At 41.5% G+C, this 72,089-nt stretch overlaps 1 protein-coding gene across 3 annotated transcripts; it reads right to left on the bottom strand.

The window, feature by feature from the left end:
• Nucleotides 1–3,666: 3,666 nt before the first annotated feature.
• On the bottom strand, nt 3,667–29,512 carry SP1 (Sp1 transcription factor). Of its 3 annotated transcripts, none has more exons than XM_060762847.2 (6): nt 29,338–29,512; nt 24,472–24,560; nt 22,459–23,851; nt 11,616–11,784; nt 8,248–8,465; nt 3,667–5,712 (listed from the first exon to the last, which is right to left on the bottom strand). In XM_060762847.2, the coding sequence occupies exons 1-6, from the start codon at nt 29,342–29,344 to the stop codon at nt 5,393–5,395; spliced, it is 2,196 nt and encodes a 731-aa protein (XP_060618830.2). In that variant the 5' UTR covers nt 29,345–29,512; the 3' UTR covers nt 3,667–5,392. The 3 variants fall into 3 exon arrangements, with proteins under 3 accessions (XP_060618830.2, XP_060618831.2, XP_060618832.2); XM_060762848.2 differs by having other exon boundaries at nt 8,248–8,447; nt 29,338–29,511; XM_060762849.2 differs by lacking the exon at nt 29,338–29,512 and adding an exon at nt 28,998–29,102.
• Nucleotides 29,513–72,089: the final 42,577 nt, after the last annotated feature.

The following is a 72,089-nucleotide window of genomic DNA, read 5'->3' on the forward strand; positions in this document are numbered from 1 at the left end:
TTCTGGCCTGCGATCACTGGCTGGAGCAACAATTACAAGCCAAACAATACTGCGCTTTAAGAAACATGAGGATTCAACAAGAGAAACTTTCTGGAGAAGTAATATGCAACACAAATACTCTTGTGCCCTCTAGTGGGTTTGGGATATTTTTCTTACTCTTTCAGTTCCCTGCCCACCGTATATGCTTATTTTAGGTTGAGGAGATGTCTTTCTTTAAAAACTGAAAGCCAATTAAAACCTGACTTCTAGTCTAGATCCTTATTTGTTTTAGAAAATACATTCCTTAGTCTTAAAACAGCCCTGAGGGAGACGTGTGTTCCTGCACTCTAGAGGCTACATTGGTGCTTTTTGTTTAAAAATAAACCCATTTCAAAGATGTCTCTCAAAATGGCCTTGAGGGACACATGCAGCTCTGGGACAAAATTGTATCCACCCCAGCATTAACCCGCTTCCTACTGCATGCCTCACAGTGTCTGAATGAAAAGTCCACACACTGCTTTTTTGTTAAAAAAAAAGAAATAATGTACAGATTTAAAGAATAACAAGTGTACTTAGCCGTAGAAAATATGCATGGGAAACATAAACAAAACGGGATGAGTGATTAGCATAGATCTGATAAGTTTCACACTGTTGCTTATCATGTGATAGGTAGCTTAATCTTACTTTATTCCCTCCACCAATACAAAAATATTTGTGCTCAGTCATCTCAATATCAACACTGCTACCTTTTCTTTGGCGGAATCCTGATATGCATAACTGTAAATGAAGATGTAATGCTCAAAATAAATGCAGCAACTTGTGCTTTTGAAATCCACATTTTTGGATCAGCTAATTAAGCACAAAGCTTTACTGTGCAGAAAGTCTTGCCTCTGAAGGAATCTTGGTTCAAACTATCACTTCCTTGGCTAAACCATTCCTTGGTATGTTTGGTACCAACAGAACTTTTATTGAGAAAAGTGTTTGTAGGCCTCTTTAATCAATTGCTATATGATGAGTTAACAAAAAATAAGTCTTATTGATTCAGTGGTCTACTGTAGTTAGGAGTGGACTAGACAACAGTAGAATTTGTATCACATTTTCTCAGATCTGATCCAGCAAAAACACCAAGAAATTTTCAAGGAACAATTTCCACTTTTCCCACAACAATGTGGCAGAACAATTGAACAAACCTTGCCATTACAAATATCAACAATCTTTCTATTAATGAAAGTCATTAAAACGTGTATAAAGCAATACTCGCATTTAGTTTTGTTTGAAAGCGGGGTCAGGTTTTACAGGCACAGTTCCCAATCTTTTAAAATTCACTGGATATTTATTGCTAAATTTCACAGGATATGTCACGCTCATTACATTATTTTGATACCAGTTCATTTCTAATTCAGGAATTTGTTGAATATGTGGAAAGGAACGTGTTGCTCTGAGATGGGCAACTGTAACTTTCTAGATGTGGATGAGCAGCCAATGGTGAGGAATAATGGAAGACATAGTACAGTAAGATCTGAAAGGCTAGGCATGTTCCTTTACTCTGATCTAATCAGAATTTTTCACCAGTAACAGGACAAACTAGAGGACATTAGGATACAAATGCCTCCTTTTTTATGTTGGTATCAAGCCTTCAATTTATAATAAGAGCCCTAAAACTTCACAAGCACACTGGCACATTACTTTTCTTGGTTATTTCCCCACCCAAAACCTGCATGGCAAAACAATATGATCAAACCAAGAGCATGCTGAACAGCAGAGGGGAGGGGCGCTAAGTTTCACTCCATCTTCATATTCCTTTTGAAGCAATTGAGCAGAGCTCATCTTCACACTTTTGTCTCAATGAAATCAAAACCAAACAAACCAGGCCATTCACTCCCACTGCAGAACTCACCACACCTCAAATCGTATCACACTTTGCTTTTTTTTTATATGACATTTCATTTCATGGAAGATTTTTCTTTGGAAGACAGGAAGAAGTAGAGCACCAGTTTTCTATCACAAACACTGATTGACCCATTTCAGTAAATACGGCAGACCAAATTTCCTTACATCTGAAAAGATTATGAAAATTCTGCACAATGCAAGCCACCAGGAGCCAACTACCAAAAGTGAATGCTAACATTTAATTCTAGTGAAATTCTGAGGAAATGTAGTGGCAGAGCTTATTTCCTCCTATCTGCTGAAAAACTTGTTCTGCTTCTGCCTTTGAAATCACCACAATTGGTATCAAAGCCCAATGACAGAGACGTTTCCATGAAGGAGGAGGACGGTCCTGTGAAAGACACCAGAAGTAAGAAGAGATGCTGGAAAAGGAGAGCTGTGAGGGGCAGCATGGGAGGAGAGCTATTAGGCAACTAGTTTTTTTCATTTCTGGTTCAAGAAATGTATAGTAGTTCCTTCAAATCTAAACTTTCTTCTACATAAAAATGCATATTTTTCATGTAAGAAGACTTTTAAATTTCTTGAGGTGGACAGTCAGGACACAGTTCTGCTAGAATCCAGGAATAATACATTCCAAAATATTAAACTGCATTGTCTTTTGTGTGCATATTAATTTTGCCAATCTTGAGTCAAACGTACTCAAGGAATCTGGTCCATCGCCAAAGGAACTGTCCTTCCAGAGCAATGTCTCAATGCATTTAGAAGTAGTCAGGAAAGGATGTTGCAATTCCTTTTTTATATATTCTGAGTGAATGGTAGAAGGAATGTGATATATAGCCACATGGCAGATGAAGAAAAAGGTCTTCATCATGGCAGATGAAGAAAAGGGAGAGAACCAGCAACTAACTACGGTATCTATTGGCCAGATGGAATGGCTCTGTGGAAGGCAAGATTGGATACCCTGCAGTAGAATTTGAATCTAAGTCTGTGTCGAGAGGTAGTAATAGCAGAATTTAAGGACAAGGCAGTGATAGTGAGAAAACCAGGCTACCCAACCAAGCCATACACTATTCATCCTTAAGACGGGTGTCCTCCAATGGAGGCAAATATCTGCTTTGTTTTTTAAATGCACAATGAATACTGTGAGGTCAGTGCTACCAAACAGTTTTTGCTGTTTTCTTTCAATATTTAAGGGAAGGCATTTTGCTTCATCTGGGTTAGCTGTCTTGCTTTAACTAACAATTCAACAAGAGGTGGCAGAAAACAAAAATAATACAGTACCACCAGTACTGATCCACACACAGCAGATACTGTGCTTTGAGGGAGACTGTCAAGAGATCTGTTTAAGAAGATCATACTCCTTTTTATACCACTATGCTAGCATTTGAGCATTTTGATTCTGATGCAAGGTAATATTCCACAGATTGCATTGTGCAAACAGCTGTGCAAAGTGATTGAACAACCAGACAAGCAACCACACTGGACAACTGGTTGGGCAAAAGCAGTGGTACAAGCACCAACTTTCATTTCAGTAGGGTTACACTGAATTTAGACAAGCCAACAAACCCTGTTCTTCAAAGACAGGGGGGTCAAACTTGTGGCCCTCCAGATGTTTAGGCCCCCAACTCCCAGAATGCCTAGCCAGCTTGTCCTATGGCCAAGAATTATGGGAGCTGAAGTTCAAAGCACCTGGAGGGCCATATGTTTGACACCACTGTTCTAAGACAAGCATGAGCAATTCCCAGCAGTCTGGGAGTTCCACCTCCATGCATGCTTTCCTGAATTCCTTTTTTTAAAAAAAAAAAAATTGAAGGCCCCTCATGCCATTTAAAATATGCCAGGGACAATTTAGCCACATGTTTCCCTTCCTCTTGGAGGCGGCAGTGGGGTGTGTGCATGTAAGGGATTAAATCAGAAGTAAAAGGAAATAATTTCTAGTTTTGCAAAAAGGCTCTGCAAGCCTGTCTATGTTCTCTGTAGCTAGCATGAGGAGCTTTTGAAAGTAAACCAAAAGTGGAAGCGCCAAACCAAGGCCTTGTTCAAGTCACTCCAAGCAGCACTCTTACTCTCCATCCCTTCCTTTCCCATTATTATGGCCTTCACACATTTGTCTGCTGTCTGCGAGGACCACCAGCATCTCTCACTTACTTCATCCATTTCTTTATGCAAGTGTGACCACATGGCTACACTATCATGAAGGAAATGTGATAGCTGGGAAGGATGACGGTGCTGAAAATTAATTGCAATCTAAGAGCACCTTAGTAATTCATCTACAAGGGAAAGGAGGCCTGCTAAGCCCAAGTCAGGGTTATTTGGCTCAGCAATTTAACTGAATACTGAGCAAAACCAAGTTGAATATAACTGGAGAAGTGGTAGAGTGTTTTAATGCAAGGCATCAGCAGAAGCTAACCCCACCCCAGGTCTTATACAGCCACAGTATTTTCCTATCACACACACAATAGGAGCCAAGGCTCTAGATCCCATTTTCCCCAAAGTAGAAGCTTCCATAGTTGGACTTCCAAGACATATTCTAAAGTCCATGCCTTAATCCTCACATATACAACATATCAGGTTACTTAGTTTTCTGTCCCACTGCAGGTTATATCATACTTTATATTAGAACCTGGAAAAGGGAACATTCTTTCTTTCTGGTGACAAACTCATAGCACCTGAAGACCTAGAAATTTCTGTCAAAAACTAACAATGTCAAATTACTCACTTCCCTTGCTGTCCCTTCCCTCCTATAAAATTAGAAAATGCTATGTATCATGGACACTTATTATTCTGGCAAAAATGGCTAATGGGAAACAAATGTATGTCCCAAACTAGGAAAAAGCAGCAATTAATGGAGAAAATAATGAAGAGAAGCCTTTTCGAGATGGAAATGGGATTTCTCTGAAATCACCGAGGATAGAGGGTGGAGACAGATAAACCTAAAAGCCAAGCATACAAAAAGCCAAATTTATGTTTTTATAGTTACAGTGTAAAATGCAATATAGCATCTGAACATAAGCCCAAGCATAGCCTAACAGCTCAAGAAATTCTAAGTTAAGGCATCAAAACGACGACCAAAACTTTGGTCACAGCAATTTTAACCTCTTTCATCAAAATGAACATATTTTATACTTTATATAATATAATTACAATAATAATAATAATATAGATTTTTTTTCTCCTAAAAAGTATTTCACTGATCATATACATTTAGAAACAAGGCATGATGGCATCTGGAATACCAAACAAGAGGGTGGAAAGACTGTTATACGGGTGAAGGAACAAAAGAAAAAAAAGGAACCAAGCAAATCTGGCTGTCCCCATTTCCCCAGGACATTTGCATTAGGGCTGACCTGAAACACAAACAGGCCTAATTCTGTATTCCTGGGAGTCAGAAATGGGTTTTCAAAGGCTGGGTACTGCAGCTGAGTACCCATCTTTCACCACTTTTGTAATGAGAGACCTCACCTCTTGGACCCATGGCTACCCCAACAATCCCAAATTTGCACAATGCTGCACAGTCTACAGTGCCTCAGTATCCATTGCCACTGATGTTGATTGACTGGAGATCTGCTACTTGCATGACACTGATACCACCACTGGCGAGGCGGGCAATCCCTTCAGGGCAGATAGACTCCATGGCTACCATGTTGGTCGCAATGAGGGCTGACTGCGTTGCTGCTCCATTGCCTTCTCCTGACGCCCCTGTGTCCATGGAGACAGTGGAGACATCTACAGTCACACTGTTGGGTGCAGCTCCCTTCTTGTTTTGGTGAGTCTTGATATGCTTGGAAAGGTGATCACTCCTCATAAAGCGCTTGGGACACTCTGGGCAGGCAAATTTCTTCTCCCCTGAAGGAAAGAAGTGCATGTTACAGGAGAATTCAAATCAAAAGCTTCAGGCAATCTGGAATACCAGAGAATGATACAATCAAGTCTTTAAGGACACACCCTTTCCAGCTCAAAATGCAGTAGCCACCTATGAGTTTCTGTTATGACATATGGTGAGTTCTTAACTTACGACCCATGAACAAGCCTAGGCGCTTCAAAGTAATGAGGAAATAGTCAAAGGAAAAAAATCCTTTGACTTCTTACCAGTTACTTTAAATGCAGTCTATGGCTTTTATCAAATTCTAAAGAGTCCACTGAGCCATATTTGTTGTGTTCCTTCTTTTTCCAGGGGTATTCAACTTACACATGTTTTATTCAGGGGTACTTTATTTAGATTTCAATTGTTCTTCAAGTTTATTCTTTACAGAAATTTATTTTTTTGTTCTGAGAACTGAGTTATTATTCTTTGTAAATCTGAACAAATCTTGGAAAAGGAATGGAATTTGTTTCTACAAGTGATAGGCAAACTAATTTCTCAAAAAGAGACTTCTGATTAAAAGCACCATGTCTGTGCATCCAGGAACCCTGGTTCAATTAGCTCTTACACTGCTATTTCCCTCTCTAACTGAACACATTTCTGAATTCCTGCTTTTGTGAAAGTCTGACATGAAAAGGGCCTCTCAGTTCCACCACTGGGTGCCTCTGTCCACTGCCTGAACTCTGCAAAGGGATCTACAGGAGTCGCTTCCATTGTAAGGCTTGAAACCAGTAACCTATATCCTAATAAGCCTCTCTTTCTTCTCCTCTCAGTTTTCTGGTAAGGATTAGTCTTTTAGGCAAAGAGCAGTGTAACAGAGTCTTATATAGACGGTTAAAGGCTATGTGACCTTGGATGACCTGTTTCTACCTTTCCATGGGCAATTGTAACAAAGGTAGAGCTTTTAGTACAGAACTATGTTTTGCAAAGTTGACATTGAATAGTATTGATTCTTCAGGATGCTGTTATACAGTCACACGGGTTATCTGAGTCTTTCACACATATGGAGAAAGGGTCTCTTTTCATTTAAAGCTATGACTTCCAGGCAGACTTAGTTACAAAAAGGATATGACTCAGATCTCCTTCCCAGTATCATGGGATCTTTACAGCTCTTCAGTCTACAATTCAATCAAGCATGCTTCATATCATCATACAAACAAGTCTGACATCTGTGTTTTTTTTTTGTCACAATCACATCTGCGATCACATATATAATGTCTTAATATTTATTTTTATCCTGGCTTGATTAGTATCAAAAGTGTTACCTTGTTGTGAATTGTTTTTAAATGTCTGAAGGAAATTAATTAAGTGTATAAATTAATGTACTTCCAAAGCATTTTTGCCTTTTAATCTCATTTCACTTTTCACCATTATATTTCAAATTCTACGAGGTCCAGGAAGCATTCCAGTACAATCTCTGTCTCTACAAGATATGGCCCTGATAATAGCAAACCCTACTGAAATGAAGGTATTCTACCAGAAGTTACCATAAAGCCACCTGGAAAACCTAGAAGATTTCTGCAGAAGGCATAATTTACTAATGTAGTTATGCAAAACTGGAGGTATTGGTCATTTAAGTACAGATGTTGTACTGACATTTTTGCCTCCTTAAAATAACACCAACAACTCTCTGTGACCAACATTTTAAATTTATATTCTTCACCCTATCACCGTGTTAGCACATTTTATATTTCTATTACATTTCACATAACTCTCCCCATATTTGTGCATAAATATTTGTCTAACTGGCTTCCCATGCACCTGAAGAAGTATGCCATAGTGCACAAATGCTTATGCCAAAACTAACTGCTTAGTCTTAAAAGTGCCACAAGACTTCTTCCTCCCTTATTTATATATGTACTTTCTCAACAGCTGTACTGTTGTTTGTCTTGTGCATACATGATTAGAAAAGGGTTGCCAAAATTTTGGTGCCTAGGGAAGGCTATTAAATGTATAACATAGGTGGCAATAGGGTCAAAGGATTGTGTAGATCAGTGGTTCACAGCCTGTGGGACCTCAGTTGTTTTGTCCTACAACTCCCAGAAATCCCAGGCAATTTATCAGCTGTTAGGATTTCTGGGAGTTGAAGGCCAAAACATCTGGGGACGCACAGGTTGAGAATCAATAGTGTAGATCATTAAAAGTGCACAAAAAGTAGAAGGGGTAGGGGAAGTTTCAACTATTTGACACAGTCATGTAAGTCATGAAGAGACAACGGGCAGGAATTAACAGGTATTACTTGAAGAATCAGTTACCAGTAGGCAACCCATTCTTCTTCTTTGTGGTCTCTGTCACACACAAATGAGAGACTAGCACACTATTAACTATAGGAGGGGGGAGCATGATGCCGCTCAAGAAAATATCACAGTCCTCTCCCAAATGCAGTTTTGCCTGAGACCTTGCATCCAGTGTAAAATGAAAGCCAAAGGCTAAAATAAACTCTAGGCCTTCATACAAACTGTAGGTCAATCCAAGCTATTGTTATTGCTTTCTGGTCTGTATGAAATACTTGTACATACCTGTATGTGTCCTTTTGTGTCGCTGCAATTCATCGCTGCGTGTGAAACGCTTGCCACAATACATCCAAGAACACACAAATGGCCGTTCCCCAGTATGCCACCGAAGATGGGCTCTCAAGTGAGATGTTTTTCCATACACTTTCCCGCAGCCTGGGATGTGGCAGATATGCTGCTTCTTTTTGCCTGGATCTCCGGAGTTCCTACAAATAGCAAAGGAACTGAAATCAGAGCCGAAAAGATTAACAGGTTTGTTAAATGTCTGCCTCGCCCTGTGGTGAGAAAGTGGAAGTAGTAGGTTTATTTTTTTTAATGTAAAGACTACTTGTGATATGACAAAATGAGTTTTCTTTAGAGGCAAAAGATCTCCACGTGTTTTTGACCAGACAGAACAACCCAATTAAGAACATATTTTATATATTTAATTTAAGGACAACTATGTTCTTCAATGAAGTGGTTGATCTAAGACAGCGAGTTGGAAGACTTCAGGTTAACCAGATATATATTGTTAATAAACCATTAAGATGTACCAAATATATAGGAAATCCCCAAGTTATGAACAAGATAGGTAAGTCGGAACAGGTACATTTTTAAGTGTAACTCCAGCTCTCTCTCTCTCTGTCTCTCTATAAGCTTTGGGTAGCACAGGGAAGGTGTAACATTCCGTGGTGTTTGCTTTGCTGTCTGTACCCCTTTTCAGAAGCCTTCACTTCACTTTCTTTCCCTATGATAACTGGATTTTGAAAAATATGGATAGTTGTGAAAGTTTCAGTTGAAACTTTTCCCCATGATAACTCTTTCAAGAGTGAATTTCCCTTTTGCAGGGTAGATTTCTCCCAGTTCTTGCTGTTTCACCCCTATTTGTAATTGCAATTCATTTGTAAATCCGGTGTTTGTAACTCGGGGACTGCTTCTATTTCTAATTAAAGAATTCTGAATCTTTATCTGTTTTAATTACTAAACTATGGAAAATACAGTCCTTTTATATAAAAATGTATTCTTAGTAACATACACTTCAGCTTTCTTTGCCCAGAGATATAATTTAGGACTGGGGGAGCAATTTGGTATTTTTCAATGTTAAAACAACTTGCAGATATCCTTACTGAAATCTTCATGCCACTGATAGGCCTATCAGTATATTACAGTTACCAACACCAGACCCCTGAAGATGCTTTGTTCTAAGGATGTCCAGTTCTAAAACACTGGAAAAACAATAAATTCAAATTAGCAAGCAGCAACTTGAGGCAAACATTGTCCTTTTGGAGGGGCATCCCTATTTCTGTCCAATTTTAAGAGCCATTTTTAGTCATTCTTAGAAAGCATGGTTCCAATAGAGAAGACACTTTATAATAAAAATGATAAATCTTTATATCCCTCTTTTCTCCCTCATGGGACACAAAGCAGCTTACAACATATTAATGTCATACAAACAATCCAAATACATAAATCCAAACCAGTAAGACAATAAATAATTACCAAAAAACAAAATCTTAAAATGAGCAATTTAAAAACAAAAATATACATTCACATGGCATCGTCAGGTTATATTTTTAAAAACCACGGAAGAGCTGCTTTCAAGTGACAGCCTGAAAAATAATGTGTAGTCACACAACACCCTCACAGAATCTACCTAGTAGTAAGTAAAGTGAGGAACCAGTCAGGCAATGCTCCCAGGCTCTGGAACTTTCTCCATAGAGAGATCAATATAGCTCCATTCCAGCTTGTCTTTTGTTGGCAGGTGAAAAGGTACCTCTACCATCAGGCATTTAGGGAATGGTGAGAGGCAGACTGCTGAGGATAGTTTATGAGTGCAATTTTGGAAGGCTGTGTAATTTTAAAAATGTAGTTTTAATGTATTTTAATATTTTGTGCTCCGTGACACAAAATATTTAATTTTTTTATTTTTATATTCATATTTTGATGCATTTGCTCTGTTTTTAATTATACTGTGCATGTTTGTTGTTAGCTGCCCTGAGTTTCTATATTGAGAGAAAGGAGGGATAAAAACAAAGTAAATAAATAAACAGCCCTTCCCAGGTATCCTCATCCATACAAACTGTAATAATTGCTGATGGGAGAGAGTTTGTTTCCATCCACAAGATAACAAAATAAGTGAACAAGGACTCTCATATTTGTCCATTCAAAGCATGACTTGTGGAGTGAATTAAACTTTAGATGAAATTTTCCAGAGATCCCCCAAATGTGCCTGAAAGGTGGGAGGTTCCATCTCCAAAATTCATCATTACAAGAAGCCCAATTTGTTGAATTTTAGCCCACAGAAATGAGACAGTCTGACATATTAGCATTAGATCCCAATTTAAGTCGTGCTTTGAAGGCAACATGAAATTAATGAAGCCAACATTAGTCATGATTAATTTGGATCCCTTTAACTTTGGTAGGTGAGCATAAAGGATGACTAAAGGAGCTATAATAAGACCTAGCAGGTTGTTTATTGGAATGACTATGGATTATTAATCCAACAACAGAACATGGTTGGAAGAATATATATTTATGGCGGTGGCAAACACCAGACTTGGAGAGTCACAGAACACTTTGGATGCATCTACAGTGCATGCAAATTAGCAAATGTCAGCAAACCTTTCTCCTAAGGGTTTTTTTTTTTTTTTTTGGTTGAAAGAATGCATGGTAGAGACATCAGGTCTCCTGTGTCCAGAGAGTAAAAACAAAATTGAAAAGCTGAGTTTATCATGCAGGACAGTGATGTGCCGTGTAGAACTAATTGATGAGGACATAGCTAACCTTTTTTTTTTTTTAAGGAGAGTCGTTCATTCGCTAGCACTGGATGAACGTATTGACTGAAAAGACACTGCTCAGCTCTTAATATTCACAAGAGGAATTAATGACAATTTTGAGATAAGAAGCAAGTTTTGATCATGGAAACTCCAAAGGGGAAAACACAAGGACAGGACTTGTATGACAGCCAGGCCTGTCCGTCAAATTTTAAAATGCAATGCGGCCCATGTCAAAAAGTTTGCTCATGCCTGCCATAAAGGTCCCATAAAGGTATCATATCCCATATGATCCTGGAAGATCAGCAAAGTCAGCCTTGATAGATGCATGGATGGGACAATGCCAATGTGTATCATGTCCTGCAAGCTATTATTTCAGATGAAAGAACTGGCAAATTCCACTATAAGTCTTCCTTGACTAAGAAAACAGTATGAAATGTATGGGGTTGCCAGAAATTACATTTGTTGTACAGGGAACATCTACTTTAAATATCTAGATCTCATTTAGAATTTCACATTTCTAAATTAGAGGCTCCTCAGGATAACTTGTTTTTGTTATGAACTTGAATTCAAAACATGTGGGTGACAAATTCTGAAAGTCGCTGTTGTACACAATCTTACCTTCCTTCGCTGTCTTTGCAGTAAGGACAAGTGCATGCTTCTCTGCGTGTTCTTCGGCCTTGCTGCGGCTGGGCATCTGGACTGGTGTCGCCTTCTTCCAGGGTTGTTGTATCTTCTCCCAGACCATCACCACCAGTACCATGAAGACTGAGTTGGGTGTTATGATCACCTAGGAGTGAAAAAAAATACCACTATGAAAATGGCTACACAAATCAAACCAGAGTAAAAAAAAAAAAAAAAAGGTAAAACCTGAAAAATGACCAATACATTTTTTTTGCTTTTGCAATAGCGCTTTACACTGTAAAATTGCACAGAAGAAAAGTAGTAATCATATCATATTCTGGAGTACAATTAAAAAAGGAATCACATCCTTCACACTACAACTAAAGCACAGATTACTCAAGGTGGCCAAGGTGAGGAGGGGATGGAGAACTCAAAATCTTAAGATTTTGAAATCAGAATTATTTTATCTTATGTGCTTCCTGGAAACATGAAACATCTCACTTGAATGCAAATATTTCCTCTACAACACACAAACAAACACACAAAACAAATTAAGAATAAGAATCAGGAAGACAGAGCAAATGTACAATGGATGACTAATTTGATTAATGCTATTTAGATGAGTAGTAATCATGTCCTTGCTCAAAGGCCTCTACAATTTCTTGAAATTTGTTATTTCAGAACTTGCATTCAGCACATTTGAAAAGAAATTAATAATTTACTTATTCTCAAATTTTATCTTTTTAAGACGAAGAAGTTGTTCTTTAGATCTTTGTCATACCAGGTGCACTGTGGGACATGGTAATGCATTAACCGTTTATTGTAACAGCAATATACTGGGACTAGCCTCAGGTGTTTATCTCTTGGCATAGCTATAGAGTGCCGCAGCTTTCACTTCCAGTTTTGATTAACCAGTTTGGAGCATATCTGAATCTTATGCTCTGGTTTAACATTACCTATAATCTGGGGAAGCAACCATAACAGAGGAAGAGGGTTTCAGAAGGTACACAGTCCTTTTACACAAATTCATTTGGACATCATAGTAAACCTTGCTTGATTAATTATCCCAAGCCAACACAATAAACTGCAGTTTATAATTTTAACAGAACCATGTTCTGTCCTTACAAATAATCTACACTATATTTTGAGCTCTACACAATCTGTTCAACAAGACTGAATTTCAAAGTCTTCTCCATGTATACTGCTCATTATCATTTTTTTTGTTAAAAGTTTTTTGGGAACTTGCAAAATGCTGGGATTAGCAAAAAGAGTATTGTCAGACTTGAAGTATCTCTTAGTTTGAAATGATTGTAGAAGCACCCAGGGAGGTACAGAACAGATGTGAACCAACCTAGCAATAAAGTGAGGAAAAGCAATAAATACAACAGGGTGGGAGAGACAGTAGTTTAAGGAATGCTTCTCTCTTAACAAAGATATCAGATTTTGAGGGGTTTTGGGAGCCTGCTAGCTGGGTAATTACCGTGATCACAGAAAGGATATATAAACTTGAAAAATTGTCTGTTTACAGGCTGTGCACCACATTGTATTTTACTTTTTTACAAAAGCCAATATCCAATTACAAAAACCATAGGAATTATAGCACAGCACTGATGAGTTTCAAGTGCAGGCAAGGATATAAAACATTTCATAAAGGGAAGGGAATACTCCTGGAATGTGAAGCTTTCAAGTCTATCAATTTTTGTTTCCTTTTTATTGGGCTGTGCTGATGCTGTCATCTAATTGCTTCTTCCATAACTTCCAGCTACACTTCCCAAATAGTTTATTTCCCCACAAGCTTCGCTATTTGATTATATTCATGGATTGAGGGAAGCCCACAGAAATCGCAACAGATGTGAAACACAGCAGGCTGAGCAATCTGTTTGCAGAGGCAATTAGCATATGCCAGTAGGAAGGTCCAGTGCATGTCTTTGCGTCTGACTGAGGCATACGTAAAGCCTTTGGGAGTCTCACAATCATTATTACATGGTTAAATGTTGCTCCATGGTTTCCATTTAAAAGAAGATACATAATCATTCTTTAAAGTCAAGATAGGTCATTCTTGCAGCGCAAATGTTCAAAATATGGAACAGGTCAGACCCTGTTTGTATGGGATGGTACAACACTGGAGCAATGCACTAAGGCAATAGAAGGCAACCTGGTACAGCCACCCCCAGTGTTCAAGACTACAGTTCTAACAAACTCAAGTGACCCAGGAACTTTGGAATGAGACATAATGTTGTCTCATCATGCACCTTGATCCCAGATCAGAACAAAACTAAGCAAACCCCATCTCTAAAGACATCTGCATTGATTCTGTTGACACTTTGTTGATGACTAATTACTAATTCATCACTAATTTTCACTAATCAGACAAAGAAGATACTGTGAAGTGCAAAATTTGGTGGAACCCTTGAAATGGCTGATCTTTGGTCCTTATATTTTTTTTTGGGTTTATTCCTCCTGCCAGCTTCATGATTGAAGGTAAGAATGTTTGCATGTATGTGCATGTGTGCATGCACACATACATATATGATGGGGCCCTCAGATTCATGTGTTTCAGATCCACAATTTCCACTGGCTGCAGACTGTCACATCTTATACATAAAATGGTGGCCACGTGAATGCTGAAATGTCTGTGTGAACTTTGCCACCATTTAATAGTATAGGATGTTTTGGTTTTTTTGCATTTGTTTTTGCTATGTTATGTTTTTTGCATTTGGCGGGGCGGGGGGGGGGGCGGGGGGCAGAATCCGTGCAGATCTGGAGGGACCAATATATATCACCCAATCTTGATTTGTGAAGAACGGTCAAGATTAGGTCTGTAGGAGCATTTTTAAATACCTGGGAAAGCCTACATGATTTTCAGAGTACTCAGATTAAAAGTTCGCACAACTACAAGACCAATAATGGATGATGTTGACACTCTCCAAAAGAATTAGAACAACCGCTGGCTTGAAGAGAACAGTTGAAAACAACCGTAAGGATATGTAACTGAAGACTGATATCATGTCTATCTCTCCCAGTTTTTAAGTATTTGAGAAAAATGCACATCAACACACAAAGCTATTTGTGTGTGCATGAATGTGTACACACACATATACACAAAAATATAGACTATTAGTTACTATGGGTAAACAAAATCCCAGTTGCCTTTAAAGTGCAAATGAATCACATACCATGAAAGACACAACATTCAACAGCTGAAACCTATTTCATTTAGCAATATAATGCTGGATTCATCATTCAAACAAGGATGAAGATAAGTTCTGCTATAGCAGGGCTGGGCAAGTTGCATGTAGTGCCCAGGTTAATCTCTTTTAATGGTGTGTTCCAGAATGTCCTAAGCTGCACTCCAGGGGAATCTTTGGGTCTTGAAAAGTTCAGAAGCAATTTTTGCAAAACCGAAGGGTTTGACATTTCAAGGTTTCTAAGGAGGCAATGTTATTCCATAACCTTGCACAATTGCCCACCCTTATGCTATATTATCAGCCTTTTTTTAAATGACCTATCTTTGTTCTATCCAAGCAGCACAATAAAATGGGAATGAAGTGGTAAAATAAGCTATATACTATGAATCAGCATGGATTGGGGCGAGGTAGAAGTTGTATATCAAGAAATGAAACACTGTACTTTGCTATAGCTGCAGCTGGTGCTAGTTAAATAAAATGGATGGGAAATTCTCAATCAGAGAACAGCCTAGTGTTTTATTCTAGAAATGTCAATTTGGGGGGGGGGGGGGGGATGGACAAAGGAACATTAAAAACTATGCATGATGCAATTAAAACCATAAGAGCACCATGGCAAACTCCAACGGAAGAAATCCAGCCAGGAACATCCTGTGATAGGGTCACCAGAAGTCAGAAACAACTGGAAGGCACAGGGCAACTTAATCCTAGTAAAAAAACATATGTGTTGTTCGCCTTTCATAAAAAACAACACCGCAACTAAAAGAAATTATGGAAAGGATATTTAAAACATACCAATCATGCTTTACACAAAGCAATCCAAGTGCATGTACATTTGTAGCTGGGCACCACAGGCATAAACACTACTGCAGCAAATGAAGAGTAACTAGAGAGCTGGCCGTAACATACAGCAATTACAAAGCAATTATTAGCTACAGTTTGAAAGACGACAACTCAGTATGGAGTAAGTTAACACAAGATGGCACCAGCGTGGCAAGAGGCGTTTAACTAAGCTCCAATATTTTTATTTTCTTTCTTGCATTATTCCACTCTAATACCGCCTCATTTTCAAATACAAAGTAAGGACTGACTTATAATATCTAATATGACTGTCCAAAGATACATATTATATGCCTGCTACTGCCCATCTCTAGGTATGGGATACTCCTTATATACAAATTTAAAGTAATATATTTTGACACGAACAGTTTTTTTCAATCAGTTCAATGGTTAATTTAACCACACGTTTACATGGGGAAGGGGAAGCACTGAAACAGTTTCTAACAAATTAAATGCAGTTAGCTTTGGGCAGAGAATACAATGCTTCCATTTAGTTAGGCTAGGATCAGATCTCAGTACCACTGACGCCAATGAGACTGAGATGTTGATCCTTAAGATATGTTAGTAGCCTGGGCTCTTTTATATCTAATTTTATACAGTTTATTACTTACAAAAATCTATTCACATTCAAGTGATCTGGCGCAAATTGCCTTTGGATAGGGTTGGGAATTTATTCAAGATTCTGCATTACATTTCTAACACCAGACTAAGACGACCAAAAAAATCTATGGTATCTAGACTACTCAAAACTTGATACCAGCCTCTAGGCATACATACAGACAACAAGGCAGATTTATTAGGATCATACAAACTATTTGCATTTTATATCATCATTTGCCCCACTTTATGTTCCTGCATTAGATCCTCAGTTCTCTTTAGTAATTTACTTTTGAACTGCTGTAAATTTCTTATAATAATGGCTGGCAGCAATCAGTTATGCATGAAATGTAGTATCTTTACAAGCCCAAGCATGCTGTATCCTGATGTCCAAGCTTCAGCATTTGCTCTGCAAGCAGGGTGACAGGAATTTTGCATCGCTGTTATCTAACTCTTAGCACTAAAGTAGGACAACTAGCAATCTCTTACACACAACTTTATCCTAATGCCTGTAAATCTAGGCAACCACTAATGTCACTTTCACAAGATTCTTATTAACCTAGTCTAACAATATAAGCCTAATGAAGGATCACATTATTCCTAATTGTAGAACTAAAAGGACCTCAAGCAGAAGCACTGTACTCCTTGCACGGACTTCAACCTAAATCAGTCCCAGCTGGGCAAATAGTAAGGCCTATAGTGTTCATGAGAGCAACAGCTGTCAAATCCTGTCCATGAACACAATCCATGTCCCTAGCAGATGGTAGCTGATGACAAAATACTTAAAGATTTAACTGCAACACTAAATAAATATTTTGCCTTTATTAGGCAAGTACCATATTAAATTAATGCATATACCTTTTTAAAAAACAATTTACCCTATAATTTCAAAATAAACAATAAGCCTTTGCTAGATTTTCTTCATTTGTCAACCTTAATTAGCCATACAATAAGGCCCTCCTTGAAACCCATGCCCACAGTACTAACCCATACCCAACAAAAATGAAATTTCCTGACAATATCAAGGATTCCCAGAGGTTAGCAGAAAGTTGAGTTGGAGGATATAGCAAATGCCTAGTGATTATACCTCTAAAAATAGGATGCATCCCACATTTTGTCCATATGTTTAAAGGAAATAAATATCAATACTATCAACCTTTCAAAAGTGTTGCCTTTATAAAATTATTAAAGAGAACTACTTAAAGGTCTTGAAAGATTTCCACATTCTTAGTCCAGCAGTATCCATGTGCTTTAGATATTTTACTTGAGAAAAATATAATTACTGTATTTATACTATTAGACCTGTGGCACAAATCACCCCCTCTTCAAAAAGATATTTGCTATGTATCAAGTGACACGTGCTATCCATTCTGAACAGATTTACATTTCTAACACACAAGATCTGTTGATAGCATCTTTCAAGAGGGTATAATGGAAATATGACGACAAATAAAAGTCAGAGAGAATAGCTGAAAGCTCTAAGGCTGCTTCAGTCTCTATAGCAAAAGGGCAATAAAATAAAGTGTGAAAAAAACAGGATCACTCATCACTTCCCCCTTATCAAGACTGGAAGTCTATAGTTGTTTCCATAGACAGAAAATTTAGACTTCATTATTTTGGCACTACTAGGCATTTAACTGCATAGAAGCTGCACAAACTAATGGTATTATCACTTTTAGAAACCCAAACCTGTCTTAAATGAACCAAGGATTAAAATATTTTAAAAGGGTGAGACATAGCTTTGATTTGTATCTTTTCAACATGCCTTACAATGCCAGATGTGTGTGACACTTAATGCCTGTGCAGAGTTAATGAAAGAACACAGTTGCCTCATAATCCAGCTCCACACAAAAGCATTTTCCCTATGTAAAAGTGTTTATTTATTCAAAGTCCAATACACTAGTGAAGCAGGAACACTGCATCTCATGAGAGATAAATCTTTTTTGAAAAGCAACTTGAAAGCAGTATTTTTAATCCTTAAACAAACACTTGATTTTACAAATCCAACAGTCTTACCAACATAATATATACCACTGAAGTCTGAATTAATAGCAAGTGATTAGGATTATGGCCACTATGTCACATCTCACATTCAAGATATTTTCTTATAATTTTCCTTTTCATTTCAAAAGTAACATTATAGAACAAAGAGTCCCCTGGCACCTTTAAGATTAACAGATTGAATATATCTTGACTTTTTGTGGATTAGAAACCAATCTCCAAAAACAAAGAAAATAATATACAGAGAGGCAGCTACATTCTGATTGTGAAAGCTAAGCAAGGTCAGCTCTGGCTAGTACTGGAGACCACAAAAGAATACCAGATACTGTAGGCTCTACATTAAAGGAAGGAACTAGCAAAATCAACTCTTGCCTAAGAAAACCCATGAAAATAATGACATCACCATAAACTGGCAGAAAATTTGAAGGTATATATTAACACATATCAATTGAGTTGTGATGTTGATAGTATTTTCAACAAATTTAGATGTAAGTATTGACACTGATTATCTTTGATGAGGAAACAGCAGATCAGTTAGTAGGTAATGGTCTTATTAAGACCTCTAATTTCAGTTCTGCTCGATGTAAAATTGCCCTATTGCATATTTTATACATATGCTGCATATTACTGGATATACAATAGTTGTGCTGGTTCTTCAACACCAAAGTGTCCCACTTTTCTTTTTCTGAAATTTTCCCCCGAAGTTTTCTTTCAATGCCAACAATATCCATGACTTATACTGCAAGTGCATTAGCTTACATTCATCACTTGATACCACTTTTAGGTTGCAAGTTCCCTTCTGGTTTTGCTATAAAGCACCGTATGTATCAGTGGTGACTGCAAATGTAAAAATAATAATGCAATTAAGAACTGCTCGCCTCACTGAGCAGAAGGCTCTTTTACTACCATACAATAATTAAGATCTATGATGTACACAGATGTAAGCTAGTGACTGAAGCAGCCGAGATGAGGAATTAAATAGCTCTGATTCCATAACTACTCAGATTTAGCAGTATCTTTTCTGCTAAACCGTAAATTATACTTTTTGATGACAAATGCTTAAAGTTTTTCAGAGTCGGTGCTCATTTCTCAGTAAACACGTTTGTGTACTGGAAGTCTGAACATAAAATGCTTCTTTCTTTCCTAGATATTCACAAAGGACCGCAGTTTAAATTACTAAAGTTGTAGCAAAAAAAAAAAACCCTCAATTTCAAAGGGAAAATCTTAATTCACACGGCAATACTGGCCTACAAAGTGAAGTACAAGTTTGGTCAATAACTGAAGTACACTATTTGAGGGGGTGGGTGGATTCCATGTCTCTTTCTCACATACACCCCTGCATACCAAAATCCATGGATGTGCAAGCTCCATCATATATAATGGCATAGTAAAATGGCATCTCATCTATAAAATGGTGAGCAACTTAAAATGAGCACCAGAGAGAGCCTGAAGATCTGTCAAAAAGCTAAAGCAGGGTAATTATTGTTACGGTTATTATTGTTTACTTTATTTATACCCCTCCTTTCTTCTCGTGGGGACTCAAAGTGGCTAAAAATCCCACTTTGGTCATAGTTCAAAATTCACAGTACAAAAATGAAAAAAAGTGTGGGTTAAGGTAAAAAACAAAATATAACACACTTAAACTAGCCTTTAAAACTCAAATCCCCCCCCCCCCCCACACACTTTCCCTTATTCTGCTCCAAATGTCTGCTGATGTCTTATTCTTCTCCAAATGTGTTGGCCTGCTTGCAGTAAGCACACCACAAAATCAACATCTGCTTTTTGGATTTTTTTCTGAATATTTTAAAGCTGTGATTGGATCCAGTATTCACATAGTATGAGGCATGTGTGAAATACAGGATACACTCAACTGCAGTAAATATTTCCCAAAGAATTTACAGATAAGATCTTTGCGCTACTTCCTCCTTCTCACACCTTTAAGAACATAGTTTAGTTTTGAAAACAAAACCATAATGTCCATGTCATAAGGGTTTTAACTTGTACATAATTTATTCTTTAGTCCACAGATAACATTGAGCAGACAATTTGGTAAACTAATATATTTCTACCATACCCCAACTCAGACTAAACACTTTATATAAACTTTCCCTATAAATCTTAATTAGAAAACTGTACCTATGTGGGTCTTTGTGTTCATAGGAGGACTAAAACTGGAGATACACTTTTAAGCTGTATCCACAAAAATCATAATGTATCTGGAAGAACTCTAGACCATGTGCCAAATCCAAGGTCTGCAGGCTGAATCAGGCCCACCATGTCAGTTTATGTGGCCCTCTAGATGCAGAACTGCAATTCCTGTATTTCTCATCATTAGATATCATGAGTAGATCTGTTGGGAGTTGTGAAACAGTACCATCTGGAAGGCTGCAGTTTTTTCTGTCTAGTTAGGATAGTTGGATTTGAATTTAGATACAAATCTTGCAGGTATGTCTGACTTCAAAATGTCCTTTAATCTTTCCCCAACCTCAGAGTCACAAGTGCTATTGGGTTGCAATTCCCATCAACCCCAGTCCAAACTGGGGGGGGGGGGGGGACCAAGGAGTACCAACAATTATGTAAAACAATTCTAGTTGGCCCTCTGTGTCCAAATTCTCCATCCATTAATTCAACAGCCCTTTGAAGGCAACCATAAGGCTGATGTGGCCCTTGATGAAAATGAGTTTTGACACCTCTACTCTAGACCATCATGTCTTCAGCCTGACAGAAATACCCATATAGGCTTTCATTGTCAATGCAAAGGTCAAAAATGCACAGGAAAAAGCAAAGGATGGTTTTGTACACCAGCATCTACAAGCAGTCAAGCAACTGTATATGACTCACATGTAAACTACTTTGCTAAAATTATATTCCACAAAGCTATTGTGTGTAGACAAATGGTGCAACTTTTTCCCTTTCCTGTTCAATCACTACAATAGAAAAGATAAAATGATTGATAGACAAGATCTAAGTGTCCAATTCTACCTAAATGGATATGGTATTAAGGCACCAGATATCACCTGATCTTGGAAACTAAGCCGTCAGTTCTGGTTAGTACTTGTATGGGATACCATTAATAAATACCAAATGTTCTAGGTTACATTTTCAGAGGAAGGGACAGGCAAAATTACCTCTGAGTAGTCCTTAAGAAAATATTATGAAATGTATATGGTCGCCATGAGTTAGCAAATAATTCGAAAGTACATTCACACAAATTTAGAAATGTACAGCAACTGTATGAGACAGCACTTAAAGAAGTGTCTCCCAAGAGTGGGTAAGTGTGAGTGACTGAAGGACACTCCTGACCCATCCAAAAAGGTCACATTTCAAAACCATGTGGGGAAGAGAGAATAATCTTTGTTGGCATACCTTATATATGCATGTCTACAAATCTGAGTGAAATCAACCTAAAAAAACTGACTCAACTTATCCACAGGTCAATGTGAGTACCACACCTTAATGCTTATTTTTAAAAGAACTGCCCTCTTCTCTGAGTGGTGAAAGGCAAGAGGTTATCATTAGCATATCCCAGGAGAAGAAGCAATAACACCACCCACCCTACCCTACTGTGGCACCATTACTGGTCTTTTTCAATGCTTGCTTGGGGAAATTAACAGTGGACACCTGGTTGCCTCTGAAGTGACCTTGATACATTTCCCTCTCTGCAGGATGACTCTCAACTTATCTATTGATATCAAAAGCCATAATTTTGATCCTAAAACCTGCCCTCGACATGAGGACTTATAGCCACTTCAAATGACCAACTCTTGTTTCAACAACTATAAAGCATATTAATCTACTAGGGGAGTAAACATTATAAATTCATTAGGACGTTATTCCTTAGTAAAGGAATACAGCAGCAGTAAAAAATGCTTCTGCATGAAAAATTGTGCTAAATTGTTAAATCTAAAGAGCCACATTATATTTAGTCTAATTTTAAAATGTGATAACGGTTGCTCATAAATTTAACATGGTTTTCAGTTTTACAAGCTTTGAGAATATACTGAAGCCTCCAAAACTTGTATATGCCAACTTCAGTATGATATGAATTGGGGACAAAACACATTCAGCTTTTTGTAGCTTTGGTTTTTCATTACCATTCTCTACCATGTTGTTCTTTGAACTTTCATATGTACTGCCTCAATAATGAGGGAGAGAAAACTAGCCTTTAAAAAGTAATCTCAAACCAATGGTATGTATTAGTAGATATGCCTACTTACCTGTAGCATTTGCTATAGCAAGTGGGAGCCCTTGAAACTGATGAACTTGGATTCCGGATCCCAGGGCCCCAAGATTAATGGTCTGAAGGCCTGGTACAGAGGACAGCTGAGCGGCATTTACAGTAACAGTGCCACTGGGAAGAGATGCAGAAGCTATTGGTGTGAGGGTTGTGTTGGTGGTCCCAGTCTGCCCCAGGGACTGTACTGGTGCCAAGGCGATTGTCTGAGCTTGTGGATTCTGAACCTGAAGATTTTGCAGCTGAATAGTCTGCCAGCTCACTTGCCCATTTGGCCCCACAGTGGGTGTTCGAATAAAAATCGGACCAGTATTGGGGAGAGCCTGGATCTGAAGGTTCTGCAAAGCATCCTGAGTAGTAAATGTCTGACCAGCTTGGCCTGCTTGAACAAGCTGAGGCTGCAGTAGGATCTGCTGTTGCTGCTGGCTTTGATCACCTTCCTTCTGTTGGCTTTGCTGGACTGCAGCTCCAGGCACCTGCAGAGCATCAGTATTTTGAGCACTGCCTGTCCTCTGCACAGTGCCACTTGTAGAAAAATTCATGATGCCCAAATTACTCGATGTGGTAGTGGCATTGTAGTTGTTGGCATTGGTAAAAAAACCAACAGAGTTGGCTTGGGATACAGTCACACCCGAGGAACTGACTGAAGCACAAGATGCTGCTGGTTGAGTACTGCTCTCTTGAGAACCAGAGCTGCTTAAAGTCACCGACTGGGAAGTGGGTGCCAAACTGGCTGCAATGCTGTTAACGGGCAACAATGTGATGTTGCCATTCAAAGCCAGTGGGACATTAGTGACGTACTGAGTCTGTCCTGAGAGGGTATTTACTCCCTGAATAGGAACAGCCTGCTGCAAAAGATTCGGCATAGCTGCCAAGATATTGCCTGCCCCAGACCTGTTTGTAATGAGCTGCTGGTTTGTTCCAGGGATGATTTGCAGCTGGCCAGAGGCATCTTGCTGGACACTGACCTGGGTGGGAGTGGTGGCAAACTGCAACTGTTGTCCATCTACAGTTTGAAACTGAGGGATCACCTGATACTGAATGTTGGGTATCATTCCTGACAAGCCTGCCAGGACTTGCTGGTTCTGCATATTGGAGGTGGTGGTAACCACATACTGCCCAGAGGAAGCAGCTTGGTTTTTGGATGATGAATCATTCTCCTCATTGCTGTTGCCCCCCTGGTCCTTGGGGGAGTTGGAAGCCCCAGAGGGAGTGGAAATTATTTGCCAGTCATTTCCATTTTGAGACATTTGACTGGTAAGGTCCAGTTCACTTGAGCTTCCCTGTTGTCCCTGTGAACCATCAGTGTTCTCACTGGGAGATTCAATCCTGCTGCATGTGGCTGCCAGCAGCGCCAGGGGGGAATGTTGGGACTCCTGTTAAAAGACAAAGATGGAGAGAGTAGGAGTCAGGCATCCCCTTTATGTAGAGAACTGTACAAAACTAGGGTGTAAAACTGAATGGAGAACATAGAAACAAAAACCTATTAGGAACAGGTGCCCTTCCCACTACCAGAAGCTGTGTGCACTGGACTCAAGAGTCCAATCAACAGAGAAAAGCCGCAGCTAAGAGCTTTCACAACAGAGTGACTTTCAAAACTGCCTTGACAAGTTGTCTGCATTTATGAACCCACAAACAAAAACATCTTTTAACCCAATCATTCTTTAATGAGGAAGTTCATATTCTAATGCTCAGAATTAACATTTACAGAAACAAAATGTAACTACCCTATTTTGAGACTATATTGTTTTAAACACAAGAGCTACAAATACTATCGTTACACGTGGAGTATGGACTCCACGCAAAAATGCTGGAATTTCAGAACATGTTGATAAGCAATATGAAGGCACTAGATGGTCACCCAAACACACAGAAAGAAGCAGAAAAAGATATTGAGCTACCAGACCTATCCTCAAGACCCAAATACAATTTTCCACTGATTCAAAATGTCTGTGCAGAGAGATAACATCATTATTTTAGAAACACCACCACTTACCTGGCCCTCACAATTTCCTCCATCATTACTGCTGCCTTCCTCTAGCTTCTCATTCTTGATAATAACCATTTCTTCTGAAATATCATGGTCTGCATAGAGGGATAGGATGTTGCAAAGGCAAATAGTAAAAAGCAAGTGATCAGACAAGTTGTACAGAATAAGCAATTTGTCCAATGAAAGGACACAGATATTTCAAAAATACAAGTCTTTAAAAATGTGTGCCTCCTTCATTTTACACTTTAAAATATCTTACTTTTCTGCAAACAATACGAAATACCCAGTTTTGAATCTAACACTGAAACCTGGACATTGTCAAGTAACTACCTCAACTGGGAATTTAAGCTCAAAACCATCTTCAGTAGGTTCTTGCTATCCAGGTTCCTCTGCTAATACCAAATCTGTGAATGATCAAATTTCATTAGATACAACAATGTAGTAAAAATGGTGGCCCTTACATAAAATGACAAAATTAAGGTAGTATGGACTTTTCCTCTCTGCAACTTTCAAAATGTGTGAAATTATTATACACTATTGTCAACAACCAAGAGGACAGGTAATGTGGGGAACTAGCATGTCTAAATGTATTGAAAGGATGATCTTTAATCCCAAATATTTATTCAAATAGCATCCTTATGGCGGAAAAAGGGAGTATGAGAAATGGGTTATGTTGAAACCAGGCTATCATTCAAATCCTTTTCAGCCACAATGCTGAATGACCCCACAGGATAAGAAATAATAATCACATACCCCTTTTAAGTTCCCTGAAGGGAGGGTGGGGCACAAGTGCAATAAATGTAAGTCCCATCAAGTCATCAGCTAGCATGCCAAATGAAGGTGTTATGTGTCATGTAATCTCAATGGAAGTTCGGGATGGAGGAAGTGGCAGTACTTGGCAGGATGTGTTTCTGTAGTTTAAGGAATATCTGAAAACAAAATGATCTCTTCCCAATGAATCATGTTGTTATTACAGAGTCACAACAATTATATGAACTGAGCTCTGCTGGGAGAGAGTGATCAAAACATGACAATATGCTAGGAAAAATGTGGAACCTTATTAAGGTTCCCTCCACGACAGTGGTCTTCAACCTGGGGTCCCCAGATGTTTTTGGCCTTCAACTCCCAGAAATCCTAGCAGCTGGTAAACTGGCTGGGATTTCTGGGAGTTGTCGGCCAAAAACATCCAGGGACCCCAGGTTGAGAACCACTGCTCTACGACTTTTGCTTTCCAATCTGACAAGGACTTGCTTCATTTTGGGGCTACATGCAACTTGCCACAGCTTTAACTTCTTTTCTTAATTTTTTTTCAGTGGAGTGGCAGCTAATAGTTCTTGGAACAGCACCAGTTTCCAGCCTATACATTTTATGTATTTTACTTATTTATTAATATTAATAGGTAATATGTTCATATTCAAAGATAAAGTAGCAGTACTCTACAGCTCCAACTGATCATTTCCCCCCAGTAGCAGACAAGATTTGTTTAAGTTTCAGAGGAAAATACAGAGTTGGAAGTTGTAGAGAGAAGAGAGCAGACTACTCAGCCCAAATTCATGAGAAAAAAAATCTCCTACCAATCTTGCCCATTTATTGCCGTTTAAAATGTTTTGTTATGGGCTGGTTTTTTTTGCTCTCTAATCTGGATCTAGTCAAAGTTAGGCTTTCTGAGTACCCTTGTGCCTTTTCACAAATGGAAATGAACAAGGGAGATATTATTGCCCATTTTTAACCTTTCTCCCAGAATCATGTTTTTCACTGTTGTTTCAATAAAACCTCAGGGTGTTGTTTTTTCCTCTTAAAGGACAGTGGAACACCACATAAATACCCAGAAAGCCCCACACAACGTGCACTCAGAATAACACAATTGCAAAAATTGTAATAATTGTACAGTGGCATAGGGGCATGTAGGCTTTTGACTTTCAGCTGGCCTCAAAGAGAGCAGAAACACCAGCAAAGGCTTAACAAAGCTTGGTGAACACTATGATTGTTAAGATCTTCTCAACAGACTGTCCAAAGTAAGGGCCCTTCCAGAGAGGCCCTAGATCCCAGGATCTGATCCCAGGTATTCTGTTTACTCCAGATTATCTGGCACTGCAGACTGATAGGTCCCTTCCACACAGGACTATATCCCAGAATATCAAGGCAGAAAATATCGCAATATCTGCTTTAAACTGAGTTATCTGAGTCCATGCTCAGATAATGTGGGATTTTCTGCCTTGATATTCTGGGATATAGGGCTGTGTGGAAGGGACCATATAATCCAGTTTAAAGCAGAAACCTGAGATCAGATCCTCGGATATAGGGTCTGTCTGGAAGGGCCCTAAGTTAGGCTGCACTAGAAAAATAATGCAGTTTGACACCATTTTAAGTGACAGAGAACAATGCTATTGAATCATGGGATTTGTAGTTTGGTGAGGCATAGAAGGTAATCTGGGCAAAGAAGGTTCAAGGTCTTGTTCAAATAACCCCTAGACATTGAGCCATGGCAGTTAAAGTGGCATCAAACTGCATTAATTCTACAGCATAAATGCACCCCAGGAGAAAGGATAGCTCTGTTTTATGCGTGTGAGGAAACACACAGATAAGGCCAAAGGGCGGAAGCGAGGCCTGGGAAAACCCCCAAGTGCATGTCACATTTCGTTTCCAAGGGCCCTTCCACATAGTCATATGACCCAGAATATCAAGGCAGAAAATCCCACAATATCTGTTTTGAACAGGGTTATATGGGTCCACACAATACTGCAGTTCAAATCACATAATGCTGGATTTTATTCACCTGTGTGGAAGGAGCCTCAGGGCCCTTCCACACAGCCATATAACCCAGAATATCAAGGCAGAAAACCCCACAATATCTGCTGTGAACTGGGTTATCTGAGCTCACACTGCCATATATCTCAGTTAAAAGCAGAAAATGTGGGATTTTATTCAGATGTGGAAGAGGCCTCAGACTGTCTGGCAACATATATCTGATTCCTACAGACAGAAGAAGCCTAAGGGCCCTTCCAGACAGGCCCTATATAGCAGGATCTGACCCCAGGTTTTCTGTTTATCCCAGATTATCTGGTCGTGGGGACTCATATAATCCAGTTTAAACCAGAAAACCTGGGATCAGATACTGGGATATGGGGCCTGCCTGGAAGGTCCCTAAAAAGGACACAGTGGACGGTTGGTGGGCTCTTGCATTTTAGGATCTGAGTTTCCTTCCAGTCCCTAGTTGTCCTCAGCGAGGCATTGGGAAGAAGCCCACTCCCCTCCCACAAGGCCTGGACTTTGAGCCCAGCCCCTCATTCCAGTTGAGGCCCTTCCACACAGCCCTTTATCCTGTAATATCAAAGCATAAAATCCAACAATATCTGCTTTGAACTGGGTTACCTGAACCCACACTGCCATATATTCCAATTCAAAGCAGATAATGGGGGATTTTCTGCCTTGATATTCTGGGATATAGGGCTGTGTGGAAGGGCCCTGAGCCGAAACTGTGGAACTGTAAAGCAGTGGCACAATGGGTTAAACCAGGGGTCCTCAAACTAAGACCCGAGGGCCAGATACGGCCTTCCAAGGTCAATTACCTGGCCCTCGCTCAGGGTCAACCTGAAACCTTGAAAGCACACAACAACAATCCTATCTCATCAGCCAAATGCAGGTCCACATTTCCTATTGAAATACTAATAAATTTATATTTGTTAAAACTGTTCTTCATTTAATTATTGTATTGTTTTTAAGCATTGTTGCACTACAAATAAGATATGTATAATGTGCATAGGAATTCATATTTTTTCAAATTATAATCTGGCCCTCCAACAGTTTGAGGGATTGTGACCTGGCCCTCTGTTTACATAGTTTGAAGACCCCTGGGTTAAACTAGCACTCTGTTTAAAAACTTTGCGGACCCCTGGGTCAAACCCTTGTGCCGCCAGGACTGAAGACCTACAGGTCGGAGGTTCGAATCCGGGGTGAGCGCGGATGAGCTCCCTCTGTCAGCTCCAGCGCCCCATGCGGGGACATGAGAGAAGCCTCCCACAAGGATGGTAAAACATCCAAACATCCAGGCGTCCCTTGGGCAACATCCTCGCAGACGGCCAATTCTCTCACACCAGAAGCAACTTGCAGTTTCTCAAGTCGCTCCTAACACGAAGAAAAACCCACTTTAAGCCGCCCGTTTCGCAGTTTGGTGAGGCGCCAACCAACAGCCAAGGCAAGGCTTTTGAGGCCTTGTCAAAGGGACACCTCGGAGGAATCCGCAGCACGGAGACGAAACGGCGGTTTAAAATGGCGCCAGGACGGTTTTAAACTCAGATAGAGGCCTACTCTGTAGTGTTTTTTAACCCCCCCCCCCGAAGGCCTTGCCTCTGAGGCTGAGAGAGTGTGACTTCTTCCCAAGCGGGGATCCGAGTCCTGGCGCCCACAAAAAAGGCGCACTCTGCACGTGCTCAGGGGCACTCTGGTGAAAGGCGGCAGCGGGGGGGGGGGGGTTCCATTTAACCCCTGGGTGGGTGGGTGGGTAGTTAAGCCAGCAACACGGAAATACTAACCTCTAACGAAGGTTAACTACACAGAAGTAGTAGGAGAAGGTAGGGACGGCCTTCCTTTTCCTGAGAGACATTCCCACCCGGAACCCTCTCTTCCGGCCTCCTCCTCGTCCTCCTCCCCTCCCAAGAAGCCCCTTCTCCTCCTCCTCTTCCTCCTCCTCCTGGGGCCCCTCCCCGCCACAGGTTGGCCCTGCCAATGCCGTCCCCTCCCCTCGCTTCGCTTCCCCTCCCCTCCCCTCCCCTCCCCTCCCTGGGGGGCTGGGCCAGAGCGCGAGGGAAGGCCGGCGGGAAGCACGCAGGCGGCGCCCCCCTCTCGGCCCGGCCCAAATAGTCCCGTCCTTACCGCTCATGTTGGCCGAGGCGAAGAAGTAGGCGAGCCCAAGCGGCGCCGGAGGGGTGTCCTGGGCGGGGGCAGCGGAGTTTGTGGGACGCGGCTAAGCCTAACCCCCACCGGTGACCGCCAAAGGCCTGCTGAGGGGAGGGAGCTGTGCCCACACAGCCCCCAAGGCCAAGCGCCACGCCTCCCGCCTCTCTCCTCCAATCACAGGCCTCTCTGGGCGTGGCTAGGGATGACTGGCGCCTCGCACAGCCAGTCGCGGAATTACAAAAAAAAAAGAAGGCGTGTGGAAAATGCGGGGAGGGGGGGTGGAAGGGGGAGCAGTTTACCAAAAGCTCTCCTTTCGGGAAACGCCTTTCGAAAGAAGCCCCACCCAAGTGTGGGAGGCGGGGCTTGGAGAGTGTTTGGGAACTGGGAAGTGATGTCGCAACCGACCAATCGGCGACCGCGTCGGGTAGCCCTGTCACGAACTCGTCCGACTCAACTGCCTGGCGTCCAATCAAGAGACGAGGCCTTTCCGTCATGGAGAGGAAGGCGGGGACTGACAGGACGATTAGCCAATCGGCATCACGAGCGTTTCAGAGCGAAGGATTGAGCAGCCAGAGAGCAGCAAGGAGAGAGGAGGCGGAAACAGTGCCTGCTCCAATGAGGATCGAGGATGGCCTTGAATTATCCAATGGGAATGGCTGCTCATTTGGGCCATTGGAACAGGGTGACGGGCGTTGGCGCCATTTTAGCTCGGGCCTACTCCACCCCCCTTCCTCCATTTGACGAAGGGATTATGCAACCAGAACTGACGTCGGTCGTTTTTCCTCCCTTGAGGCTCGTTGGAGAAATGCTCACTTCCGGTCATAATGTAAGAGGCGCCGCTGAGGTGGCTTCCTTCGTGTGCCACGACGCCCCCCCCCCTCCACACCATAATCAGTGGGTGCTCAAGACCTTCTATATGTGTGTGAATATATACACAGTGGTGCAACTGTTTGGTCTGCCCCTGACACGATAAATAAATAGTGTAGTGAAATTGACTCCCATGTATAGAAGGGCCAAATCAGCTTTTGCTTTTGAGAGTGACATCCTGGATTATTTGTAAGCAGTGGATGGTGGAGTCTGTGGATACGGAGACCTGTCTATACCTTGTCGAATTAGTGCAGTTTGACATCACGTAATAATGGCTACGTCTCGATCCTATGAAATCATGGGAATTGTAATTTGAGGCCTACTCAGCCCTCTTTGGCACAGAAGGCGAAAGACCTTGTAAAACTATAACTCCTATGGTTTCATAGCATTGAGCTGTGGAAGTGGATCAAACTACATTATTTCTAGAGTTAACGCCGGCAAATGGAGGGAGGTAGATATAATTAGCTTGTTTATAAAGCTATTGTCCTCCCAACCCTGCTATACGCCTGTGAAACGTGGACAGTCTACAGACGTCACATGCAACTCCTGGAATTATTCCATCAGCACGGCCTCCAAAAAATCCTGCAAATCTCTTAGGAAGACAAGCGGACAGCGTGCTGGAAGAAGCAAAGACCACCAGCACTGAAGCGATGGTCCTCTGCCATCAACTCAGCTGGACCGGCCACGTTGTCCGGATGCCCGACCACCGTCTCCCAAAGCCGTTGTTCTACTCCGAACTCAAGAACGGAAAACAGAATGTTGGAGGATAGGAAAAGAGATTTAAAGACGGGCTCAAATCCAACTTTAAAAACTCTGGCATAGACACTGAGAACTGGGAAGCCCTGGCTCTTGAGTGCTCCAGTTGGAGGTCAGCTGTGACCAGCAGTGCTGTAGAATTTGAAGAGGCACGAATGGAGGGGGAAAGAAAGAAACGTGCCAAGAGGAAGGCACGTCAAGCCAACCCCAACGGGGGCCACCTCCCACCTGGAAACCAATGCCCTCACTGTGGGAGAAGATGCAGATCAAGAATAGGGCTCCACAGTCACCTACAGACCCAGAACACCGAGCTTGGAAGACCATCATCCTCGGACTACGAGGGATCGGCTGAGTAAGTAAGATATAATTAGGCTTTCCTTCGTTTGTTTTCAGAGCATTCCATGGGATTTTAAAGACAAATACAAGATGAGAACATCGCTTTGACTAGGAGCAAAGAGATCCTAGTCAAATCTCTTTGACTAGGAGATTGCATGTGATCAAAGATCCCACTCAAGGTCACACTGAAGTCCAGAATGCCTTGAATTGGTCCACTCAGGCGTATTACAGTGAAGGGCCCAAAGACATTGACACCAAAATACAACATCGTCTTAGCTCTGCAAGTGCAGCACTTTCTCAAATGAAGCAGAGAGTGTTCGAGGACCAGGACATCCGTAGGCAGACCAAGGTGTTTGTTTATAAACCTATTGTCCTCCCAACCCTGTTATATGCCTGCAAAATGAGACGTCTACCAATATTATACTCGACTCCTGGAATGATTCCATCAGTGTTGCCTCCAAAAAAAATCCTGCAAATCTCTTCAGAAGACACGTGGACAAATGTCAGCATGCTGGAAGAAGCAAAGACCACCAGCATTGAAGCAATAATCTGCTGCCATCAACTCCACTGGACTGGCCATGTTGTCTGAACACACGATCACCATCTCCCAAAGTTACTATACTCCCAACTGAAGAACAGAAAATGGAAGGTTCGTGGACAGGAAAAGAGATTTAAAGATGGGCTTAAAGCAAACCTTAAAAACTGTGGCATAGACACTGAGAACTGGGAAGCCCTGGCCCTTCTCTAACTGGAGGTCAGCTGTGAGTAACAGTGCTATGAAATTCAAAGAGGCACGAATGGAGGGCAAAAGGGAGAAATGTGTCAAAAGGAAGGCATGTCAAAAGGAAGGCATGGGTCGTCTCTCTGGGATGGGCCTTGGGGGCACGGTTCTGTCGTGGCTCCAGTCCTTCCTGGAGGGACGAACTCAGATGGTGAAGCTGGGTGACGCCTGCTCGGACCCCTGGCCTTTGACCTGTGGGGTCCCGCAAGGCTCTATTCTGTCTCCCATGCTCTTCAACATCTACATGAAACCGCTGGGAGAGGTCATCCGGGGTTTTGGAGTTGGGTGCCATCTCTACGCAGATGACACACAACTCTACTACTCCTTTCCACCTAACTCCAAGGAGGCTTCCCAGGTGCTAGACAAGTGCCTGGCCGCTGTGTCGATCTGGATGAGGAAGAACAAGCTGAAGATCAATCCCGATAAGACAGAGGTCCTCTTGGTCGATCGTAAGCCGGATCGGGGTATAGGGTGGTTACCTGTGTTGGACGGGGTTACACTCCCCCTGAAACCTCAGGTCCGCAGTTTGGGTGTCCTCCTGGATTCTTCGCTTACACTTGAGGCTCAGGTGTCGGCGGTATCCGGGAGGGCTTTTGCGCAACTGAGACTCGTGCGCCAACTGCGACCATACCTCGTGAAGGCTGATCTGGCCGGGGTGGTCCATGCCTTGGTCACCTCTAGAATGGACTACTGCAATGCGCTCTACGTGGGGCTACCCTTGAAGACGGCTCGGAAACTGCAGCTGGTCCAACGTGCAGCAGCCAGAATGCTAACTGGAGCTCATTATCAAGAGAGGTCTACCCCTCTGTTCAAGGAGCTCCACTGGCTGCCTTTCATCTTCCGAGCCCAATTCAAGGTGCAGGTGCTCACCTATAAAGCCCTAAACGGTTTGGGACCACCCTACCTGCGTGACCGTATCTCCATCTACGAACCTACACGCTCGCTTCGATCATCTGGGGAGGCCCTGCTCGTGATCCCGCCTACGTCGCAAGCGCGTTTGGTGGGGACGCGGGACAGGGCCTTCTCCGTAGCGGCCCCCCGACTCTGGAACGCCCTCCCAAAAGATCTCCGACAGGCCCCTACACTAGCAGTTTTCAGAAGGAACCTGAAAACTTGGCTGTTCCGTTGTGCCTTCCCGGATTAGGAACCCCCATCCCAAGTCCTAATAGCACTTTAGCACAGTTAATATTGCTGCACACCGTACTTTAATCCCGACGCCCCTCCTACCATTTCAGCACTTTTAACCTTGTACCTCTCACCGGCCGAACCAGTTTTTAATATGTCCTGATGTATAGTTACTGTTGTATTGCTAATTTTGATTTGATTTGTTTTTGCTTTTTAATTTGCTTTGTTTATTGTTTGTTATGTTTTCTATTGTATTGTGTTTGTGGCTTCGGCCTGTGTAAGCCGCATCGAGTCCTTCGGGAGATGCTCGCGGGGTACAAATAAAGTTAATAATAATAATAATAATAATAATAATAATAACAACCCTAGTCAGAACCATATTCCACCTGGAAAATGATGTTCTCACTGTGGAAGAACATGCAGGTCAAGAATAAGCCTCTACAATGAGCTGTGGATCCACCTCCAAAACCCTACACTTGGAAGGCAATCATACTCGGACATGAGGGATCACCGATGAATGCAGGCATCCTCAACCTGTGGCCCTCCAATTCCCAGAATTCCTGACCATTGAACAAGCTGACTAAGGCTTCTGGAAAGTGGAGGCTGAAGCAGCTGGAGGGCCACATTTTGAGAATGCCTGCCGTAATGGAAACACTCAGTGACCAGATTTCATTTACATTATGGCCAACATCACACTCTAAACTTGTTTCTCCATTCCTTTTAAATGCATTGGCCTCCTGTAGCCATGGATTTTGTACCCACAGCTTCAACCATCCATGGCTTGAATGTAATCCAAAAGGTAAATCTTCATTTTGTAATTTTATATACAGGATACCATTTTACTACAGCATTGTACAGGGTGTTCATCAGTTCTTACCATTTACATTTTTATTACAAAGGTAATTGATGAAATATCTTAATCAGATTCTATTTACTCAGTGGTTAGCAACGCTTTTAGTCATATTGCATTTTTTTTCAGCAAGATGGTGCACCACCATATTGGGGACCGCATTTTTGTGGGTTCCTAAATTAAACATTTCCAGAGCAGTGGATTGAAAGGGATGACACAATTCCAGGGATAGTTTACCAGACATCACTCCCCTGGACTTCTTTCTATGGGGTTATGTTAAAGATATCGTATATTGAACAGAGATACTGGACATCATTGACCTAAAGCAAAAGATCGCTGAGAACATTGCCACCATTGGTTAGGCCAGGCAGAGACAAACTCCCCCCCCCCCCCCCGCGGATGTTTTGGATTTCAACACCCACAATTCCTAACAGCCTAGGAATTGTGGGAGTTGAATTGCGGGCATTGAAGACCAAAACACCTGGAGGACTGAAGTTTGCCCATGGCTGGATTAGGCTATGCTACTTTGAATGTGGCAAGAAATCAATATCCTTCATATGGAGACGTATGAAATGAGACTATTTTCCACGTATTTGTCTTTGCATTTCTTTTTGTAATAATTTTCAAATAGTAAAGAGACTTTATTATTTCTTTGATTTTTTTTTTAACCAGTTGCTTGAGAGTTCTGTTTTTTTTAAGTACTGCTTAACTGAGAGTCTACTGTACTAGGAAAAGTATCCATTCAGTACTTTCACCATTGGTCTAATTTATTTTTGAAATACTCTATTTTTGGAATGTCTGCCTAAGGATGAGCCATTAATTTGGGGAGAAGGTCAAATGTTATTTTCTTCCCTGAGAAAATGACTGGTGAATATGATGGATTGAAAAAAACCATACAAGGTTAAATTTGGTATCTTTTTGTGGTTGGCGTAAGTATACAAATGCCATGTGAGTAAAAGGCTTGCTTAAGAAAAGAGAGGATTCTATTATTGGCTGTAGTGTAAAATATAGGACAGTTATCTAACCACTATATACAATTCTGTTAATAACAGGATGAGATAGAAAGTTTTTCCTTCTGTTGTTGATTTTGTAGACTTCCTAAAGAATACAGGGCAAAGGACAAACTTCTGCTCTTGGTAGAAATCCTACTGGAGAAAGTCTTAATGATAGCATGTTAGCAGCTGTCATCCATGTAAAATCAGCAGCTGGAGGATTCAGCGTTTACCAAGCATGACCTCACACTCCCATTCCTGTTAGAGGGAATTGTTTTCGTATAACTCTTGAAGATCAGAGGGCAGCCTAAATGACAGAGTTTCTTTAGATTTTGTTTTTTAAAAAGTCAGCAAATAAAATTCAGTGGACGTGGGATTAGTGTGTATGTCGACAGACTTGACTGAAAGTTAGGCAATATAACTGGCGACGCAGCTGTTTTTCTTATCTTGTTTCTATCAGTCCAGTGGACACTAACAAATAAACCAGAGTTTTGGAAGAGCCTTGTGAATCAAAGATACTGCAGGAGGACTGACGTATTATTAAAAGAAGAAGAAAAGTTCAGAAGTTCCAATAGGATATTATTGTACTCAAAACCCTAGTACATTTCTTTGCTTGGTAGGGACAACATGGGAATTGTGAGTGTTGAAAGTACTAACTCTTGGCTATCAGACTTGTTTTCCAGCAGTGTTCAGAGAAGACTGAAGTCTCCTTCAGGAAGGAACATTTCAGGGGAACGGTTTCTTTATCAAACTGCTTCAGGCTGCCAGCTACTGGTAGAAGGATTGCCACTCCTCCCCTTTAAATTGGAAGAGCTGTGGTAACAGTTTTGCTACAGGCCAAAATACAGTGAAGATTTGTCCTGACAGTTCATCTGTATGTCAGGAAAAAAGCCTGTTAAACTGCTTCATGTCAATCTCAACCATATTTTTAAAGGTGGACGGTACTTGTCTGTGATTAATCTGTGCCCTCCAGCTGTTGCTGTTTGGCCCATTTTGTGGCAAAATGTTTAGAACCGAAGTACTTGGGAAGAAGTAACTACTGCACTAACTTTTAGGACCAGTATAATCCAGGCGGAGGCCTATTTAAGGACTGTCACACTGTCCTGTTGTTTTGTAGCAATCACGTTTGAGGAAGTGAAAACTTACCAGAATGGAAGCAGTATGAGACTTCTGTACAATTGTACTGCTTTGACAATGCACAATGCCACTATCAGGCCCCTTCTACACAGCCATGTAATCTAGTTCAAAGCAGATAATCTGGATCTTATATGACAATGTAGAAAGGGCCTAATCTTCTGCACCACTTTGCTGACTCCCACTTTTCTAGTCACTGAGGCATATCTCCAATTCCTGCTTCACTTTTCTCCCCTATATGTTTTTATGCAATAGAGTTTATTTTTTGACTGTGTGAAAAGCTATAGTGTAGGTGTGTGTGTTTTAAACACATTAACAGCGCATGGGAGAGGACCTGGCTATAGAAATAGTTGGTACTGTCAGGAAAATAGAGTGCATCATAGCCAGTGTAACCGTATGAATGTATGATAGGAAACAGGAGAGAAGATGCTCTAGTACAATTAAAAAAGGTAAACAGGAGGTGTAGAGGTTGGGGGGGGGGGGGCAAGGTGGGAATTAGGCTTAAATAATAATGCAGAAGTCAACCATCAAACATTGCCAGCCAGAACTTGGGACAGGAAGGGAGGAGGGGCTCTTCTGGGGGAAGAGCCCCTACTTTATTGAAGTAGTGATGGGGAAGGGGAGATACGGGAAAGAGATTTATTTATTTATTTATTTATTTATTTATTTATTTGGGGTTCTTCTACCCCGCCCTTCTCACCCCGAAGGGGACTCAGGGCGGCTTACAGAAACAAGGCACAATTTGATGCCTGTATCATAAACAATCATACACAAAATTACAACAATTCACTGTTGACATGCATGCATTATAACCATAAAATCAATAAAATCAATAAAAACCAAATACAAACCCAATTTCTCCTCTTACATGGTCAGCGTTCGTTAACACCTAGATCTAGTTTTACGTTCCATTCATCCATCCTGCTGGTCTTACTCGCCTGATTGTCTGATTTAATTGCCAGAGTGCCCAAAGGCCTGGTCCCATAACCAAGTCTTCACCCTCCTCCTGAAGGCGAGGAGGGATGATGATGCCCTGATTTCCCCCAGGAGTGAGTTCCACAGGTGGGGGGCTACCACTGAGAAAGCCCTGCTCCTCGTCCCCACCAGCCTCACTTGTGATACTTGTGATACGGGAAATAGAGTTTGAAACAAACAATTCGGCCCAAAATTCACAATAGAACATTGGCTTTTCCAAAATGATCTCCTGACATGGTAAATCTGAGTACCCAGGTTGGCGCATCCTCCAGCTTAAGGGTGGTACTGTTAAATGCCAGGTCTGTAAATGGGAGAACCATCACCATTCAAGACTTAATTCTTGATGAGCAAGCGGACCTGGTGTATAACTGAGACCTGGCTGGATGAGGTTGGGTGGGTTAATCTCTCCCAGCTTTGTCCACTAGGATACTCAGTGCAGCACCAGCTGAGAACTGGGGGGGGGGGGGGGTTGCAGTAATCTATAAGGATTCTATCTCCTTGATCAGGGGTTCCATCCTGCAGTTTACCATGTTTGAGTGTGTCCACCTGAGGATTGGTGGCCAGGATAGAATAGTGTACCGACCGCCCTGCTGCACTTCAGTCTCCCTACCTGAGCTAGCTGGGGTGGTCTCAAGCCTGCCGTTGGAGTCTCATCGGCTTATAGTGCTGGGGGACTTCAACATTCATGCAGAGGCCACCCTATCAGGAGCGGCTCAGGACTTCATGTCTTTCATGGCATCCATGGAGCTGTCCCAATTGATATCGGGCCCCAGTCATTGTGCTGGACACACATTAGATCTGGGTTTTTGTCAGGGATGGGAGGAAGGTGGCGGAGTAGTTAACCATCTCTGTTGCCATGGACAGACCACTTCCTGATCAAGTTTAGACTTACTGCACCTTCACCCTCAGCAGGGATGGAGGGCCCATTAAGATGGTCTGCCCCAGGAGGCTTATGGATCCGGACGGATTCCTGATGGCTCTTGGGGATATTCCTGCTTCCTCGCTTGATGATCCTGTCAATGCTCTTGTCACTCACTGGAGTAGGGAAATGAGTAGGACAATAGACACACTCACTCCAGAATGTCCCCTCTTGAGTAACTGAGCTAAACCATCTCCTTGGTTTAGCTTCAGTAAACGAGCTAAACCATCTCTGAGGAGCTGGCAGCGATGAAGTGAATGAAGAGGTGACTACAGTGCGTGTGGCGGAAAAGCCTAGCAAGTCAAATCAAGCACGGCTTGATGCCTATTTAATGGCTTACGCCAAGGCAATAGAAGCCGCAAAGAAATCTTTCTTTGCAGCCAATACTGCTGTCTGCAAATAACCGTCCAGCTGAGCTGTTTCAAATAGTCAGAGGTTTGTTAAATCCCGTCTGCCAAGATGGGATCCCTGACAACTCGGCAGCCCGCTGTGAAGCATTTGCTTGGTTCTTTGCAGACAAAATTGCTTTGATCAGCTCTGGCTTTGACCCCATATTAACTGCAGTCTCTGAGGATATAACACGAGCACCTGCTTGTCTGATTTTTATGGATTTGTTTCAATCTGTGCAGCTTGAGGATGTGGACAAGAGAGGCTGACCACATGCATCCTATACCCCTGCCCATCCTGGCTGATAAAGAAGCCAGAGGGGGTTTGGCAGAGTGGGTGAAGGTGGTGATTAATGCCTCCCTACGGGAGGGCAAGTTTCCAGTGAGCCTAAAGGAGGCTGTTATAAAGCTGCTGTTGAAGAAACCATCACTTAACCCAACCCAATTAGATAACTTTCAGCCAGTTTCCAATCTCCCCTTCTTGGGCAAAGTCCTGAAACGTGTGGTGGTCTTGCAACTCCAGGGATTCTTGGTAGACACTGATTATCTAGATCCGGCACAGTCTCCCTTTAGGCCGGGACATGGTACTGAAACAGCCTTGGTTGTCTTGGTAGATGATCTACGCCGAGAACTAGACAGGGGGAGTGTGTCCCTGTTAGTTCTGCTGGACCTCTCAATGGCCTTCGATACCATTGACCAAGGTATCCTTCTGGGATGCCTCAGGGATATGTGACTTGGGGGTACTGTTTTGCAGTGGCTCCAGTCCTTCCTTGAGGGTCGTTCCCAGAAGGTGTTGTTGGGGGACACCTGCTTACCCTCACAACCATTACATTGTGGGGTCCTGCACAGTTCTATACTGTCCATTTACGTGAAGCCTCTGGGAGAGATCATCCAGAGTTTTGGGGTCAGATGTCATCTGTACGCGGATTATGTTCAGCTCTTATCACTCCTTTCCACCTGTTACTAAGGAGGCTGTGCAGGTCCTGAACCGGTGCTTGGCTGCTGTGTCAGCCTGGATGAGGGCGAACAGATTGAAACTTAATCCAGACAAGACAGAGGTATTCCTGGTCAGTCGAAAGGCCGAACAGGGGATAGGGTTACAGCCTGTGTTAGACAGGGTTATACTCCCCTGAAGACACAAGTTCGCAGTTTGGGAGTGATCCTGGGCTCATCGCTGAGCCCGGAACTCCAGATCTCAGCGGTGGCCAGGAGAGCTTTTGTATAATTAAAACTTGTGCGCCAGCTGCGCCTGTTCCTTGGGAAGTCTGACTTGGCCATGGTGGTCCACGCTCTGGTTACATCCTGAATAGATTACTTCAACGCTTTCTACGTGGGGCTGCCTTTGAAAACCTCTTGGAAGCTTCAGTTAGTCCAACGGTCAGCAGCCATGTTGTTAACTGGAGCAGCGTCCAGGGAGCATACAACTCCTCTGTTGCGCCAGCTCCACTGGCTTCCGATCAGCTTCCAAGCACAATTCAAAACGCTGGTTTTAACCTTTAAAGCCCTGAACGGTTCTGGCCCAGATTACCTGTCCGAATGTATCTTCTGCTATGAACCATCACGAAACTTAAGGTCGTCGGGAGAGGTCCTGCTCTCGATCTCACCACCTTCGCAAATGCGGTTGGTGGGGATGAGAGACAGGCCATTCTCGGCAGTAGCCCCCCGTCTGTGGAACTCCCTCTTTAAGGACATTAGGTTGGCCACCTCCTGCTGTCTTTTAGAAGACAACTGAAGACCTGGCTCTGGAAACAGGCGTTCAAGAAAGAAAATTTTGGACATTACGAAACTGGATTCTGCTGGCTTGGCTTTGGTGTATTGGCACGTTAATTTTTTGTTAATTAATTTATTTGTTGAATCTGTATAATGTTTTAAATGGATTTTATTGTCTTCCTTGTAATTTTATTTGTGTATATGTTGATAGCATCATTGGATGCTTTTGTAAGGCGGCCCTGAATCCTTTTGTGGGGAGAAGGGCGGGATAGAAATGTATGTAATAAATAAATAGCCATCAAATTTAGAAGTCATTAGCATAGATAGAAGGGAGTAAAGCTGCATAACATTGTCCCTCCTTCCCCTGGTCTTCTAGCTTTGTCTGCTCTGGACGTGACTAGACCACAGTATTTTACTGATGAAAACTGGGACATTTGAGGCTAAGCAACCCCTGAGTGTGGTAAAACAGGCAAACGTTATTAATGAAGAAGAACACACAAGTTAGGATGTGCTGCAGCAGTTTGCTTTTCCCATCCGCTCCCTCTGCTAATAATAAACTACTTTTGCACTTTGAACTCAGTTTGTATGAATTAAATTAAAGTGAAAGGACAACAGTGAAATGGGAATATTTAAAAGTATCTGAAATGTGGGATGACAGAAGATTAATCACGAATGTTACAGCCAAATCAAGGAGGATATGGTAATATTTGTCCAGGCCTTTTGTCTTGCTAGATATAATAAGATCTCTGTTATGTAGTCAGGAGGAGACATAACAATATTTTGAGTTCAGGGCTGCTGCTGTGTTGAAACCACAAACATGCTGTTTGGGTCTGCAATTTTAAAGAGAGTATTGTAATCTAAATTCGATTTAATAGCTTTTGTTCACGAAGCTGACAAGTCACAATGGCAAGTAATTGCTTGTTTACTGAAAATTCAGTTTTTATCCAGTATCTCTTACAACAAAGATATCCCCCTCAGGAGGCACTTCAGAGTTAAACTGCCTCCCTCTGTTATTATTGCATTAAATAATTATCACTGTAGAGAGAAAGGAGGTCAGTGAAAAATAAATGGGAATCAGGGGATAACATCATGTTTATTTTTTTATGGGGGTGAACGAGAGGCCAGAATATTTTCTAGTCCTTGAATCCTGTCTATTAACAGAAGCTGTTTATGAAAGTCCATGCAAAATACCAAATTAAAAAGTTAACAGGAGAATTTAATCACGGTTTGATCTGTCCTTTAGCCTTCCATATCTAGTATGTAATAAACCCAGTTGATGCTGCCCAGGCGTATTCTCAAGAAATAATGTCAGCCTGATTTTGCGCAATGTTTGTGATGTCAGTGTTGATTCTTAAGTCTAATCACAATCAGCAATTCACTATTTTTTTTATCTCCAGCAGCCTTCCTGCTTCTGAATCTTATCCATATTTTCTTCTTTTATATTGTGGCTACTATATAACCATGAAAATAATATAATCTTGTGTGTACACTGTGTTTTGTGAAATAGTAATAGAGTGAAAGTGGCATCATGGCTTGCATATCCATTTATTTATTTGTATGCTCATAGAATCCTCCTCCAGCACGTCATTTTAATATCAGCACATTTGAGATGTGCTGTATAAAAGTGCTATGGATACCATGGACAGCTTAAAAAAACAAATAACCGAGTCCAAGAGCAAATCTTCCTAGAAGCCAAGATGGTGAAACTGAGACTGTCGTACTTGGACATATAATGAGAAGACATGTCTCACTGGGAAAGAAAGCAATCCTGGTAAGGTAGAAACAAGAAAAGAGGAAAACTGCATTCCAAATGAAAAGATTCAATCAAGGAAACCACAGATGCTTAGACGGCAAGACCTGAGCAGCGTTATTGAGAATAGGGTGACCTGTAGGTTTCTCAATCATAAGTTGAAGTCAACAACAATATAAGAAGAGCAAAGGAACATGTCCAATTCGCTGTGATGACTCCAAACAGAGTCCCATTGAGAAGACATTGATCCTAAATTGAAGTGGACTTAATGGCACTACATAATCAGATGACAAATGTGTCCAAAGGGGGCAACTAAAATGATCAAAGGTCTGGAGACCATGCGCTACATGGAATATCTTAAAAGAGCTGGGTATGTTTAGCCCGAAGAAGTGATGACTGAGAGGAGGCATGATAAAGTACAAATATTTGAAAGGATGTCATAAGGAAGAGGGAGCAGGCTTGTTTTCTGCTGCTCTGGAGTCTAGGATTTGGAGCAATGGGTTCAAATGACAGAGAAGGAGATTCCACCTGAACATTAGGAAGAACTTCCTGACTGTAAGAGCTGTTCAGCGGTGAAACTCTCTGCTTTAAAGTGTGGTGTAAGCAGAGACTGGATGGCCATCTGTCAGGCGTGCTCTGATTAGGTTTTTCCTGCATGTCAGGTTGGACTAGATGGCCCATGTGGTGTCTTCCAACTCTATGATTCTGATTTTATGACAACTCTCACAAAGCTTGGAAGGGCATGATCTACCCCTTTCTTCCATCTCAAGTTAATTGTGGGCCTCCCTGAGTCACTTTGGAGTGATGGAGGTGGGATACAAAAATAAATTTGTTGTTATTTGAAACACAAGATTAGTACACAGCAAACCGGATTGCTCTGCTGGCTGTTGTATTGGATCACACGTCAGTCACTTCCCAAGTGTCTAGGACTGTGTGATGTATCAGCGAATAATGCAGTGAGCTCCTAGTAGGGTGGCCTTTTGCAGCTAACCGATGGTAATTTTTGTCAGCGCTGATTGTGTTTAAGTCGGTCAGTCAGTCAGTAGCCTTTATTTCGGTCAACAAACCATCGGCTAAATCAAGTGAAAGTAGAATAATGAAATACAATATTTAAATAATTAATAACATCACATTTGGCTTATGATTAATGAAAACAAGTATCACCATTTGGTATCGGTTGCAGGACTGTCTTTATAATCTAAAACAGAAACTGATTGCCAATTAATAATAAGTCTCCCGAGTACGCTTTGTTATACTCTTAGCGTTTACAGGTTATTCACGAAGCACTTGCGGCTTTTTGCCACTGCAAAGAGAAATTTGGTCACCTGTTCCATTACCCTTTTGTCAAGATCAGACAGTACCAACTTAGGGTTCTTCCTGGCCACTTGGTGAGTAGAGGGGATATTAACCTTAGTCTATCATCCTTGTAAACTGTGCAAATAAAAAGTACATGTATTACAGTTTCGATTTTACTGTGTTTAAGTGCAGGTCAAGGTCTTTAGGTACTGCACCCAGTGTGCCCATCACCACTGGGACCACCTTTACTGGTTTGTGCCAGAGTCTTTGCAGTTTGATCTTTAAATCCTCATATTGTGACAGCTTTGCCAGTTTCTCTTCAATCCTGCTGTCACCTGGGAGTGCAGCATCGATGATCCATACTTTGTTTTTTAACATGATTGTGAGGTCAGGAATATTGTGCTCGAAAACTCTGTCAGTCTGAATTCAGAAGTCCCAGAGTAGTTTGACGTGTTCATTTTCTGTAACTTTTTCAGGCTTTTGATCCCACCAGTTCTTTGTCTCAGGCAGATGGTATTTGTGGCACAAGTTCCAATGAATCAGCTGGTTGTTGTTGTTGTGAAAGTTTCTTTTGAAACTACAGCTCCCATGTTGGCTGATAGTTTCTGAAAGTTGTAATCCCCAAAGGTAACTTCAAGTTTCTGCTTTCTGAGTCTGCCTGCTAAGAAAGAAATGAACCCTGTGAAACATCCCGAAAGTCGTCGTCCGGTCTCCTCCCTTCTGAAGAAGCAATACCAGCCCACAGAGACAGGCTTAATTTGGGTTCAGCCCTTTTAACAAACTACCAGCCAGCCCTACAAGCTTGGGAGCACCCAGTTGGGGAGTGGTTTGCTAGCCTGACCTGAACTGCTCCAACTTGCCCTGAGAGAGGCTTGCAGATGCAGTCTAACACCTCCTGGGTGGCCTAAGCTATTTCAAGCAGCTGTTGATAATGTTACCTTTCAGCAGAAGGGAAGGGCGTAGACGGCATGCCACCGCCAGCAACAAACACAGGGAGAGGATGTGCTTGGCAAACACACTGGGATTCCTCTGACAGGCAAAGGCTCCTGTTTGTCCACTGCCACCAGGGTTACCAGATCAACAGTTGGAAATAAGTTATTAAGCTGCAGCTTTGTATGCTTGCGGAGTATTAAAGAGCACTAAGAGGAGCTGGGACTTTTGACTGAATTCTACTCTTGACGCTTGCTCTCAGCTCTGGAATGTGACACACAAAAAAAAGAAAAGAAAAGAAACTAAACTTGCAAAAAAAATCACATTTGATTGTCTTTTGTTTGTGGTTGGGAAACAAAACATATTTCTCATTATTTTTTAAAAAACAGATTTCCCAACAGTTGAGAACTCCCTTTGGGAAGGAAAATTAACCGGTGAGAATTTTGTTCAACATCTGCTGCTATTTGATGTCCTTATGTATTTCATAGGAAGTATTGCACTTGAATTACAACAGTTTCCTGTACAGGAAACCAGTCTTCAGAGAATATTTCCCCTGCATCACTTTGGGACTCTTCAATATGATGATAATGTGTAGAGGAATATTTATTTTCTCTTGCAGCAGAGAGAAATCCGCTTTGATGATTTGTCCTCACATGCAAGGATTAAATACTCTAGGCTATGAATGCCCCTTTGAACTATTAGAGAAAAGATAATACTCTCCAACTGATTCAGTTTGGCTGAGACAAACCCAATTAATCCTTTACTGTCCTAGTTTTTTTCTGCTTTGTTTAAATATCCCAGTTTCTCTCTCTTCCAAGTTCTCCTTTCCTCTTTGACTTGCTCCAATTTCTGCAAACTGATCTGAAAATGGCATGAGTAGTTTTGCCTTCAATTAACTCAAGAAGGAGAAAAGAAGGAGTGGATCTTACACTTCCAAGTAGGCTCAGACAAAAGCAAACTATAATTGCCTCTTCAGAATTGTCCCTTCTTCATTCATGTTTGTCAGCTTGACCATACTTTGATATTGCTTTGCCATGTTCCAGGGATAAGGAGAAATATAAATAAATTAAACATTTATCTATAAAATATATAAAGTATGAAGGCAGAGTATGAATGTAATAAAGAATTAAGCCATTTAAATTGATGTGATATTAAGTCTAGATGGAAGTGGAATGTAGTAAGGAGTTGGGAAAAATGAAATACCATAATTCATCACATAATAGTCGCTTCCACATAACAGTCGCACCCCAATTTTTTGGGTGCCAAAAATTGTATTTTTGTTGTCCTCGACTGATAGTCACACCCCAATTTCAGGCAGATTTTCCCTTTCTTTCTTCTTTCTCTGAAGAAGAGGCAGTTTAAAAACTATGAAATTGAGGCGTCTGAAGCTTCACTCTTCTCTCTTCCTTTCTTCCTAGGCAAGGCAGTTTACAAAACCTGGCATGGAGTTCTTTGGAATTCAAAGAGGAAAGGAGAACTTGGAAGAGAGAGAATCTAAGTTCCAGAAACCTCCACTTCAGGAATTTTAAACTGCTTTGCTTTGAGGAATGAGGGAAGAGTGGAGCTCCAGAGATCTCCGTTTCAATTGCCTTGCCTTTTGGAGAAAGGATAGAAGGAAGGAAGGAGACGGGAATCAGTCCCAAATGGCTCAGCAGTTTTAAAACAAACAAACAAACAAACAAACAAACAGTGCTGTTTGAGGCTGTATGATTCCTCCCCCCCTCCCCTTTCATAGGTAAGGTATTTTATTTTACTTTTTTTGTTTTTTAATTTTTTAATTTTTATTGAGAGTTTTAATATATACATACATATAAATACAACAGAAACCAAGAATCCAGAAAAAGGATAACACAGTTTGCGTGACATCGTCCCCATCGTTCTGTTTTACTTTTAAAAAAACAAATCAGATAACAAAGGCAGATTTTTTTCTTCATGTAATAGTCGCACCCTCCTTTTCTTTTAAAAAAGTGTTATTATTATGCAATGAAATACAGTAGTTTTCCTCCTTTGATCCGGATTCCCATCCCTGAGATTTAGCACCCTGCTGGGAAGATTCTGAGTCAAAGAATGCAGCTCTGAAACTTTGAATTCTTTGGTCATTTTTCAGAGACTTGGCAATGCTATATCAGAAAAGTGTTAGGAATTATTACAAGGAGTACATCTACACCACTTTTAATTCCAATGGGTGTAATATTGAGGAAGGGGGAAAAAATTATCCTGCTCCAGAGACGACAAACACATGGAGCAGTGGATTCAAACTCCAAGAAAAAGATACTCTACTTAATCATTAAGAAAAACTTGACAGTAAGACAGTAGAAAATGCTACCTCAGAGTGGAGTCTCCTTCTCTTGAAGTTTTTAAGCAGAGACCATCAGATCGTCTGTTGGGAGTGCTTTGATTGTGTGATCCTACATGACAGAATGGGTTGGATTGGAAGGCCTGGGAGATCCCTTCCGACTCTAGGATTCTATGACTCTGCTGGCTTGGAGATTGTGGGAGCTGCAGCCCTAAAAGTATTTCCCAGCTCTGCTCCTGCTTCGATATTGAATGTGTTGGCTGGAAGCTTCACCAGGGTTTGAGCCTGATGGGTGCCATTCTGGGAACATCGAGAGCACACAAGCCCTGGTCATTGGATAAGCCACTGGCAGCAGGAAGGGAATGGTGCAGGATGGGAACAAATAGAAGCTGTAGCCTTATCTTCTCACTGCAGGGGATGGGTGTGGGGTGGACTTTTCCCATCTGTGGGGACATGCCTTCTGTGATGAAAAGGAAGAAGGTAAATGATGGTTGGGTGAGAAAGAAACCTCATGAGCTAGACCAGTGGATCTCAACCTGTGGGTCCCCAGATGTTTTCGCCTTCAACTCCCAGAAATCTTAACAGCTGGTAAAGTGGGCCAAAACACCTGGGGACCCACAGACTGAGAACCACTCAGCTAGACTATGCAACTTCTCTTGCTTACCTTCAAACTCTTGAGTACCTGGCGACAAGTCAGCGGCTATCTTGCTATCTTTTGCCATTGAAGCTCTGAGGCCGAACCTTATTTGCTTGAGGCAGGGAAAGGATACAGGCTTTTAATGAGAAGGCACTCAACACATGCTCAAAATCATCATAATCCTCACCACCATCACTTTTTGTCCTTTCCCAGGGAGGCTAGGATGGCCCTCTCCCTGCTGTCCTTCCAAAACCATTTATTTATGCAGGCTTTTAAAGCAGAATTTTTTTAAAAATGAACCTGGGGTGCTGTATGGTGGTGAAATTACTGTAACAATGTTTACTTGTTTAAAGTGGTTTTAAATGACTTCTTTTAATAAGTGTAGATTTAATTCTATTTTAATATTTATATGTTATAGGTTTTAAATTGCATTGTTTTTAATGTTGTCGGCAGCTTTGGGTATTGATGAAGATAAGAAAGCAGGATATAATAATAATAATAATAATAATAACAACAACAACAACAACAACAACAATAATTGTGCGGTTTTCTGGCATTGTATATTTCTGCCACTTCTGTGAATGTTCATTTGTATTTTGATTCTGTAGCCCACTTGGTGATGGCTGTCCAGAATCAGCAGCATCCACCACGGTCCTTTTTACTTGGATCTGCGCTCATAATTCGAAAATACATCACACAGTCCTAGATGCTTGGGAGGTGTTTGACTTGTGATTTTTTGATATGAAATCCAGCATACAGATCTCGTTTGCTGTGACATACTGTGGTTTTGTGTCAGTAAAATAATAACAACAACAACAATAACAATAACAAGGGCAGTTCCTTGACAAAATTGAAATAAAAGTTGAAAGGAGAAGACCTGGTTATGGCTCACAAATGGATCACTGAAGAAGGAGACAGAGGGCCTGATTCTTGCAGCCCAGAACAAATGCTATTAAGGCCAGGATCGAAAAATCAGTTGATGACTGAAAATGCAGACAATCAAGGAAGCTGATGAAACCATTGATGATATCCTCAGCAGTTGCAAGACAATCACACAAACGGACTACACACAGGCACAACTATGTGGCCCAAATGATTCATTGGAACTTATGTCACAAGTACCATGTTCTAGTAGTAAAGAACCAGTGAGATCATAAACCCGCAAACGTAGTGGAAAATGAACATGCCAAAATACTGTGGGACTTTCGAATCCAGACTGACAAAGTTCTGGAACACAATACACCAGACATCACGATTGTGGGGGGAAAAAGTTTGGATTATTAATGTCGCCATACCAGGTGACAGTCAAATTGACAAAAAACAACAGGAAAAACTCAGCCGTTATCAAGACCTCAAAATTGAATTGCAAAGGCTCTGGCATAAACCAGTACAGGTGGTCCCAGTGGTCATGGTGTGCCATGCCAAACTATCTCAGCCCGCATTTGAAAACAATAAACATTGACAAAATCACGATCTATCAATTGCAAAAGGCTACCTTACTTGGATCTGCACGCATCATTCAAAAATATATCACATAGTCCTAAATGCTTGGGAAGTTTTCGACTTGTACTTTGTGATACGAAATCCAGCATATAGACCTCGTTTGCTGTGTCATGCTTTATTTTTCTGTCAGTAAAATAATAATAATACTAGGACTTCCCATTTTCGTAGTTCTATAAGGAAAGTCTGAAGGCATTATGATTTTCAGATACCTTTCCAGACCTCAAATGGGTAGCGAAAGACTCAAAAACTGAGCTCCTGGTCACCATCATTTCGGTTTAAACCTAGCTACCAGATAAGGCCCTATCTTACCTTTACACCCATTTCACATACATTGTTATGAGTGGCAGCATTAACATTATTTTGTCTCACTGTGCAGGAGATAATGGCACATAGAAGAACTTGCTGTACTGCCCTCAGGTTTTCAATTTAGAAGACATAACAGGAAAAAAAAAAAAAGACTAGTAGGGCCAGAAGAAGCAGGCATTCACCCTCAGTCACACTGTCATGATCAAACTACAAATTAGATTAAATGTCATCATCATAGGCAATCACTCATGGCTGAGTACAGTTATGTTCCAAGGGTAGATTAAATGCATTGTGTGGACTTTATATTCTGCCCTTCTCACCCCGCAGGGGACTTGGGGCGGAGCACAACATATATATGGCAAACATTAAATGCTGGGACATAAAACTATAAATATATACAAACATTAAAATCACTTATCTCCACATTAAAAGTTGCTTTAAAACCATCTCAGGACACCATTTTGCCTGATTCCACTGCCCCAAAGGCTTGGTTATTGTCTTAAAAAGAAAATAAAACCCACAATTCACCAATAAGTAAGTAGGGGCCAAATCAGGATTAAGTTCACAGCGAGCTCAAATCTCTCCTCTATTTTGCCCCTCCCCAATTTGTATCTTTTCTCTAGATTGGCACCAGGTTGAGAAACACTGATCTAGGATGATAAGTGATCCCCCTTCCCCAGCCAAAACAGTCAGCCCTTTATATCCACAGATTCTGCATCCACAGATTCAACCAACTATGACTTGAAAATATTCCTCTCAAAAAAGCATCCTCTTATCTTGCTATTTTATATAAGGAACCCCATTTTACCATACAATTGTATATAATGGGACTTGGAGATCTATGGATTGTGGTATCCACAGAGGTCCTGGAACCAAACTCCAGCAGATACCAAGGGTCTGATCTATCTGAGCAATGGCTTCATACCAATGGCATCTTATAAAATTGCTGGAATTTCCTAAGGCAACTGAGATTCCAGCTATTGTTACTGTAGAGTTCAAAGAGCATTACCATTGCCAAAGAAGCAGTCCATCCAGAATGCATTACTGCAATGCACTCTATGTGGGGCTGCCCTTGAAGACAGCTCAGAAACTGCAGTTCATGCAAAGATCGGCAGCTAGATTACTACGGTAAATGGGGCTAGCTAAAGGGAGCATACCACGCTTCACTGGCTACCGACAAGTTTCCGGGCCCAATTCAAAGTGCAGGTTATTACCTATAAAGCTCTATATGCTTTGAGTCCAACCTATCTTCAAGACCACATCTCCTTCTATGAACTGGTATGGACTCTAAGATCTTCCAGGGAGGCCCTTCTCTTGGTCCCACCACCGTACCAAGTATGGGTGGTGGGAACGAGAGAGAAAGCCTTCTAAGTGGTGACCCCCTGACTATGGAATGCCCTCCCTAAAGAGATTAGGTTAGCACCCACTCTCCAAGCTTTTCAGTCTAGTCTAAAAACATGGCTTTTTAGACAGGCCTTTGACCTTGAGTAGATTTTAATGGTTAGACCCGAGGACTTAGTGGTTGTTTCACTTCAGCACTTGGATTTTAAATTGAAGACAGCCAGTTTTATCTGCAGACAGCGTTGCGTTTTATGAATTTAATTTTTAATGTGACATTTTATGTGTGTTTGCTGTTGTAGATTTATATTGTCATCATTTATATGTTTATGTATTGTTTCCACCCCAAGTCCCTTCAGGGAGATGGTAGTGGGGTATAAATAAAGTTTATTATTTATTTATTATTAAAATAGTGAAGAGTAGAGACATCAAACTGGCAACGAAGATCTGCATAGTTAAAACAATGGTATTCCCCATAGTCACCTACAGATGTGAGAGCTGGATCATAAGGAAGGCTGAGCGAAGGAAGATAGATGCTTTTGAACTGTGGTGTTGGAGGAAAGTTCTGAGAGTGCCTTGGACCGCCAGAAGATCCAACCCGTCCATACTTCAGGAAATAAAGCCCGACTGCTCATTGGAGGGAAGGATTGTAGAGGCAAAGATGAAGTACTTTGGCCACATCATGAGAAGAAAAGAAAGCTTAAAGAAGGCAATGATGCTTGGGAAAATGGAAGGAAAAAGGAAGAGGGGCCAGATGGATGGATGGTATCCTTGAAGTGACTGGCTTGACTCTGAAGGAGCTGGGAGTGGTGACGGCCAACAGGAAGCTCTGGCGTGGGCTGGTCCATGAGGTCACGAAGAGGCAGAAGCAACTGAATGAATAAACAACAACAACAATTTATTATTATTCAAAATATGAGAAGTCAGGAGGCAATGATTAACTGAGTTACATACTATAGTTATAGATCTGCTTTCCATCCATTATTTCAATTTCCTTCCGTATTTTTCATGAACCTCAAAACAGTGGGGTCTGGATGGGCTTGGCATCTTCCTCAGGACTAGTCTGTAAAGTTTGAGCACACTGAAATACACCCAATGATCTGGCAAAATTGAATCACCAAGATACTTTACATAAGAATTGAGCCTCCTCTGGAATTATCAGTCAGAAAGTGTACAAAACTACCAAGCACTATAGCTATTGTCATTGAGGTTTCCAGGAATAACAAAGGTTGCCTGTAATCTGTTTTATTAGATTTGCTTGTAAGAAAATCATGAAGAGGTGACATCTTTTGTTTACAAATATTTTCCTATTTAAGGTTTTCAAAATGAATGGATAGAAAAAAACAGTACCACCAAAATGGGCAAAAGCCTCCTGTGGGTGCTGAACCCTTCCTAGTTTAAAAATAGTTCTGCCATTTTGCAATGTCTGGCTCATTCACACAGGTCATGACACCTTCACCAACCCACATGTCATCACGTGAATTATGAATTTATACTCCCATATGTTTGCAGACATGTTTATGGATATATTCTTTGTGGCTGCGCTCATTGTCCATGTGTTGGTGACTTTTGTGTGGACAAGTGGCACAATCTTGCAACAGAACTGGTTTGGCCAGATTTCCTTCCAGCCTTCCCCTTGGGCAAGAGGGGAAGGAGTGGCTTTGCAAACAGCGATTAGAGGTCTCTTATTTCTGGTTGTCTTTGCCCAGACTGATGGCCAGCTATTTACATTTGGCAGGGAAGACGGTTTTCATCGCCCATGTACACTGTTATGAACAGCTGCAGACGTTCATCCGGAAAAGTTATGGCATAGCTGTGTAATTTTGCTTCAGTGTCTATTAGGTAGGTTTTACTGGAACAACTAATCTCAAGGAGAAAGACATCAAAGTTTCCTCCCTCAGCTCCATTTCCCCCTTGAAGAAGACAGTTTGAAAAGTCTGTTCCAGGTTGCTCTGTTTACGCTTTCATTCGTTCCCTCCCACCACCAGTGAAATATTGAGCTGGCAACCCCAGGCATTTAATAAGGAGTTCTTAGGCAAGCATTACTCACTAGTAGTTTTTCCAGTTCCTTCTTCCAAAACAGAAACTGGTAGTCCAAGTACTAACCAGGGTTGACCCTGCTGCTGACCTTTCCAAGATCAGCTGGGATCCAGTGCCTTTACAGGATTTAGGCAATACTCCTATTTTGCTAATATCACAGTTCTTTACATGTCTGCTCAGGAATAAATCTGAAAGCCTTCAATGGTGGTTGCTTCAAAATAGCAGTGGCTGTCGGCTCCCATATTGATGGAATAGTGAATTTTCCCATTTAATCTGAATTTTAAATTGCAATCCAAGTTGCCGGCAACATGGAGATCTCCTTTAAAGTGTAGACTCAAACCTGGATCAGATTCACCATTTCAATAATAGGTGAGTTATTAACCATTACTATATGAGTGTGCACTTATGGAAAGCTAGAAAGCTGCATTAGTTCCAAACTGCTGCAAAAAATTAAAATATTCCCTCAAAGTCTCACAAAGGTATCAAGCATTTGTGGCACGGTTTTGGGGCTCCTGGTCCATTTTAGACTGAAAAGAGGTTTTCTTTAAAAGCTGGTTATTATTTACTGCCACCGCTCAAAAGCAAGCTCTAGAGCAAGGAACCTCAAACTATGGCCCAAAGGCCGGATTCGGCCCACCAAGGTCCTTTACCTAGTCCCCGCTGTGAACTTTGGATTTGCTGCCACTGCTGCCATTTGTACCTTGCTGTACAAAGAAAGAAAGAAAGGTAAGTAGGAAATAATGAGGGAAGGCATTCAGAAAGCAAGGTGTAATGGTTTGAACCTAGGACTATTGCTCTGAACCCACAGGATGACTTTAAGCAAGTCACACTGTCTTGGACTCAGGGGAAGACAAGAAAAGGATTGCTTTAGGGTCACTCTTATTCTGAAATGACGTGAAGGCACAACAACATCAACAACCTATATTATGCCCTCCCCAGCAGTCCGAGGGACTGGCCCTCTGTTTAAAAAGTTTGAGGACCTCTGCCATAGAGTCTAAATTGGTCTGGGAAATGGAGACAAACATGTTGTGAATCTACTCCAACATGACTCTTCGCAAAATGCCTTCGCAAAACTGTGCAAATAGCCCAGTGAACATTGGAACCCAGAAATAATCTATATCACATCATATGACTTCAAATAGCTTGCACCATAAAGGCATTATCAGTCAGTAGGGGGTAGCAGAAGATGACATTATAAATTGAGATGATCCAGCAGGTGTGACCCAACAAGCACCTACCATTTGTTCTCCAAGTGCAACACTAGACATTGGCTGGTGGACCCATGGGATGTTACACAAACAAGGTATACAGCTGAGTACATATTGACACTTCCAACAAATACCAGCACAACAGTATTCACAGCACACTCCACCTGAAAGGGAAGCGTGCCTTTCATTTTAATCCAGGGCAAAACCAACCCAGACCAAAACACTGTATCAAAAGTTTAGGAAGTAATCTCTAAACTTCCGAAGTGTACATAAAAGTCAGCTATGCAACATTACTGCTGATATTCCAAACCCATATTTTAAAAGAGAGATCAAGCAAGAGATCTGTCTAGTTTTGACTTGCAGACTTTTAAATATAAGATTAATCTACTTTCCCTAACCCCTCAATGTCGTTTTCATTTTACTGCTTCCAAATAAAAGACCTTTCATCTAGCTGGGCATTCCTGCTCCTCCTCCAAATCTAAGTCTTTGGTAAAAAATATTAATCATCACTTGCTGCCTTGAGTAGCTAGGAGGCCTCATGTATTCTCCCAAAGAGCCTCTGGTTCTGAATGACATGACTAAGGAGGATGATCATCATCACAATCTCTCACAATAGGAGTGATGGCAGAGGGAGTGACTTCAAGGAGAGAAAAAAATGTATTTTCCTCTTTGATCCCTGGCCAGACTGTAAAGCAAACAAGCCTTGCCTTGCCAGCTCCTTCCTCTCCTCCTTTTCTGCTGTCTTTGTGTGTTTGGCTCTGTTTAGTCTCATAGTCGCTGTGTAATCATGGAAAGCTAGCAATATAATGATGCTATTACATGCCTTGAAATTGTTTTCAATTTATGGAGAATCTAAGGTGACCTTATCATAGGCAACATTTTATTCAGAAGAGGTTTGACATTCACTTCCTCTGAGGCTGAGAGAGTGTGACTTGCCAAAGTTCTGCCAATTGGTTTTGAAGGCCAAATGTGAATTAAAACCTTGGGTTCTCAGATACCTAAGGTGGATCTATTACAGTTAAACCAGTGTCAGGCTGCAGAAATAATGTAGCTTGATCCCACTTTAACTGCCATGCCTCAGTGTTATGGAATTGTGGAAGTTGTAGGTTTATAAGGTCTTTAGTCTTCTCTGCTAAAGAGTGATGGTACCTCACCTGAATATTGGCCGAGGCACCTGATTTATTAGCAGGATAGGAATACCTTTGGCACATATACCCAGTGGGCGGGACTCCTGTGGCTCTTCAAATGTGGCTGGATTTCAACTCCCATTATTCTCTATCATGCCAGTATTATAAGTTGGATAACGAAGGATATGTGCACAGGGTTCAATACAGATCTATCATCAGTGGGATTGACACTGTTCTCTGTATGTGTGTGGACTACAACTCCCAGCATCCCCTGTCAATCTCCCCTCAAATTTCAGCTGTGTTTTAAGTTGTTCATAATGGGTATATGTGCCAGGTTTGATCCAGATCCATCATTGTTGGGATTGACATGGTTCTCTGGAAGTGGTTAGACTACAACGCCTACCATCCTCTATCAATCCCTGCCCAAATCCCAGCAATATTTGTCATTGGATCATGAAGGGTATGTGTACCAAGTATGACCCAGGTCCATCAAGCCATGTAAATCGATAGATAAGATAACAGTAATTTATAGTACATATTTAGCAGTATTGTAGTAGTATTAGTTAAAAGGAATGTATAAATACAATGTTAATAATGAAGCTTTGACAGCTGAGGTGGATTTTGTCCACTTGAATGTTTTGAGCAGTTGCTCTAGTTGTGCCTCACCTGAAATATTAGTAAATAAACCCAAACCTTTCAAAATGCCAATATGCCTCTAGCGGTCTACATGCCAAAGAAGCCAAACTTGGGTAAGCACTGAACTCCTGGAACGTCTCCCTGTTTAGAGAAGGGGAGTTGAGGGTAACAATATGTTAAATGTCTATGACGGAAATCTCTAGGACTTCAAAGTGTTTAACATTGGCTAGATCTTGTGTTTACGATGACTCTCCCTTGGCAAAAGCACAGGTTTTTCTTGTAAAGGTGCCTCCCACTCCTCTTCACTGTCCTGATATTATGAGAAGTTTTTAGGTTGATATGTTTTCTTGACCTCTAAAGTTATCTAATTCATCTTGGAAAAAATGTCCCCGCTAAACTAACTAGAGCTCGGAGAAGTGCTTCAAAAGCCAGCCCACTCTTCCTAAGCTGGCAGCCAGGTGAATGAGAACCACAGTCCTGCCAGATGGGTGGCTGCATAAATGTGTTGATGCTGGAGCAGAGGCCCGTTGTACTCTGTACATGCAGTGGCGCCCCCACCAGATCCTTTGCTGGTGCTGTCTGTGCACGGTCCTTCAGCGTTGATGAAAAGCTTCTTGGAACTAGTACTGAAAATGGATTTGGCACAATTTCGAAGCTGGTGGGCTAGACTTCCGGGCCAAGTAATGGTTTTCCTGTGAAGGAGAAAGAACATATTGCCATCCTCCAAATTTCAGTACGACTCAATATCCCATTTTACATTCCAAAAATATTCTCCCAAAGATGTTTGTGGGCCCTTTTATTTGGCATGCTTCCAGAACAAGTATACTCAACATATAGGATTTGCTATTATCTGCTGTTTCAAGTATCCATGGGAATGTATCCCCTGAGGACGTGGGAGTCACACTTAGTAGATCACAAGCTGAATGCACAATAATTTCTAGCATCTAGATCAGTGGTTCTCAAGCTGTGTTTCCCCAGGTGTTTTGGCCTACAACTCCCAGAAATCCCAGCCAGGTTACCAGCTGTTAGGATTTTTGGGAGTTGAAGGCCAAAACATTTGGGAACCCACAGGTTGAAAACCATTGATCTAGACTGAAGGAAGTCATAGTCCCACTCTATTCAGCTTTGGTCAGACCTCACCTGGAACCCTGTGTCCAGTTCTAAGCGACACAATTAAAGAAAATTATTGACAAGCTAAAACATATCAAGGGAAGGTGATCAAAATGTCAAAGGTCTTGAAGCCAAGCCATAATGGGGAGCAACTTAGGGAACTATGTATGTTAAGCATGGAGAAGAGAAATTTGGAGATACGATTGTCACATTTAAATATCTGAAAGGATGTCTGATACTCTAGAAACTAGGATATGTAGCAATTGATTCAATCTGCAGGAAAAGAAATTCTACTTAAACACTAGGAAGAACCCCCTGACAATAAGAGCTGTTCAACAATGGAATGTGCTACCACAGAACATGGTGGATCTGCTCTGAAGGCTTTTAAGCAGAGTCTGGATGTCCATCTGCTGGGAGTGCTTTGTTTGTGTGTTCCTGCATAGCAAAATGGGGTTGTACTGGAAGATCTTTGGGTCTCTTCCCACGCTATGATTCTATGACTGTATGCTGTACTGGTGCAACTGGTTGTCTTGCACATTCATTGGTGGGAAAAGAGTGATTGCTTGAGTCTGACTCTTCTCATTTAGAATGTTGATAAGAGAGCAAGAAGCCAGTGATAAGATCGATCAAGGGTTCTTCTGGGGAAAATTGCACCTACCGCACAGTGGTTGGTTGTGTGCAATAGTTATCACAGAGAGGCTCTTAGGAGCAAAACTGTTCTTATCACAGTATATAATACATTTCACACTTTATTTCTGCATTGTTCTGAAGGTAGTAGGAGATGGATTGGAATGAAACTTTTGTTTATAAAGGCCGTCCAGGGCAATCGCCTAAGTATAATTTCCAAGAGCATTAAGCCGACAGATTTCCCTAGTATTTAGCCCCCTCATTGTAACGTGTGGATTTTTTAAATTAAAAAAAAAACAACCATCTTGTTGCACTTCAAAAGCATAATCTATTTTATTACTGAATACGTTTTATGGCCCACCACTGGCACTACCTTTCCATGATGGTGAGAATGGGTGAGTCAATAGGCTATGTTGATAGCAGCAGAGTTGCTGGAAGGGTCTCACATGCCAAACAGCTTTGGATGAGGAACCAGACTCAATGTGCCAAACAGCTATTGGACAGCAGCAGTAATGCAGGGGTGCCATAGCTTGCACTTGTCAGCACTGCACAAAAAGAGGTACAGGTAAACCCCTTTTATGTCTTTTACCATGAAAACCCTATGGCATATATGTCAAGCTCATGACCTGTGGGCCAATCTAGTCTGCCGTGTCATTTTATATGGGTATCCAGATAGATGCTGGACTACAGCTCCTGTATCCATCATCATTAGACATCATGACTAGAGCTTTTTTTTTTCTTTTTTGTGTCAGGAGTGACTTGAGAAACTGCAAGTCACTTTTGGGTTTAAAGTACTGGCTGTCTGCAAGGACATTGCCCAGGAGACGCCCAGATGTTCTGATGATTTACCATCCTTGTGGGAGGTTTCTCTCATGTCCTCGTATGGGGAGCCCCCGATGACACAGTGGGTTAAACCCCTGTGCCGGCAGGATTGAAGACCAACAGGTCACAGGTTCGAATCTGGGGAGAGGCGGATGAGCTCCCTCTATCATCTCCAGCTCCTCATACGGGGACATGAGAGAAGCCTCCCACAAGGATGATAAAAACATCAAATCATCCGGGCATCCCCTGGGCAAAGTCCTTGCAGATGGCCAATTCTCTCACACCAGAAGCAACTTGCAGTTTCTCAAGTCGCTCCTGACATGATAAAAAGGGGGGAGCTGAAGCTGACAGAGGGAGCTCATCCACACTGTCCCCGGATTTGAATATCTGACCTGTGGGTCTTCAGTTCTGCCAGTATAAGGGTTTAACCCATTGCACCACCAGGGGCTCCATGACTAGAGCTGATGAGAGTTGTGATACAATAACATCTGGAAGGCTGCAGTTTGTTTTGTTAGGAGAGTGGGGTTTGAATTTAGATAAAAGGCTTGAGGACATGATGTCTGGCTTTAAAATGTCCTTTAACCTTTCCCAAACCTCAGAGACACAAGTGCTATTGAATTGACACCCCTATGGTGATACAATCTAAAATGAAAGAAGAGATAGCGTCAGAAGATGACACTTAACAAGCTAATCAGGTAAAGCAGAGGATGCCGACAGGTAGCATCGAGACTAGTGATGCAATTGGACTGAAAGCCAAAGGATGTTCTACGGCTGATATATTCAGAAGTCTAAAAAATTACAACGCATATTATATGGAATGTGAGAAGCAAAAATCAAAGGAAACCAGACATGGTAAAACAAGGAATGGCAAATATAAACATTACTACAATTTTGTTGAGCAAGCTAAGGTGGACAGGGTTAGAGCATTTTGTGTCAGATAATTATACACTGTTTTACTATAGGCTTTCATGACTGGAATCGCTGGGCTGCTGTGGGTTTTCTGGGCTGTACGGCCATGTTCCAGAAGCATTCTGTCCTGATGTTTTGCCCAAATCTATGGCAGGCATCCCCAAAGGTTGTGGTCTCATACAGCCCAGAAAACTCACAGCAACACAGTTATTCTGGCCATGAAATAAATAAAGTAAATAAAGAACAAAACTCAGAAAACAGACGAATTCCAGACAATAATCAATCAGGGCCAGCATAAACCTCCCAACAAAGGATTCCCCCAGGCAGGAAGCAGCCAGGCTTTGAAGCTGCAAGGTCATTCAGTGCTAATTAAGGTGGCCAATTGCAACAATCACACTTGCCTCAAGCAAACAAGAGTTCTTTCTCACACTCTGGACATTCCACACTTGCCTAGTTTCCAACAGACCTCACAAGCTCTGAGGATGCCTGCCATAGATCTGGGCGAAACATCAGGAGAGAATATCTCTGGAACATGGCCATACAGCCTGGAAAACTCGCAACAACCCAGATAGTTGAGATGTCTCAAGACATAAAGATCCTCAAAAATATACCTTTTTATATTCTGTTCTTTTTCTCTTTTAAAGCATTCCCCATTTAACATTGAAATTTGGAAAAGGTGAGTTCTGAAGTCAGGCAGGCAGGCAAGCAAACCTCCAGTGGAAATACATCTCAAAAAATAAAATTTTCACTGTATTGTCGAAGGCTTTCATGGCTGGAATCACTGGGTTGTTGTAGGGTTTTTTTCAGGCTATATGGCCATGTTCTAGAGGCATTCTCTCCTAACATTTCGCCTGCATCTATGGCAAGCATCCTCAGAGGTTTGAGGTCACAACCTCTGAGGATATTTTTCATAGATGCAGGAGAAACGTCAAGAGAGAATGCCTCTAGAACATGGCTATATAGCCCCAAAAAACCTACAACAATCCAGAAATTTTCACATTTGAAAGTATTTGTGGGGGAATACAAAGTGATACTCTGCCAACTCAAATCTTGCATAGCCTGGCACATTGGATATTTTGAAAAGGAACAAAGCATATGCATTCTGTGGAGTTTCTATTTCTGCACTATGCCATGTCTATTTATTCTTCCTGTATGCCATATTGGATATTTTGAAAAGGAACAAAGCCAGGAACTATTTCTCTTGTTTTCACTTCAACATGAATTCCAATTTCTTTTGTGCATTGGTATTTATTTGGAGGAGATGAATAGATTTGATGCACACTGAAGCAAGTGCAGAAATCTGCACAAAACTGAAAATCACAGCAGAGTTTGAAAAATATTGTTCTGATGGGAAGAAGCATTGTTTCCCGCATCCCTTGAATTTAGTGACACTTGCTGGCGAAATCTGAGGACTGCCTCACATTTTGACTGCACAACTGAACAGCTCAAAATTTCCTCATTCCACCATTATCATGTGAGAAAAGTCTATAAGGAATTAAAAAAAATGAGATAGGGGTTGCTAAGAAGTTTTCAAACATGCTAGTCCATCTAGAAGAGGAGGGAAGAAATTGTTGGGGACTATGTAGATCTTCACTTTGGAATTTTATTTTAAAGAGACAGCTGGAAACCTATTGGTAACCTAAAGCTACCCACCCAAGTTTTATGTTCACAAACCCTATATAACCCTTACTTTAGGGGTTATATAGATACTGTGGAAGTTGGAAAAGGCCTAAAGGCATCTAAGTATCAAATATTGTCTTACAAACTAAGAACTCACCAGGTGCCCCTTTTGCATTATACAAATATAATGTTACTTTGTTCTTAATGTGTGCCTTTAAGTCATTCTGATTTATGGCAATCCTAAGGTCTAATGGGTCTTATGGGTTTTCTTGGCAAGGTTTGTTCAGAGGAGATTTGCTTTTGCCTTTGCCTTCCTCTGAGGCTGATCAGCCAATAGGTTTCCATGGTTATGATTCAAATCCTGATCACCAGAATCATAGACAAACTACTGTAGTGCACTGGCTCTCTATGCATGTTGTTCATTCGTTCAGTCGTTTCCGACTCTTCATAACTTCATGGACCAGCCCACACCAGAGCTCCCTGTCGGCCGTCACCACCCCCAGCTCCTTCAAGGTCAATCCAGTGACTTCAAGGATCCCATCCATCTTGCCCTTGGTCAGCCCCTCTTCCTTTTTCCTTCCATTTTCCCCAGCATCATTGTCTTCTCTAAGCTTCTCTATGCATAGCATGTACAAAATAAAAGATGACTTAGACAATCTGGATGGCAATAAAGCATCCCACCAGTATCTGATCATCTCAGGGGGAAAATAAGCTCTTAGGAAACATTTAAGTTGGGGACATTACCAGAAGACTGTCTTGAAGATACTTTAGTTCTGACTTAAAGTAACTTAATTATTTGAATCAGGTTCCTTACACTAAGCCAAAACCTTCAAAGTTGTGCACTCTGAACAACTTTATTAATGTTTGGACTAAGATCCACCAACCCATTGACAGTTATAAGCCTCAACTGGTATAAATATATCTATACAAATTTAATACTGCGTATGGGCAGTATTAAATTTATATATGTATATTTATATCCTGGTGGCACAGTGGGTTAAATCACTGAGCTGCTGAACTTGCTGACTGAAAGTTCGGTGGTTTGAATCCAGGGAGCGGGGTGAGCTTCCGCTGTTAGCCCCAGCTTCTGTCACCCTAGCAGTTCGAAAACATGCAAATATAAGTCATGCTGGCCACATGACCTTGGAGGCATCTATGGATAACGCCCTCTCTTTGGCTTAGAAATTGAGATGAGCACTCCTCCCCAGAGTCAGACACAACTAGACTTAATGTCAAGGGAGAACATTTACCTTTACTATGGGCAAGTATGCATGTATTATCAAACTGTAAGGAGAGGAAAGCAATAAATAATACCACCACCCCCTAGAAAAAAAAACAGAATAGTATGAAAATAATGCTGTCCCTATGCAGTTGGACAGTGTATTGATAGAAAAATAAGCCTTTGCTGCCCCCTAGAGTAGAACATGCGGTAGTTGATAAGAGCTCTACAGTTAACTTGGACTGCTGAAAAGACAGATAAATGTGTCATAGAGCAAATCAAGCTTAAAAGCCAAGATTAAATTGAGACTGTTATGTTTTGGCATACCTTGAGAAGAGATAACTCATTATAAGAGGTGGTAATGCTTGGTAAAGTGGAGTTTAGCAGAAAAAGAGAAAGTGTAACAGGGGAGGGAGCTGATGCAACGATTTTCTAAGTACAAGCAAAATACAGGCTGGCCGTAATCAGGACATCAATAGGACATGACACCCTAAAAATGAATACATCACACTAGTAAGTGTGGTATTTACTGCAACCCATTTGTAGGTTCCAGAGCATTAGGATGAAAGTCACTTTGTGTCTTCACCATGATGGGAGTCACTCTGGACTGTTCTCTGACTTACAAGAAGCACTGCCTGAATATCAAGCAAAAAGTGGGTGCTAGAAACAATATCATATGACTGGCACAACCTGGGGATCACAACCAACACAGTGAAGACATCTGCCCTTGCGTTATGCTACTCTGCTGCTGAGTATGCATGCCCAGTGTGGAACACATCTCACCACGCTAAAACAATAGATGTGGCTATTAATGAGACATGCTGCATTATCACGGGGTGTCTGCACCCTACACCACTGGAGAAAGTGTCTAGCCAATATTGCACCACCTGACATCTGTCTAGCCAGTATTGCACCACCTGACATCTGCTGGGAAGTAGCAGCCAATAGTGAAAGGATCAAGGCAGTGACATCTCCAGCTCCAGTTTGGGTATCAGCCGCACGTCAACAACTTAAATCAAGAAATAGTTTTCTAAGATCTACAGTGACACTTGCTGGAACACCTCAGCAAGCAAGAGTCCAAAAGTGGCAGGCTCAAACCCAGAACCTCAATCAATGGCTGATACCAAATGAGAGACTCCCCTGGGCACACAGAAAACTGGGCGACTTGGAAGTCACTGAACAGACTGCGCTCTGGCACCATGAGATGCAGAGCCAATCTTAAGAAATGGTGCTACAAAATGGAATCAACGACATGCGAGTGTGGAGAAGAGCAAACTACAGACCACCTACTGCAATGCAACCTGAGCCCTGCTACATGCATAATGGAGGACCTTCTTATAGTAACACCAGAGGCACTCCAAGTGGGGAGTTACTGGTCAAAGGACATTTAATCAACTACCAAGCTTGCAAACTTTGTGTGTTTTTTCTGTCTATTTGTTTGTTTGTTTTGTTAAAAATGTAATACAAATGTCTGGTTGCTCCTGACACGATAAATAAAATAAATAAATAACCATGATGCAGCAAACAATTCATCCCTTCTCACCCCTTATATTGTCCATATATGGGGAAAACAAGGGCATGAGGTACTTTGAATAAAGCTTTGGTTGGGAATGACTGATCCTGCAATTATTTCTGGGACTGTGATTTCTGGTAACAGAGCAATATTCTAGACCTGGTCTGGGCAGACTTTGGCCCTCCAAGTGACTTGGATTTCAATGCCCACAACTTGTGGGAGTTGAAGTCCAAAACACCTGGAGGGCCAAAGTTTGTCCATGCCTGTTCTAGAATCTGATGTGTTTTGGTGTTTAAACAGTGATGGAGTGCTGCAGGAAGTAGTTTTGGTGTCTCCTTACTGGTGTGAGCTATGTTGTATTATCATGAATAAGAAATACCTTTGAAGATGCATCTTGAACAGACATCGGCAAATGCACTTTTGAGCAGTGTATCTCCTCTTTGATCTGTAGCAACATCTAAGTGGCCATCCTATCACTGAGACCCTATTTGGGCTTGGTTTCTGACAGCAGCCTGTTAGCCTCTAAGCCGAGGCTAATCTTGGATCCAGACAGTGGCCAGAAGTAAGAGGCTGAGGTTTCTTTGGGAAGTTAAAATGATCTAATGTCAATCCCACAAATGTAGTGCATGTGTTAGGTCACTGCTCAGCAACTGGAAGGAATTTCTGCCCAGGGGTGGAAAGCTTAGGCAGGGGGCTTAGGGAGAGAACCAGCTGGCCATCAGCCATCACCAAGTGCCCTCAGAATGGAATATGTGAAGCTTGTCAGGGTGGAAACGAGGCCAGGATTGAGGGATGCTGATGAGGAATGCTGCTGAGATTGGAATTTCTTTCTTCTGAAAGCTACAGGCCTTGTTCCAGATAAACTGAAGATCACAGAGAGGAAAAGTTATAGATTGTGTAGTGAATTAGCTACTTTGATAGTCATTGCTCTTTCATTGGAAATGAAAAGAAGCTCAGAGGCAGCTTTTGAAAGCATTGTGATAAGCGATGGAGAAATAATCCACATATATAGTGCACCTGCGCTGTAGAATTAATGCAGTTTGACACCAAGTTAACTGCTCTGGATCAATGTTATGAAATCATGGGAGTTGTAGTTTGCAGGGTCTTTGGTCTTCTCTGCCAAAGAGCATTAGTGCCTCACAAAACTCCCAGGAATTTCCTAGCACTGAGCCATGGCAGTTAAAGTGATGTTAAACTGAATTAATTCTACAGTGTAAATTTTTATTTCGTATCGAAAGCATTGCATAAATTAGTATAAAACTAATAAAAGATGTGCAGGCGGCTAAATATCTTTTGACCAAAAACGGGCAACAGCAATGGCATTGTCTGTAGCCTTCAACAATTCCTCCTCTGTACATGAAGCAGGGCACAATGGACAAGCATATAGATGCAGAGTTGTCTGTTCTGCTCCACAGTCACACAAGGTATGGGATTCTTTTAGGTAGTGTAAATGAATCAACTGAAAAAGACCACAGCTTAAAGGTGGAGCAAATGCCAGTATCCAAGGTGCTGAGCAAAAACATACAAAAAGGTTTAGTAGCACCTTGGGGCCCCCAGTGGCGTAATGGGTTAAACCTTTGTGCCAGCAGACCTGCTGATCAAAAGGTCGATGGTTGGAATCCAGGGAGTAGGGTGAGCTCCCATCTGTCAGCTCCAGCTTCTCATGGCCAATTCTTTCACACCAGAAATGGATGCAGTTTCTCAAGTAGCTCCTGACATGAAAAAAAAAAGTAGGACCTTGGACAGCTCCCATGAAGTTCAGGTTAAAACCAAAGAGTGGATTCACTTGTGCAGAAACACGGGAGCCACGGACTGCTGTTATCATAATTTCCAAACACTGGTACAAACTGTACTCTGATGTCTCATGAATGCCACTGAACAGATGCTTAAGAGACTGTTCAACGATGTCCTTCTAAATTGCATACTTGCTAGGGAATAAAACTGTCCTTCTTTTGACACCATCAAAGTTAGGGAGATCTGGAGCAAAAAGATGGATGGAGCTGGATCAAGTATGGCTAACGTTGGGGTCCAAGTGGTTTGAAGCCAAATTGAGAACTGCATGTTGTCCTCAAACCACAGATTTCCAACCGCCGATATAATCCACCTGTAGTGTTTACTATATTTATTTACTTACTTTATTTTTATCCCACCTATGCAGCTAGTGTTAGTGAGATTGACAGATATTCTCATCCAATCATATACTTCAAGGTTTTCCTAATATCCTGGATATTTCTTAGGTGTAAGACATATGGAAAGGTAAAGGTACAGGTTTCTCCTTGACATTAAGTCTAGTTGAGTCCAACTCTGGGGTGTGGTACTCATCTCAATTTCTAAGCTGAAGAGCTGGCATTGTCCGTAGACATAATTAAATCAGTAAATAATAATAATGACTAATATATCACTTTTTTAAATCAAAGATTGGCTTTATTAATTAGTGGGGTGTTATTAAAAGAAGAACTGTTGACATATATTGTTATCTAAAGGGAGTAGAAAAATAAGAAAGGAAAATCAACAGGCAACAAGTTTGAGGTAGAATAGTCCTAGCAGTTGTATATCTAGGAATGTTTATTAGAGTAACTGTCTGAGGTATTGTTGTGTTAGTTGTTGCAGTTTAACGTGTGTGTGTAAAGGTAAAGGTTTCCCCTTGACATTAAGTCTAACCATGTCTGACTTGGGGGTGGTGCTCATCTCATTTCTAAGGTGAAGAGCTGGTGTTGTCCATAGATACCTCCAAGTTTATGTGGCCAGCATGACTGCATGGAATGCTGTTACCTTCCTGCCAAAGCAGTACCTATTGAGCTAATGTTTTGTCACATGTTTTCAAATGGCTAGGTTGGCAGAAGCTGGGTCCCTGCCCCAGAAGCTGGGGCCCTGCCAGGAGCTCACCCCGCCCTGCAGATTCGAATCGCTGATCTTTTGATCAGCAAATTCTGCAACGTAGCGGTTTAACCTGCTGTGCCACTACAGTCCCTTGTTAAGACATCTGGTAATAATACCTCCCCATACATACTCCCAGCCAAGATGGGTGATATCTAATCATGCTTCTTAGGCACTGGAGACACAAAAGCTCACAAGTACCACTCCCATTCCCTGATAGTAAAAATACAAAAATAAAAAAGCAATAACTAGCCAATGACTGCTCTTTTGTGACATTTAAAATCAGCTGCCAAAACAGACTACTTTATTCTGTCTCATGCCAGCGCTGTCTCTAATGTAATACAGCAGTCATTCTGATAGTAGCTTTCCTTATTATTAGTCAATATTAATTGATTTACCTGAAGAAGGGTATTTTTCCAGACATCACTGAATACTGTGCATGCGGTCGCAAACAATGTTTTTCTGTCTTATCCTTCCCCCTCTCTCTTTCAGTGTCTCTCTCTAGCACACATACAACAGCTCACATGACCTGTGTTGGATTTACTACTGTTACTGTATTTGTTTTCAAGTCATTTCTAATTTAGAGCAAAACGAAGGCAACCCTACCACAGGATTTTCTTTGCAAGACTGGCTCAGAGGAAGTTGTGGTTGCCTTCCTCTGAGGCTGAGAGAGCGTGATGTCTCTGAGGTGCCTATTGCTTTCATTTGTGTTTTTGTTGACTATGGCATTGAATGTTTGCCATACTTTATTTATAGACCACCCTCTACCTGAAGGTGCCACTCTGAGTCCCCTCAGGGAGAGGGTGGTCTATGAATAAAGTATTTATTTCTTATTATGAAGGTATCATCCAATTCAGTGTTTCTCAACCTGTGGGTCCCCAGATGTTTTGGCCTTCAACTCCCAGAAATCCTAACAGCTGGTAACCTGGGTGGGATTTCTAGGAGTTGTAGGCCAAAACATCTGGGGACCCACAGGTTGAGAACCACTGATCCAGTGTCATCCATGGCCAAGCAGAGAGTTGAATCCTAGTTCAATGCACAAACTCCATCCTGGCTCCCTGCTGGATTCATGCATGAGCCAAATTAACTACATCCACTTTAGGACCTCAGATTATGATGGGGACTCTAGAAATGCTCACTTGGTGGCAATTGGGATATTAGCAGGAGCAACACTTGTAATTATCCTCCTCCCAAGTAACAATAATTCTGCCCCAGATATTTTAAATTATATAGGTTGTTTCAAAAGGATGGACCCAATCTCAAAGAAGTATATTTTACAATAGCAAGATGTTCCGACTGCACAAAGTGCAAAGGCTTTTGGATCCTATGACAGGCCAACAGGGAAGCCTTGCTGTGTAATTTGCACATGTTCGTGAGGGCAGTAATGTAATATATTATTCCAGATATGTTCCTTAAACATTTAGAGGGTTTTTTTTTTGTTGGATTAGGGCATGGGAGAGCTTACTTCTAGTCGCCACTTAGTAAGAAAGGTTTCTAGTTGAGTTGAACCAGTTACTGTTAACTTACCCTATCTTGGAAACTTGTGATGATATTGTAAAGTTGGATAGAGAAAATCCAGCTCTGCTGCCTTTAGTCGCTTGAGAAAGGGTGGAATATGAATTTAACTAATACATGCAATGAAAGTAATTGAAATAGTTGCAGCTTCAAATGAAAGCACTGTGATGAACTGGGTCACATCCCACAACATTTCACAGCTGAGAACCAAGATATGTTTGGCCAAGCAACATCAGAGTATGGTTAAGATAGCAATAGTTATTAATGGGTGGATGCACAAAACTAGGTCCCTTTCTAGACTACTATATAATACAGATTATCAAAGCAGCTAATCCACATTATCTGTTTTGAACTGGATTATATGAGTCTACACTGCCAAATAATCTAATTCAAAGCAGATAATCTGGATTTTATATGTCAATGTAGATGAGGCCTAAGGGCCCTTTCAGACAAACCCTATATCCCAGGATCTGACACCAGGTTTTCTGTTTACCCCAGATGATCTGGCAGTGGAGACTCCTATAATCTAGTTTGAAGCAGAAAACCTGGGATCAGATCCTAGGACATAAGGCCTGTCTGGAAGGGCCCTAAGAGAAGCAGCAGCAGTTTGCCTTTGCCTGAATTTTCAGAGAAGGGGAAGATTCTCCTCTTCTCCTTTCCTGTACAATTGGTTGAGTCCAAACTACTTTTGTCCTTTGAACTCTGAGTGGATCTACAGTACCCTGTGGAATTCATAGTTTTATATCACTGCCCTGGTTCAATACTGTGGAGTCCTGGGAGTTGTAGTTTGGTGAGGTCCCTCACTTTTTGGTAGAGAAGGCTCAAGACCTTATAAAATTGTAACTACTATGATTCCAGAGCATTAAGCCGGGACAGCTAAAGTGGTGGTCAAACTGCATTAATTTGCCCTTAGGGCTCTTCCACACGGCCATATAAGTTAGAATATAAAGGCAGATAATCCACAATAGCTGCTGTGAAGTGGATTATCTAAGTCTACAGTGCCATATAATCCAGTTCAATGTGGATTTTATACAGCTGTGTGGAAGGGGCCTTAGTTTGCACCAACTGAAGTAAGTCACGAATGAAAGGGGAATGTGGGAGGAAAAGGAACTGGAACATTTGCAAAACAGTTTTGAAACTGCAAAGAGAAAGAATTAATCAGGGCTGCCCCTGCCAAATTGGGACAATTGAAGGTTGCATGTGTGTGGATTATGATAAAGGTGCAGGCAGGGGTGGCCCAACCATTACGCAAAGTAAGCATTTGCAGTATAGTTGATTTTGCCCAGGGGCGCTCTTGAGGCACTCTTGGGGGGAAATAGATCTTAACATATATGAGTTGTAGTTACTGGGATGTAGAGTTCACCTACAATCAAAGAGCATTCTGGACTCCACCAATGATGGAATTGAACCAAATATGGCACACAGAACTCAAATGACGAACAGAAAATATATATCAGTGATTGGTTGGGGGGGGGGGATTGGTTGGGGGATGACAAATGTCCATCCAATACTCTTTGCTTACCCTTGAAAATTACCTAGGGCCACTTCTGGGTGCAGGCCTACAAAACCAACAAATGTTTTGCTCACTACACATGCTTACATTCTATGTACAGTTAGCACTCCATATCCACAGATTTTGAATTATACCTTGAAAATATTTTTGAACGATTTCCAAAAAACTAATCTTGATTTTTTTTTGCTATGTTATATTAGAAGCACCTATTTTATTACAGCATTATACATAATGGGACGTGAGTATCCAAGGATTTTGGTATCAACGGGAGGTCCTGCGACCAAATCACGGTGGATTCCAATGGCCCACTGTATCAACTATCTCTAACTGCAACCTTCTACATGGTATATCTGTGTCAACCCATATATGTATTAGTATGGCCGCTTCTGCTAGCCAAGGCTAATGCATGACTGATTCTTTTGCCACACATGTCAAACCAGACATCTGCCTTTCATTCATATATATATATATATATATATATATATGCGCCTGTATAAATATACACAAATATAGACATGCATATACACTCTCTGTGTGTGTGTCGCAGGAGAACACTGTCGTCTCCATGCCTAGGCTCCCATCTGGCTTTGATCACTCTCCCCTCCCCATGGCTGGCGACGGGGGCTCTCTCCTGTGGTTTCGGATGTAGAAAATGTTCCAGGAAGTGGCTTCTCTCTTTGGATTTATTCAGGCAGCCCAATCGGAAATTGTTACAAAGGCAAAGGGGTGCCGACAAGAGCGTGGCCCGCTTGGCGGCCCTCCTCCTCCGCTGCTGTGCTCCTCCTGAGTCGACTTGCGGCCTGGGCAAGTCTTCCCCACTTGCCCAGGGATTGTAGTTCTGGAAAAAAAACAAGAATTAAAAAAGCACTGTTCCCCTGGCGTCAGTCTATAGAGTGTGAGGGGAGAGAGAAACAGAAGAGAGGGTGGGAGGCAAAGCATGGTTATAGGAGCCAGACCAAGCATGGCGGTAGGCAGGACTCAAGGAGCCGCAGTCCCTCCAAATCTACCTCTTTGGGTGGTAAAGTAACACTGTATGGCCGGTCTGTTTCCTTACTGTTTTTGGATCTTATCTGCCACCCGGAAGGTCTTTGGTTAGCAATTAATTTTGCTGGCTGCCCCACTCTGTATATGTATTGGAGGGAGAGCATGCTTGGAAATTGCAGCCACTGATCCTACTTGCCTGTGTCTCTACTTCTTCTTTGCAGAAGTTGGGGAGAGGAATGTTTTGAGGTATAGCTCCTCAAATCCACCAGGAAATGGAGGCAGATTCTAGGAGGCAAAGAAGTTGGAAGGCTATTGCTAAAAGACAAATAAATACAATGACCAAGAAGGCTTGTAACACTGACCCAATTACTCTATGAGAGCATCTCAAATGTCGAATTAACTCTGTGTGACATTACTTGAACTGCTATGGCTTTGGGGAGGCACCAGCACTCTTTGATAGAGAAAGCTAAAGATCTTGTAAAACTACAACTTCTATGATTCCAAAGTATTGTGCCATGGCAGTTAAAGTGGTGTCAAACTGTGTTAGTTCTATAACGTTGATACACCTCACAAAAAATTAATTCTTTGCTTGTTTCAAGAGCAGGAAATATTATGACAATGGGTAAAGGAATATATCATCAGCAATGATTGCTTTGTTTTTAAAAGTATGCATCTCTAGAGTCAGTCCCAGGATAATGCTATATGTGGCAGGCTATGCATATCAGACAACTGTATATCTGCATCTAGAAATATGATGCTGTATCTATGCAAATGTTTGAATCATTTGTTCTAAAAAGCTCCATCAGTTCGGCACATATAATGAGCTGTGTATTTGTAAATTGATTGATTCTTTATCTGCTCTCTAAAGTCTACATTGTTAGTGTCCTGTCAACAAATACATTAAGATAGTTAGTTAATCGGATCACGAAGCTGAAGATTTATCATTGCTATATTGAAAACTGCAATTCTTCTGTGAGCTTGCAAACCTGTGAACACTGCATGTACATGAAAATGACATTTCAATGTAGTCAATATGCTGAGCTATGTGTGGCATTGGACCGGTTTGTTTTGTAAAATTGCTTCCAACATTTCCCTTTTTCATACAACTTTTTCTTGTGCAGGGAACTCTTAACTTTGTTGATATAAGCCAGCATGGGCAACTCAAAAATAAGAGAACTGGTGGAAAAAGAAATCGTTTTGTTTCTCCCTTGTGGGAGACATGTTTTTAAGCCACCCTGTTCTCATATTGGACATTTCAGAGGCTTTTTCTCACTCTAGTATATAAACAAGCAGAAGTCACTACCTGTATCAAAGAAAAGCATCTCCTGGGATTGAACTCCTGAGTGGAAGGGCAAAATAGTCTCCAGTAGTCTCTGTGATTCTGGTCAAAAATTTTGGTGTAATGGAAACATAGCAAAATCTTTCTTACTAATTTATTATTGTCTGTTGCATTTTGCGAGGGTTCAAATTACTAGTAGGTTTTGCTTGCTCCAGATGCCAAAATAATCTGGCCCCGTGCACTTTGACTGCAGACAGGGACAACAGTTTCTCCTGTGCCTCAAGCAGCAACCCCACTACTACTTCTTAGAGCTTAGAATCATAGGGTTGGAAAAAACTCTAAAGGTCATCCAGTCCAACCTCCTTCTGCCATGCAGGAACACACAAAGCACCCCTGACAAATGTCCATCCAGCCTCTGCTTTAAAAACTCATTTTCTGGAGTTTTTCCACCACTCTCCGAGGAGGCAGCTTATTCCACTTCTTCTCCACAGTTTTATAAAAGTGCAAATCAGACCTTCATATATAGACAAGGGGAATGTACTCCTCATTTCAATAGAGCAATGAGCGGGTCATTTCCATTGCTTGAAAAGGAACGTGGGGTGTCAGGCAAAGGAAGAAAGACAAATGCCTGATCCTGTAACCACTGAAGATTGGGCCGCGGGCAAGGCAGCGCCATTGGGCTCCACCACTTGGTTCCAGCAATTTTGGTTGGAGCCACAAAAATGCAGTTCCTGGTTATATCAGAGAGTCATTCATAACCCCTTCTTGTATGTGTTTTGCGGGTGGGGATAACACTGAGCACAATCTCTCTAACTTGCTGTCTCTCACACAAAAAGATACTG

Source organism: Anolis sagrei, chromosome 2 (genome assembly GCF_037176765.1).
Source record: "Anolis sagrei isolate rAnoSag1 chromosome 2, rAnoSag1.mat, whole genome shotgun sequence".
NCBI classification, from domain to species: Eukaryota; Metazoa; Chordata; class Lepidosauria; order Squamata; family Dactyloidae; genus Anolis; species Anolis sagrei.

What these genes read in the sequence shown, in the direction of transcription:
- SP1 (XM_060762847.2), bottom strand. An exon ending in TGCAAAGACAGCGAAGGAAG is followed by an intron (nt 8,466 to 11,615) that starts GTAAGATTGTGT and finishes CTCTGATTTCAG; the next exon opens with TTCCTTTGCTATTTGTAGGA. An exon ending in ACACAAAAGGACACATACAG is followed by an intron (nt 5,713 to 8,247) that starts GTATGTACAAGT and finishes TCTTTCCTTCAG; the next exon opens with GGGAGAAGAAATTTGCCTGC.